This window comes from Miscanthus floridulus, chromosome 2, assembly GCF_019320115.1.
Source record: "Miscanthus floridulus cultivar M001 chromosome 2, ASM1932011v1, whole genome shotgun sequence".
In the NCBI taxonomy this organism is placed as follows: domain Eukaryota; kingdom Viridiplantae; phylum Streptophyta; class Magnoliopsida; order Poales; family Poaceae; genus Miscanthus; species Miscanthus floridulus.
Genome location: NC_089581.1, coordinates 168,850,431 through 168,922,124, shown reverse-complemented (window position 1 = coordinate 168,922,124; position 71,694 = coordinate 168,850,431). Strand labels below are relative to the sequence as shown.

At 49.2% G+C, this 71,694-nt stretch overlaps 2 protein-coding genes, 1 long non-coding RNA gene and 1 pseudogene across 3 annotated transcripts; 1 reads left to right on the top strand and 3 right to left on the bottom strand.

Annotated features, from left to right (window-relative positions):
* Window positions 1-18,107: 18,107 nt before the first annotated feature.
* Window positions 18,108-20,165, bottom strand: LOC136540587 (F-box/LRR-repeat protein At3g59210-like; annotated as a pseudogene).
* Window positions 20,166-28,424: 8,259 nt separating this feature from the next.
* Window positions 28,425-31,373, top strand: LOC136540586 (uncharacterized). The gene is made up of 3 exons (XR_010779998.1): window positions 28,425-28,561; window positions 30,939-31,044; window positions 31,120-31,373. It is a non-coding gene; the product is annotated as an uncharacterized lncRNA (long non-coding RNA).
* A 397-nt stretch (window positions 31,374-31,770) lies between these two features.
* On the bottom strand, window positions 31,771-32,454 carry LOC136540585 (uncharacterized). Its single transcript, XM_066532588.1, has one exon. It carries the CDS (start codon window positions 32,403-32,405, stop codon window positions 31,854-31,856), a length of 552 nt encoding a protein of 183 aa, XP_066388685.1. The 5' UTR covers window positions 32,406-32,454; the 3' UTR covers window positions 31,771-31,853.
* An 8,141-nt stretch (window positions 32,455-40,595) lies between these two features.
* On the bottom strand, window positions 40,596-43,595 carry LOC136540584 (homeobox-leucine zipper protein HOX21-like). Its single transcript, XM_066532586.1, has 3 exons — window positions 43,303-43,595; window positions 42,816-43,207; window positions 40,596-41,522 (listed from the first exon to the last, which is right to left on the bottom strand). The coding sequence occupies exons 1-3, from the start codon at window positions 43,529-43,531 to the stop codon at window positions 41,085-41,087; spliced, it is 1,059 nt and encodes a 352-aa protein (XP_066388683.1). The 5' UTR covers window positions 43,532-43,595; the 3' UTR covers window positions 40,596-41,084.
* Between the last annotated feature and the right edge of the window lie 28,099 nt (window positions 43,596-71,694).

The following is a 71,694-nucleotide window of genomic DNA, read 5'->3' as shown; positions in this document are numbered from 1 at the left end:
TTATACAATAAATCACATCTTTATATAGTCTTGCGGTGCACATCTTGATCTTGTGGGTTGGGCCACCTTTAGGGCCCGGCCCATGTCTTGTCTTGTGGGTTCCGGAGGCCATGCCCCCACAGCTAGTCCCCGAGCGCCTTGTATCCTTTGAGCAACGCTGTCTTGAACAAGTCCGAGCAGTTTGACGTGAAGCCGATCAGTTTAAACGGTGGCGGTGGAAGTTGAAGCCGACCAGTTTAACTGATGAACTAAGCGGTGAAAGTCGAAGCTGACCAGTTTAACTGGTGAACTGAGCGGTGAAAGTCGAAGCCGACCAGTTTAACTGGTGCGTAGATCTCGGACTTAGCCAAGCAAGGCATGCCAGAAGGATGTAAGGGGCGCAAAATAAAAATTTGAAAATTCTCCACCTTAGGCGAAGCGTAGCCACTTAGACTCCTTTTACGAGGAAACATCCATGATTTAGTCAATAAGGAGGGTAAATCAAGAAAAGAGCACTACATTCACCGCTAGGTGAAGTGTAGCCACTTAGTCCCCGAGCCTGCTAGAAGATGAAGAAATAAATCTTATAGCAGGGTCAAAAAAAATAAGTCTGAAAGCTTGCCAATGTCATCTGTTATATGCGTATCAAGACCCTAGACGTGCTGCCCAAGATCAGCACCCTGATCCGAACAGCATGGAGCAAGCTGATAACACACCGATGAGACATAGCAAGATCCGACCGCCAAGGGAGTCCCCAGCTTAGCTGACGACTCTTGCACAAAGAATCCAAACACTGAGTCCCTAGCTTAGCTGGAGATGAAGCAACGAACAATCCAAATACCGAGGAGTCCCCAGCTTAGCTAGCGATGAAGCGACGAACAATCCGACTAGTTGGTTAGCGAAGAATCGAGCACCAAGCAGCTGTAAGGTCGAGATGACGGACTAGAGGGGGGATGAATAGTCCTTTCTAAAATTAATTGTATCGGCTTACCGAAACAAATGCGAAATTAAAACTATCGGTCTAGCCAAGACTACACCCCTCTATCTATGTTCTTTAGCACCTTGCAAAGATCCTAATTAAGCAATTAAGGTGTCGGGATAGCTAGAGCTCACCTAATCAATTATAGGAGCAAGGTCACATAAACCTATGCCACTAGTACTTCAAGCAATGAGGTAGCTCATACACATGCTAGTAAGCAAAAAGCACAAAGCCAACTAAGCTTACTAACAATGCTCAATAACAAGGCAACCAATGACAAATTAGAGAGCGCAAATAATTAGTTACACAAACTAAGCAATGTGACTAACAAGGTTACACAAACCAAATTAGCCACGCAAGGGAGCTACTTCTAAGCTACACAAGCAAGAAGGTAACTAGTGAACTACACAAGCTAACTAATTACAAGAGTAACTACACAAACACAATGTATATAAAAGTGATCACAAGCTTGTGTAAAGGGATTGCAAACCAACGGGAAGAACAAGGTTGACACGGTGATTTTCTCCCAAGGTTCACGTGCTTACCAACACGCTACGTCCCCGTTGTGTCGACCGCTCACTTGGTGGTTCGGTGGCTAATTGGCATCACCCGCTAAGCCCGCACATCGGGCACCGCAAGAACCTACCCTAAAAATAAGGGTATCTCAATGACACGCTCAACTAGAGTTGCTCTTCACGGCTCCAGCGGGACAAGCACAATGCCCCTCACAAAGCTCTTCTCCGAAGTACCGCACACGCTTCTTGTAGGCTTCGACGGTGACCACCACCAAGTCGTCTAGGAGGTGGCAACCTCCAAGAGTAACAAGCACCACCGGCTTAGAACTCGATCACCTAGTGCCACTCTATGCAACCTCATGATGCAATCGCACTAGAATCGCTCTCTCACACAATCGGATGATCACTATCAAGCATATGTGAGATGGAGGGCTCCCAAGCACTACTACACAAGCCACCAAGGCTCTAGTGTGCTTTTGTCTAGCCATGGCCGAGACCACCTTCTATTTATAGCCCCATGGGCTAAACTAGCCGTTATCCCTTCACTAGGCGTTTTTTAGGTTGACCGGACGCGCTGGTCATATCGATCGGTTGCTGGACCTCAACGTCCAGTCAACAGATGCTCGCCACGTGTCGCCTCCATTCAACCTTAGTCGCTTGATCTCAACGGTCAAGTGATAACCGGACGCAGCTGCTCAAAGTGACCGGGCGCACCAACACCAGCGTTCGATCGTTTCTAGTAAGCATCCAGTCGTGACCGAACGCATCCGGTCGGTCATGATCGGACGAAGCATCAGCGTCTGGTCCTTCTCCAACTTCTCTGCGTCGCCTATGTCACCGTATGTCAGCCTGACCGGACATACCCAGCCAGCGTCCGGTCACTTTCAGCGCCAGCGTCCGGTTGAAGACCGACGCCTGCACGCTCTCTGCCGCCACTGACCGGACGCATGACCCTAGCGTCCGATCACCATGTGACTAGCGTCCGGTCCACTCTGTGAGACCCTATCTTTTTTGTATAGGGCGCCGGTGGCACCATCGGACTGTCCGCACTCTATGGGTAGACACTCCGCTGGTGGAGTTCGAACCCTTGCCTCCGTTCCTTCGCCGAGTTGATCCACATCAACTTCAACTTCATCTCCTTTGTAAATGTGCCAACACCACCAAGTGTACACCACCATATGTATGTGTGTTAGCATTTTCACAAACCTTTTCCAAAGGATTAGCCACTCAACTTGCCACGCCACTCAATCCTAGCAACGATGCAAAGTTAGATCACTCGAGTACCACTTAGATGACCGATATGCAAACAAGTTTGCCCCTCTTAATAGTACGACCATCTATCCTAAACCCGCTCATCAACTTCTTTACACACCTATGATCGGTGAAATGAAATGCCCTAGGTTATACCTTTGCCTTGCGCATTTCATTCCATCTCCTCCAATGTCGATGCAACACATGCACCAACATGATCAACAATGATATAATCTACTTTATATCATCACGTGATCATATTGGTTTATTGATCTTGACTTCACTTGCTTTTCACCGTTGCCTTCGTCCATCGATGCCAAGTCTTGCTCAAGCCTCACCGCCATGTGGTCCATCGCTCCAAAGCCTCTGACTTGTCCTTCACGCTTGCAACCGGTCCATCAAGCCAAGTCTTGTCTTGATCTTCTCTACCTTGATCTCATGAATCAATGTCATGTCTCATGTGCAATGAGCTCCTTCATCATCATATGTGTGAGCTTTACAACATCTTCAAGCCATTTTTGCCTTCATGGCATATGTTGTTCACACACATGTACCTGTGGACTAATTACCTGTGTATCTCACATAAACACAATTAGTCCACCTAGGTTGTCCCTCAGTTACCAAAACCACACAAGGACCTTTCAGCAGCCCAACCAACTGGTCGGTGATGAAGTGAGCGCCAAGTAGAAGTGAGCGCCGAACAGTCCGACCAGCTGGTTGGCGACGAAGGTCATAAACCTCACGGTCTGACCAGTTGATCGGCGGAGAAAACAGCGGCAGAGCTTGCTAGAGACATCGACCTTAGGTGAAGTGTACACACTTAGGCTTCGTTGGTGAAGTCAAATGATCATCATCCATGACTTAGTCAAAGAGGATGTTAGTATTGATACATGTGCTACAAGGTATAATGTATACATTGTGGTCCCCGAGCCTGACAGTAGGTGAAGAATGCACTTGGTGTCAGGATCAAAGAAGTACAACGATCAGTTAATCAAAATAACTGAGTCCCAGCTTAGCCGAGCACATAGCCAACCCCTAGCTTAGCTGAAGACCAGTAAGAGAAAAAACAATACACTCACTGCTAGGTGAAGTGTACACACTTAGTCCATGAACCTGCTGTAAGATAGAGTAGCATCTTATAGCAGGATCAAAGAAACAAGTGAAAAGGACGAAATCCCCGTGCTGAGCACTGGACATTGGAGTAAAATTTGGAGAGTGCTAAGCACATAAAAATGGAGAAAAAGTGGAGATTGCTTAGCACTTTACCGTTGGAGAAAATTGGAGAGTGCTTAGCACTTAAACCGTAAAGAAAATGGAGAGTGCTTAGCACTATACCATGGAGAAAATAGAGAGTGCTTAGCACTATACCATAGAGAAAATAGAGAGTGCTTAACACTATACCATGGAAAACATAGGAGAGCATGGAGAGTGCTTAGCACTATACCGTGGCGAGAATGGAGAACATGGAGAATATTAGAGAACATGGAGATCATTGGAGAGTGCTTAGCACTTGACCGTGGTGAGATTGGAGAACATGGAGAATATTGGAGAACATGGAGATCATTGGAGAGTGCTTAGCACTTTACTGTGGCGAGATTGAAGAACATGGAGAATATTGGAGAGTGCTTAGCACTTAACTATGGTGAGACGTGTGGGGCATTCTATCCCAAGATTCTTGTGCACGCTTAGGAATATGGGCATCACCGAGGAGCCACTGCCGCCCGCTCATGACGTAGGCGCTACCGCTCATGCACGTTTAGGTGCTAAGTCGAGGATAGGGCTGCTTCTGGATAACACAAATGAAAACATGACTAGTCAGTGGCGATGAAATTGCCCAGCCCTTGAGCTTTTCTAGTCTATCGCCTTGGCGGCGATCACTATTGTCACAACGTAGTTCTTTGCAGCGGTCATCATCATGGCGCGGCGTGGCTTAATCACGACTCAGGCGGCTCACTTAGCGGCTCACCTAGCGGCTTGGTGGCATGGTGGCATGGCGGCTCGAGTGGCTTGGTGGCTCTAGCGGCTCGATGGCTCAATGGCATGGCGGCTACGCAGAGTCATAGGCAAACGGACGTAATGGGAGCCTGACAGAGTCAATTCGTGTGGGGAGGCGAAGCCCTTGAGTGTGTCCGACCATGGCGAGGGCGTAGTATGATTTGAATGGCGATAGTATATGTCATCTTAAAGATGTTTAGCATGAAGAAATAAATAATTTTAGAAAAATTATGGAAAACAAATGGAGAAAGCACAGGGCAGCCACTGCTATTGATAGTTATCAAGGCAGATAAAGTTATATATATGTTAGAATATTCAATGGAAAAAACCATGACTTAGCTCGTTTGGATTGATGACGTTGGAGTCATGTTTCGTGAGTGTAGATCGGTAGTAAGAGAATTTATTTCTTGCATGTGTGCTCGAGGCTGTATGAAGATGCAGTCAAAACACTATGATGGTTTATTTACTTATCTTGCATGGTAATGTAGATAATATGTTGTGATTTGCTTGTTGACATTGATCTTAGTGAAAATCATAATGTGTCGCCATGAGTTGCCTCGTAATGTCAAGTTGATAGCGAGGACCACGTGAGCCGTCGATGAGGGCTGACGAGCACTGTCGAAGGATGATGATGAGTCGATGTCGGGTGATGAAGTCGAATTCTTGAAGTTCACCTGCATGTGTTGGCTTGCCGCATGTAGCCATCTCTTTGATTGGTGCCGATGAAGCGCAGCGTTGGACCTCCGGAGAACTCTTACGAAGAGCGATGCACCTCGGAGCCTTGAGTTGAGATCGCCGTCTCATGGAGCCGAGTCATCGCCGTAGATGGAAAATTCCCATCTGGTTCTCCCTAAGCGTTGCTGACGATGAAGCGATAGACAATCCAACCAGTTGGTTGACGAAGAATCGAGCACCAAGCAGCCCAACGAACTGGTCGGCGACGAAGTGAGCGTCGAGTAGAAGTGAGCGCCGAACAGTTCGATCAACTGGTCGGATATTGCATTATGGAACATCTTAAACATGGAGAAATTAAACGTGGAGACATTTAATTATGGAAAATAACCAAAGAAATAATAATTGGAGGAGCATGGCGAAAACTCAGAGAAAATAATTGGAGAAAGCTGTATTAAATATAGATATAGTAGAGGTACTTAGCTTTAGTCAAAATGTCTGATCGGCAGCGTATGACGTTATCTGGTTGGCATCGATGAAATTGCCCGGCCCTCGAGCTTTCCAGCCTGTCGTCACGGCAGTAGTCGCGATCATCATAGCGCCGTTCTATGCGGCGATCATTGCAACACGGCAGGCGATTGGAATGAGTAGTCCAGGCGATGTCGTCCTTATGCCACTGGTCGACCTTAGGTAGATCAGATACGGAGAGATCATTGTCGTAGCCACATTCAATCTAGTTGGAGAAGTGATGCTGCATGGCGGGCTCGGACTGCTCGATGCAGTCGGATGAACGCGAGGAGTCGTACGTGTAGTCATAGTCAGAACAGGCATAGTAGTTGTAGTCGGACATGGTTTGTGTGAATTGTTCGTGCATGCACATACACATATACACCTTGGCCTTGCTTGGTTGGTAATGTAGATCGTGTTCGACTCGGGAGAGCTTATCGACGGTGTGTTGGATTAGCCATTGTCGATGACGGGGAGCATAGTCAATGGGTGTCACAGCACGCTAACGACAAGCCGCCGACGAGGTCCATGCTGTCGATGACTAGAGCTACCGATGAGCAGACGATGTCGGTGAGCTGTCGATGTGGCCTGAAGACTGAACGACGAGTGCCGCTGACAAGGGATGACAACAAGAGCCGCAACATGTTGACAAAGGGCTACCGCGAGACAACGACGGTATCCACATTGTCGGCGAGGGACATAGTTAGGTTCCTACCAATAATTGTTATGCAGACAAATAGAGAAGTACAGGGGTATACATGTGTCGGATATTTAATTGAAACAAAAATATAGCTTAGCTTGTTTAATAGGCAGCTGGACGTGCTGATCTCAAGCTGGGGTTAGATCTTAATAGTGGTAACGAGCATCAGATCATTGCATGTCTCTTTGTAGATGTACGCCCTCCTTTAGATCATGCCCGGCGACGTGGTCGATGAGCCAACGATGTTTATAGCGAGTTGCGATGACAAAGGTCAATCCTTTTTTTATTGTGTCCTCCGAACGTGTTGTTGCCTTGCTAGTTTGCGCCAAACAAAACTTATCGTGCTATGCTGTGGTTTGCTCCTAGTGCATCAAGTGATATCTTTTGTTTCCATAAAAATTAGCCGCTTTCCCTGCTTGTCATTGAGAGCCCAAGAATTTTTCTTGATCGACCACATAGAACTGAGTGGTTTTGAGTTGTGCTGCTCATGCATCTATAACTCTATCGGCCTAGCTTTGAGCATATCAAGTTGTGTTCAAATATTTTGTATTGCAGCATTCTTCTGAGAAACAAAAGAAAGGAAAGGAAAAGCAGAAGGTGCACAAAAAAAGAGAAAAAAAGCCACACCAAACAAAATGAAAAGAACAAGAAAAAAATAGAAAGTAAAAAAAAAGTAAAGAAAAATTCAGAAGTGCTTGCATTCTTTTGAGTCTTTGTGCTGAGTTGTATTGTAGCTTGCTTGAACTAGGTCCACGACGAGTTTAGGCCGGCGACATAGACTAGCTTGGGACTACTTTTCAATCTTGCAATTTCTAAATTAAATTATTGCTATTTCTTGCTACTATATTGTGCCTATACAAGCTCCACTTTCTTCTAACCAAGTACAGGTTCGTCATGCAACTGTTACACTCAAGCTACAACGGTATCACAATCACCGACCGATTGCACCGCCTGTTGCTTTGGTAAGAACACTTGTAAGACCGTGGTAAGATGCTTGAGAGTGTGTGACTTTACTCCTTGACAACATCCTATAGTAGCTGATAGGGATAATACTTTTGTGTTGTCTTTTGCTGTCTTCTAACAATGACAGGTTGTTCGTATCCACCGACTTATGATGGTATAGGTGCTGATGAGTACATGGAGTGGGAAATTACCATAGATAACATATTTGATACTCGCTTTATGTGTCCAAGGAGAAAGGTAAAAAATGAGCAGTGTTTTGCAACATTCTGCTTTATCTTGGTGGGAGTCTTTAGATCCTTCTGATAAACCTCAAACTTGGAATGATATGAAACTCCTTATGCGAGAAACCTTTGTTAATCCACCTCCTGTTTTGACTTCATATGCTGAGGTGCACCATTTAGAGGAAGAATCTGTTGTTATTCCTCTTGCTATGACTAACCTTATGTAGGATAATATACATAAGCGAGAGGATGACATGGAAGAAAATGAGGAGCTCACAACCTCATATGCAAATTCAAAACCATCACTTCACAATACACCTATTACTACTGCTGAAAACACAGGTAATGTCCATGGTGCTACACTCACGGAAGGTGAGAATTGTTTTAATGTATTAAATTTTTTCACAAACCATGCTATCATAGAGCAATTATTAGTGGAACTCTCTATTGATTTATCTTTGTCCCATGATAATTTGCTTGATGATCCTTGTGATAAAGATGAATTGGTTGATGATGCTTTAGTTTTATATGTTTTGGAACCAATCACTTGTGCTGAAAATAAACATGTTATTCATATTGCTACTAAGACCGATGAGCTCAAGCTGTTGTCTTCTTTACATACTTTGGGTTACATTGAATTTGATGTTTTGTGTAACCTAGATTGTTTGGAGGAGAGCCTTTTTAAATATGCTAATTTGTCTTGGTTTTCTAAACACACATAGCATGTTATTGACAAATATAATAACAAAGGACAATATATGATACATCGAGTATACGTTCGTAGTAATATGAATTCTCCTTTTTGTACAAGATTATGATCGTTTAGAGGGCAGCCATAATAATATAAACATTTTCTCATGTTCCTCAAATAAATAAGTTCACTTCCAAGAAGAGAAGCATTGTTGGTTGCTACCTATGTCTGCTAGACCATCTATTCCTGTATTGTCTTTGGTTAGTTCTAATCTTTTGCAGGATAGTGTTGACATACATCGTGTGCATTCAGATCATGGAGTCTACATGCTTGCTAAAATTTTTATGCGAGATGACATGCTAGAAACTTGGAAACATGGTCATATTCCTTCTCACAATTATTTCAGTTCCCTTTGTCTTTGCAACCCCGTTCTCCTTTGTGTTGTGCAGGATCGGTTTCAAGCACAATCGACGCCGAGGACGGCTTTTTGTCAAGAAGGGGAGGATGATGAGGACATGACACCCATGCATATGACCATGTTTGGTGCATGGTATGGAGGGGTAGGAGGCCAGCAAGGGTGTCCAAGTCAAGAAGGAGGCCTGAGGCTAATTCAGTTCGAGTCCCCGAAGTGGAGGCCTAAAGCAACTCAAGTTCGAGTCTGCCTCGGCCTACAGGACCAATCTACCTTAAACTGGTCACCCAGGACGTATCCAAACTCTGTTTTCGACGATTCACATATGGTTGAAAAGCTAATTTTATAAGGAAGCCAATCCAAGTGGTCTCATATCAAAAGACCTTTAGAATCAACGGGAATCATCAAAACAAGTTAGCGTCAAGAATCTATCAGGGTGCTGCGACACCATCTTTTGGTCCGTTGGACCGTGTATCGTGTTTGGGCCCATTAGGGCGCGCGTCCAGGGGGTGACGCCCAAGACTCTATAATTAGTAGCCGTCGCTCTCCTTAGGGTTTGGGATTTATTTAGTTCTTGATTTTCTCATAAAATAGACATCGTTTTGTTGTAGCTGTGCCGCCAAGGCTGCTTGCTATGAACCAGGGCCCTAGTTCTTAATCTTGTTCGTCTATGGCAATTAGTCCTTTTGAATAAAGATTTGAACTACTTTTCGTTATCACAAGTCTCATATTTATTTGCAATTTCAGATTGCGTTCTTTCTGTTCTTGCTTGTGTTCTCGATTCGCTTGCAGGAAAGCCTTCTCGGCGAGGTCAATTGCGTTTCCATGGTTGATAACCAACAGAGCAGTGGTATAATGGTTACGGAGGTCTGAATCTGTCTTGGTTCGAAGCCTAGATCATGAACGTCGAGTCTCCACCAATCGACGCTATCATACCTTTCGGAAGATTGGGCCTAGTCTACATCAAGTACCCCTATAAATATTTCAATTTATAGCAAAATGGAGGAAGCTAAAGGATGGACCTCCAGAGTGTCTAGGTGATCTTGAAGTCATGTTTCAGCATATATCTGTGGATGGATAATCTTGTGTTCCTACCAAACTCATTGGCAATGAAAGGGGCAGAGTGGATGTATGTGATGGACGTCCCTTGAGTATCACTAGTTTGAAGAGAGGTGGTAGTACTAGTACATGTGCTACTAGCGTGAGAAAGAGAGCAAGGAGTAATAGTGCGAAGGAAGAGAGTTAAGAACACTATGGTGAAGATAATGAAGAGAATATTGGAGACCATGCATGCCAATTGTATAGTAGCCCAAAAGGTGATGATGGGGGAATTGAGGGCTGAATCCATCAGGCGGGTGATGCATTTGGTTGTGGTAAGTGGGGCAACAGATGGAAACTTTGAGCATTTCATGGCTACTCGATTGTTTGTAAAGGCTAAAAATCGTGAAATCTTCTTTACCTTTACCACCAATGAAGGAAGGCTAGCATGGTTGCAGAGGTTGTGCCAGATAGCAAGACTCCATTAATTTGTTAGGCAGTGAACTCGTGTTATAAGGAACTGTTGTCTTCGTTTAGGTTGTGAACTACTAAGAGCAGTCTGTGAACCATTGTCTTCATTTAGGTTTGTGTCAACTCTGTTTTCGTCTAGATTGTGATTGCTATCAACACACACGAAGCACGAAGTTTAATCGAAGCCATAGTGTCATCATGCCAAAACCACCATAGTCCATACATGTTAATCAAAACCATAGGGTCCATAACGTTGTCAACCAAAGCAGTGATGGCCTCTAGGTTGAACTCGGGCATCCCATGTCGAGCCAGGTTCGTGACAACATGTAGTCCATCCCTAGCGAGTAGAGGAGTGTACCTCATGCTGCATGGCCTAGAACCCATCATGGGTTGGAGGTCGAAGAAGGGGCAACTCCTGTAAAGAATATAGCAATAACATGTGTGTCAGTATTATGTGTGCGAGAGATGGAGTAGATGTGTGCATATGTGATAGTGAGTGTGTGTGAGAGTGGTAGAGAACTAACATGCGTGTGATAGGTAGAGTGAGTTATTACCTTGCCCTCTACGGTGATCCATCCTCGGTGCTTCTGGTCATAGAAGGGGTCTAGGTGGTATTGCGTCATCCTACAAAATCATTGAAAATTATTGTTAGTCAAATATGCAAAAGAACACAAAAGCAATAGCACAAATAACATAATAGATTAGAAATGCAAAAGAACACAAAAGCAATAACATAAATAACATATCAGGTTATAAATGCAAAAGACATATATTAAAATGCGAGTACGACAAGGTTGCACCTAGCTAGGCTGCAAATGGCATGTATATGAATTGTGACCCAATATACCACATTTCCCACATTGGTTCTATTGGGTTGCTCTTGATTGCCTTGTTTTTCCTAGAAGCTGATCCATAGCCACCTTGAGCCTCGACCTCTTCTTGGTTCCACGATTGTTCCAATGGCAAGCATGATCTACAATGTATAGTGGCCTGGAGTATGGTGGCCACTCTCTTGTCGAGGTACGGCTCAAATCTACGAGACCAAGTAAGTATGAGGTTGTCAACACTGAACTCCCTTGGTATCTTGCTCTCATAGTCAAAGTTGCTATGCATAGAAGCTGCCACATAATGTGAACATGGAAAGTGAAATTGCTTTGGCTTGCAGCAGGTACACGAAAAATCAATAAGGACCACCTTATGCCTCCTTGTGGGCCAAAGATCACCATCGGCCATTGTGCCATCCCTTTGAACAACCTTGTATGTGCCTGTGTTGTGGTCTAAACATTCGACCTCATGTATTGTGGCCTTTGCCTTTTTCTGTTCAAGGAAGCGATGCGGTTTAGGTGCCCATTTCTTCCTTTTACTCTGTTGTAGCATTGCTTCTGCATGTCTATCATTGAACAAGGCAACGAGCTTATAGAAGGTGGAGGGTACAATTGCATTCACTAGCATACCACATATGCCCCTTAGCAAACCATTCAAAGACTCAGCCATGTTGCTAGTTTGAAACTCGTATCTCTAACCACCATAGTCGTGAGCCATTGTCCATTTGTACACATCTATCATCAAGCCTCTTAACCAATCTCTACCTTCTACATTTGTTACAGTTTTAAGTTGCTCAAGCTTTTCCTCAAAGTGCTTAACCTCAAGCATGTGAGCAACCTCCTCGAATAGAGGGAAGTTATCCTTCATACCATCCTTGTGGAGTAAATTCTCGACGAGATGCCGAGTGCACCGGCGGTAGTGAAAAGGTGCATGCCCCAGAATCTCCTCATGTATGGCACTAAGTATGCCAAAGTGTCTATAAGATATGATACAAACCTCCCTTCCGCGACCTACCACATGAATCCGAACGAGCCTCAAGAACCATCCCCAACTATCTCTGTTCTCCTTCTCAACCAAAGCAAACGCCAACGACACCAACACATTATCTCCATCGACACCAATAGCTATTAGTAGTGTGCCCTCATACTTGCCAAGAAGAAAAGTACCATCAATGGAGAAAAACAGGCCGATAATGTCTAAAGGCCTCGATACACTGGCTGAAGCACCAAAACGCACAGAAGAATATCTGCCTCCCACCATTCCATTCATTTGGTTTTGGAACATACTCGTAATGCATGCCTGGATTAACTACTTTGATTGCATTAAACAAGGTTGGCAACTGCTCGTATCCCTCTTCCCAGTCTCCGTATATCATCTTCCAGGTGCGTTGCTTTGCCCTACAAGCTTTGTCATACCTGATCTTGTACTTCCATTCCTTCTCAACCATCTCAATAATTGTCCTCACATGCAAATTGGGTTGTACCTCCAATGTGAAGCATAATGAGGTGGCAATGAGGGTTGAGGTCAACTATCAATGCTTCTCGGTTAACTATGCACTCCTACAAGTATGTGGCTCGATGACTCGTGTGATCTTGAACTTTCCCGTGTTCTTTTGTTTCCTAGCACAAACCCACCAGTCACATCGTTCCTTCTCGCACACCACTATGTACTGCTGCTCTACATCAGAGTGCCTCACCTTGAATGGTCTGTTGTGTCTCACTGAATACTCCTACAGCCATCTTTTCAATGCATGCAAGCTCTCGAACACCAGGCCCTTGTGAATTATCATGCTTGGACCAGGCTCAGGCGCATTTAGTAGCTCATCATCCCTCTCTTCTGACCAAGCCTTATCAACATCATGAAAAAAAACCTTCTGACCCTTCTGAGCATTCTAGTGTCACTTTTTGTTAACTGTCCAATTGGGCGGTCATCATCAGAATCAACGGCTCTTGCGGTACCGTAAGGCTCTACATCATCCACAATTTGCACGTCCACACTATCGGAGGCCCTGTGAACTTCTTCAATGTTGAGAGATGGAGCAACAGGCTTATCACCGACATTAGCAAGAATATCTCCTGCATTATAAGCACGAAAACGATAGGATTGATATAAAAGAATGGAATGACGGGTAGAAGCTAAAGTGTTACTGCGACACTTATTACTGGGATGATTCTAGGTCAAAGAGATCTGCTGAGGGGCAGCGACGACATCATCAATTCGACATTCGGCTCGAACTGATTGAGAAATTTGAACCTTGTTCGATGCAGATAGAGCATTGGGCAACTTAGGCACATCTTCCACATTCACCTCAAGGTTTGATAATGGAGGGTCAAAGGGTGCCGGATTGCCCAATTCAAGTGAATACCCATGAGGGGTGGGATCAATGGACACCTTCCGCACAAATAAGTCCAAACATTTGATATCGTTGCTCATAACCAATGTGACATATTTCTCCCACTGATTCTTACAGCCAATTGAGATCATCCGCCTGAATATCGTGTTTTTCGAACCGAAGTGAAGTAACCCCTCAACTGCTATGTCCTCCTTGTTTGCATCACAATGTAGCTCCTCCCGAGACCAAGCAACCAACTCACTAAATGACGGCCGAGCCATGAATATGAGAGGCACCATTTTCATTCCGCTAAACTGAACATTTCCATAATCATCAATCGCCACACTGCCTCCATGATACAAGGTTACTAGCTGGTCCATCTAGTTCATACACAAAACCAAATTTAATATGAGCTTATTTGAAGTCAGTGTACGTTGAATCGAAAGTGTATACAAACCAAGCATAGTCTCTAATTGACTAACTATATATTCCTTGTGTACTGCAATCCATACCACAATTTACAAATAACGGTTTTCATACTACATATTCCTTGCGTAGCCTCTAATTGACTAACTACTAACAAACTAATATCATATACTCTAATTAACTAACTACTAACAGATCATTATTGTAATCCTAACGTACAGTATAATGGTAATCAAGTATGTCATGCATCCAACTACTCATGATCTCTAAATCAAAATGAAGGCACACTAAAATTGCATGGCATACAACTAACTACTCATTGAATCTATACCTACATTGCAATGGAAATCAATCTTCTACACCTATGCACATACATTATAGAAAAGAAACAACATTTCATCCACTAATCATCATATAATGAAGCACAACATTAAAACCAGGGTTTGCACAAATACTCAATAAATAGATCAAATCAAAAGTAAAAATTGAGGAGGTGGGGGAGAATACCTTGCTCTTACAGCTTCACCGAGAAAATCCAAAGTTTTACCGGTCGAAATCCATGATTCCAGAGCGAAAAATCATAACCACAACAGGTGTGCGCACACACGTTATCGCACACCATCCAGTAGCGCGTCGTGATTCATGTTAGTTGCAGCCCCGAGCCTCTCTCTCCGTCGTCATCCATCTGCTCCTCCAGCGGGGTAGCCTCTCCCGTCTGGCCACGCCTCACACTCGGAGCCGCAGTGCTGGTGCTGCTCGAGGCGGCGGCGGCGGCTGCCGCGACGCTGGTGCTGCTCGCGGCGCCTCGGTGGCGGCGGCGCTGGTTCTGCTCGCTGTGGTGGCGACGCTGCCTTCCCCAGCGACAGCGGAGAGCTGCTGACGCAGCAGCGCTGCTGCAGAGAGGGAGAGGGAGGGAGAGAGAGAGGTGCGCTGCTGCAGTGATGCGGACAATCGTGAGAAGTGCGTTGGCGAGGAAGACGCGGCGGCGGAGAGAAAGGGGCCAGAGGAAAGGATGCGGTAGGCTTTTGACTTGCACGGGCTGCGTACGGCCAGTTTTTCCAGACATCGGCTCAAAGATCTGTTGCGTCGAGGTCGGCCCCCACCTCATTACGGATATGCACTTACGTCCTCGTCGTTAGCATTCTTCTCTTGGCCACCGATCAGATCAGACCTCCACTGATCAGCTTCTCTCCCGCCTCCGATTGGATTAGGCCGAGCCATCCTCCTCCTCGTAAGACTAATTTCGGCGTTCGTCGTGTACCAGATCAGCACCGCCGAGAAGTGGGCCAGTTTCAGCGCACGGGCTCCACCCTCCGCTCCACCGGCTGCATCTATCTGTGCGATCTAAGCCTGGTAATCCTACTTAGATATGGCTTGATTTCTTTCTGCTTATAGGCGCTAAAATTTCCTCGATCTGTACTTCCTCGAGAGGTATCCGCCTTGTTTGAGCAGAGTTGGATCGCTCTTGTGTTCTTAAGTTGTATGGTACTTGGGATAGGTCATCCGGTCCTGAAATCGATGGCTTGAGCAGGTCAATGCTGTCTGAAGATGTCATTCACTGCACAGCTAGTTTGCACCATGTTTGTTATTTCAGAATTCTCAAATTGAATAGGCTTTGTTAGCATACCTATTTGTTAGTGACAGAACCCTGGGTAGAGGTTTGGGGCACGTTGCTTCTTTCTTTTTTCTGTGCCCAGGTGTTTATAGAAGATGTACTGGAGTCGATGCTATTTAGGATGATTATAACAATTGGCCATAAGATAATGCCACCAGTTGAGGAAAATGTGTATGTATTTAAGATGCAGAGGACATAATGAGCTCAAGCTTGTTTGCGACGTGATTTGCAATGTGCTATTAACAAAAATTGAAGTATGATTTCCACTAACCAGAATCTTTAATCATTGAACTATGCAAAATTTTCTCTTAAAATATTCTGCTGATACATGTGCATTATTCCACTCTAGATGTTATCCCAAATAATTGTTTGAATAACATTACTCCATCAGTAAGGACAGTGTTTACTTATTCACACCTGATCGTAAAAGATGTTAGAAACTTTTTTTTTTGATAAGTCGACGGGGAGGGAGAGAATCCCCCACCTGGAGATGTATTAATGATAGTCGGCCCTCAAATGACCATATAGGTTACAAAACATTTTACACAACAGATTGCATAGGTTTTACATTGCGTTAGCTATGATCGAACACCAGGTGTTGACGATGGCCGCGTCATCTCGCGGTAGTCTTGCTTTCCACAACGAAGCTTCTGACTTGCAGGCTGATAAAGCAGCAGACAGCGTAGTTCTCTCATTCCTGAAGGTCAGGTTATTTCGTCTTTTCCAGATGCCATGTTCGCTTTTTTTATAATCCGTCTTTTTCGGCTTTTTTTTTAGCCAGAACAGTGTTTTTCTCTCCCAACAAATTAGCCAGAACAGTGTTTCGGCTTGTTTTTTCGGCAAAGCGAACGGGGCCCATGGCTGGGTGGCTGCATCACCTTGAGTGCTTCTATTGGCCATTGTTGAGTGGTTTCTATATGCAGCGCATTCCAAAATTGTGCAGCATTCGGGCATCCAAACAGGATATGCGCCGGCGTCTCCTCTGCAGTGTGGCACACATCACAGATTGCACTGTCAACTATTCCTTTTTTCAGCAAATTTGTTTTGCATTGAATCCTACCCTTGGAGAGCAGCCAGGCGAAGAATTTAACTCTGGGAGGAGCTTTGTTGTTCCAAACGAACCTGGTCCATTCATCCGGACTGGAGTTCGCTGTTTTCAGTGTCCTGTAGAGCATGGAGCTGTTAGAAACTTAAAATGTTAGACTTCTCAGGTCCCACAAGATGCATGAAATCCAAATATGTTTACTCCACTTAAATCTGTCATTTCTATTCTTCACGGCTATTTCGATAAGATCAGAACTGGATAGCTTACTTTTAATTTGACATGCATGGCTGCATGTGTATTCCCTGTACCTGGTGAATAGCCTTTTAATTCACAGTCCTTTGTCTGTTATGAAGACTGAAAATAGCCTGCTGCAGGAAACCCACATACTGATTGACTACAAACACGGATTGCAGTGGGCTGAGGGATGTGTTGTCTAAACCTGACGGCAGCGCAAAATGTCCATGTTGCGTAGTTGATTTGTAATCACTGGGGGTCAGGAGTCAGGACTGCCAGTGTTGTCAGTTGTCACTCCAGCTCCCGCTCTGTGCGGGGTCTGGGGAAGCGTATCAGTGGCAAGCCTTACCCTCACATGTGCAATGCGAGGAGATCGCGACTCAAACCCGAGACCTTCTGGTCACAGGCGGTAAGACTCTACCGCTTGCACCAGGCCCGCACTTCAGAGCCAGCAAAACGAATGCAACTATAAATACATTCTTAATTGTTAATTGAAGTGTTTAAAGTTTGATAAAAATATATAGGTGAAAAAAATAATAATAAATATATTATAAAAAAATATTTCATGATGAATCTAATGATATCTATTCAGTATGATAAATATTAATGTTTTTTATATAAATATGGTTAAACTTGACATACTTTAACAAAACATTGTTCTAGAATTACATTTTTTTAGACAAAGAGTAAATCACATAGTCAATTATTGGAAATTTCAGAGTTTATAAAAGCACATCTCACGCGCTAAGATGATAATAATAAGATAACAAAAGTTTAAAATGTAAAAAAAATATTTATGTGAGATTGCATGCCAGCAGTGAACCACAAGGACTAAATAAACCACTGCTACATCAGTCTCATAAGCGCTATAGAGGCCTGGAAAATACTACTAGCATATGCTACAGTATGTTCCAATGCATTATTTTACCGTCTAGCGGTGCCTTGTGTTTGTGTTCAACCCCATCGCTCATGGCACATCGCCGCGTTGTGATCTTGGACGTGTAAAACTTCTAACTTCTTCTTAACGAAACACGTGCTATGCACATTCTAGAAAAAAAAAATGCATTATTTTTTGAACTGACACCTGGACACAAGGAAGGTCCAAAAGCCAACGCAGGTTGTTGTAAGCAGTAGCGCAATGCGCAAACACTCAGTTTAGGCGAGCGAGGAACTAGAAATGCAGCGATTAGCGCACAACACAAAAGTAGGGGGAATATAGCAATGGCAGTTTCCAACGCCTGATAATACAACATGGAAGAAGCATGATACTGCAGGTACATTGCTAACAACGATAAACCACAAGGTTTGGGTTTCGACTAGTCTCTGAATAAAAAAAGTTAACGACTGACGACAACGATTCTTACTGTAGCTTGAAGCATGCTAAATGTTAATCAACCGAGATACAAACACTGGAGTTCACATAAGGGTACTCCTGGACGGTGTCGAGGAATATGTTGTACCAGTCATCAGTGACCTCTTTAGACAGTTTCAGAGTCAACGTCTGAAGCATCGGTGCACATCTGAAGAGAAGTTTGAGGAAATGGATTTCCTCCTCGCCGCCTTTGAGTCCTTTGATCTCCACTTCTGTGAGATCGATCACGGAGATAGTAGTTTTAGTTCTCCATTCCCTATTATTCTCCTGACAAGGACACCGTTCTTTGCAAGACCACCAAGACTGTGTCACTTGCACCTAGAACAAAATGTACCATATAATGTTAATGTAATAATTACACTGTAAACACACAAGCAGTAGGTTATATGTAGAGTAAATACGTACCTGCGGGTATCCACAAGAACCCTGTCAAGCTCAAGCCTTTGCACTGCAGTGCAAATCCGAAGCAGGTTCAACAGCAGTGGTCCAAGAACATGGCCCCATGTTGAGATCTTCAGCTCTAGGACAGAGAAGGTGATAACAGGGATTTTCTTCAATTCTTCTGCAAAATCCCTCTGTGAAGGATAAGGGGTCTACAAAACAATCGGGCAGCATACAGTACAATTTAGAAGCCAGTTAAGTCCACGAAGCTAGCTAGCTAGGAAATCGATGAGCACGAGAGCCTGAGACGAACGTCAAGTACGTCCAGCGACAGGACATGGGCACGACGGGGCTGATGGCTACCCTCGTCGTCGTCGGTGAGCTCCATCTTCTCCACCGCCCGTACTTTGAGGGAACTGACGCGCCACATTTTGCCAATCCCAACATACATGTAGTACAAGCACCGCCAAGTGACCTCCTCCACCATTGGTGCCACCACCGACAAGCTGTTGTCTATGCCCCTGAACTCCAAGGCCAGCGTCAGCTTCCCGAGCGCGGGGGCCACGATGTCGATGGTGGACGTGAACCGGGACGTGCTCACGACGAGCTCCTGGAGCGACGCCGAGTGCACCGTGATCGTGTCCACCTCGTGCGGAGTCCTGACGCTGAAACGCGCAGGCGCGGGCAGCGGGGCACCAAGGCGGCGAGGTCCATGGTGCAGCCCGAGAGGGACAGCGTCTCCAGCTTGGGGAACTCTGTCGCCGTCGGCAGGGCAAAGCGGTCGTCCCGCACGTCCAGCTCGATCGATGTGGCGAAATCGAAGCGGGGCAGGTCGACCGTGAAGTATAGGAACACCGGGATGGTGAGGGCGAGCTTCACCGGCGAACGACCCGCGGCGGCGTGGAGCAAGGAGGTGACGCTGCCCGCGTCCAGCGCAAGATGTCCCGTGCCCCTGGAAACGTGGATGTCGATGGCCTCCAGCGAAGTGCGGGTGACCCGGGCGAGTGCCGCGTGGATCGCATCGGGCGCGAGCCCGCGGAAGGAGACCTCCGGTAGGCCTGTCCAGACCCGGCGCCACCGGCGGGCGAGAAGGCCAGTGCGCGCGGCGGTGCGGGCGCAGCGGAGGCGGGTGAGGACCTGGCGGAGCAGGTCATCCGGGAGTGCGTTGATGCGGTCCACCCGGCTCTGGGACCGTGTGACACGGCGAGGCCCGGGCGGCAGCGCACCACGGCGTTGGCCGACCATGGCGTCCCAACTCCCAAGGCGCCAGCGGCCAGCTCCGTCTCCCTTTGCAAATCACTGCAGCGTCATTTCCACACAGTAGGGCTGACCCATTTTGAATCCCAAGAAGAACAGCTTCGGCCCCTGCTACACCACTGGCCGAAGCCTGAAAGGCTGAAATTTTATGAAGCCGGACGATTGTCATTACCTAGAAATATTTATATCTTAAAAAATGGACGGAGTTAAGCCACGACTCATCGCACGCTCGTGACCCTTCTTCCTCCCCACCGCCACGCTCCTTTCCTGCCGCCCCATTCTTTGCCGTTGAGCCCCGCACCCCTCCTCCGCCACCCCGTCCATCGCCGTCGAGCACCCCTGCCATCCTCCTCCTCGCCCCCGCCGCCGACCACCACCTTGCCACGGGCGCTAGGGTTCGTCGGAGCTCCGGCGAACCCTAGCGCCCGCAGCGGCTGCCTTCTTCCTCTCTCCCCTCTCGCCAAAGCTCCGCCATGGCCATGCTCGCCGGAGACGCCGAGCTCTGAGCTACGGCCATGGCACCCTCGCCGTGACCTGGCCCGGCCACCGCTACCACCTCCAGACCCCCTAAACGGTCCAGCCTCCTTTCCCACCGCCAGGCCAGCCTGCCTCCCCCTGACCGGTGCCTTCAATAGCCCACCTGAATTGGATAAGAAAGAGGAGGAGAAGCCTGCCAGAACCCTAGCTACCGCCGCTGTTGTCTTCGTCTCTGGTGGTTACAGATCCGGATCTAGATCCAGGAGGAGGAGGAGGAGGAGGCCTACCTCGTCGGCGCCGCCGAAGAGGAGGGAGGGAGGAGCTTGCCAACGCGGATGGGGGACGTAGGTGCGGGCGTGGGGGGGAGCTCGACGGGACGCATCCGCCACCGACCACCTCGTCGTCCTCACGGGCGTGGGAGAGGGAGAGGGTCACGCTGTCCGCGCGTAGCGTGACGGGTCGCGAAGTAACTTTTTTAAAAAATTATAGTGTTTTTCTTTGATATAAATAAAAAACCACTTCGCCCATGAGCTCGGACAACCACTCGGATCGTCGGGTAGTGGCTCCACATTGTGCTATCCAGTAGTCCTCTTTGGCAATGCCTCATGCGTTGTATTTCTTTTGCCGTGACACTGTACTCTCTCCGGACCAAAATGAACTAGCAAATAGAAGAAGACGGTGAACCCAGCCTAGAGGGGCATCATTGGCTTCTGCTACATTAGTGCTACAGTGAACTGAAGTGTATAAATTGAGGCCATGACAAGCCCGATCAAGGAAGCAAGCTACAATAGCGGCCGAAGCAACAGCTAACGAAACTCAACCAAATGAACCTTTAATTGCATCCCCATGATTTTTAGAATTAGACACCCTAATTTCTTCCAAAGGGGTCTATTTGTTTCCACGACCGAAAAATTTGATGCAAAGCACCACACTCTCAACAACTCACCTCAGGGTCGGAGGAATTAAGGAATGAGAGTGACAGTGGCAGATTAGTAAGGAAAGCAGTAGTCTATTAAAGTAGAAGCTGACAAATGAAGTTTATGAGCCAGCCTCCCTCATGTTCGCTCAAAAAAAAAAGTTTATGAGGAAGGATACAATAGCAAGAGTCTACTAGTGAGACGAGAGGAGTGTTCGATCACGTCAAAAATAAAAAAGAGAAAAGTTGCTTCAGAAAAGGAAAAAAAGGAAAGGAAAATTAAAACATACCATATCAGTATGTTTTTCCTCTCCCCTCTCGTTCCTCCAAATATGATGACCTCAAGTGAGTCTTTGGGTTGATTTGAGGGTAGGGACGGCCCGGGATCTAGCGAGCTTCAAGAGAAGCCTAGGGCGACAGACCACTTAGGCACGCCGGGTTGTCATGAAGACGACTCTTGTGAAGACGGTTCACATGGCAACAGATCTAACAATGGGAGCCACTAAAGAGAAGAAAAAAAGGTGAGGAATGGGCAAGAGGATTGTGAAAATGGATGCCATAGGTGAGAGAAGAGGTTATTGAGGCCAAAAAGACAACAAAACTCACCGGAGAGAGCAAATCGATGTCGAGGATCAACTGGAAGAGGTGTTTCTTCGGTGGTTCTCGCCGAGTTGAAAGGGAAAAGGAGATGAAAAATGGCGGCTAGGATTATATGAGAATTCTTAAGGAAAGGGGAATATAGAGGTAGGACGACGATTAGGGTAATATTTTTACGGAGGATGCATGAGGCTTCTCTTGTGGGCCTAAAAAACATCGAGTGTCTCTAAATAGGCACGTGAAGGAGATAGATTGGACAGAGACAACGCGTTGCCTAGTGAGGATTTGGTAGAGAAAAGACTATGAAGGGAAAAGGAAGGGTTTATTTCCTGATATTACAAGGACCTAGGCCATTGGAAAAACAAGAGTGTTTTACCTATGATCCACTAAAAAAGTTGGAAATTTTATATATGCCACTATAAAAGTTATGACGCCTATGTACCAGTGCCATTAGTTTCATTAGGGTCAACATCCATGTTAGCGAGACCAGAGCTCCAATATTTTTCAAAATAACAATTTTGCCTCCTCTTTCCATTAGTCGTATCACATGGCACTTAGAGCCTCGACCAGGATCCCAAGGTGCCTCAAATTTATGCATTCACGTGTTTGGTTCTTCAACCTGGTTCGTGTGGTACAATTTGGGAACATATTTTTCTTCCACCCTTGGTGACGGGGACCTAATATCGGGGTACCCCAGAAGGTGGAACCAGTAACCATCGAACGTTAAAAACTCCCGGACAGATAAGGGCGCCATTGCGTTTCTTGCCCAAATGACAGAAGTTTGGTTCCGCCTCGGCCGACGCCCGAGGGCTAAGGGCTAGACTCCGCCTCGCCCGACGCCCTTGGGCCAGCTCCACCTCACCCGAGGGCTAAGGGCTAGACTCCGCCTCGCCCGACGCCCCTGGGCCAGCTCCGCCTCGCCCGAGGGCTAAGGGCTAGACTCCGCCTCGCCCGACGCCCTTGGGTCAGCTTCGCCTCGCCCGAGGGCTGGGCTCGACTCCGCCTCGCCCGACGCCTTTGGGTCAGCACCGCCTCGCCCGAGGGCTAAGGGCTCGACTCGGTCTCGCCCGACGGATAAAAGCTAGGCTCTATCTCGCCCGACGTTCGAGGACGAACCTCGCCTCGCCCGATGTCCGAAGACTGGTTTCGTCTCGCCTGACAACCTCTCCCCGCTCCCTCATGATGATAGGTACAGGGTAGGACAAGACGTTCGGGTCAACCGCGGCTTCGAGGACCATACCTTGCACCCCGGTAGGAAAAGTACTGCCAGGGAACGACGGGATGGGTGCTTTAGACCCTTCCGTGGCAGGGCCTGAATAGTGTTGCGGGCGCGTGCCCTTCGCCCTACAGAGTTGTAGGCGCTGTCTTTAGTCCTCAGACACGGAACCCGACGTAGACATACGACAACCACTACGGTCTAGGAAAGGGCTCGCGCCCTCCCCAATGACGGATGTGCGGTTGCCGCGCTGTGGTCTCAAAGGAGCGGCGCCCTCTCCACGATCCTTTAGGCCCACCAGATCGGAGCACTCGTTTCGGCCTCCAGACGCTCTCTCCGATCGGAAGGCCTTGCCCACAGCGCTACTCCGGACTCTGACCCCACGTCCCTCCGACGGGGATTCGTAAGAACCAGAAGGCGTGCGGAGCAAGGCTGGGCAAGGCTCATAAGTCAAAACCACTATACCAGAGTCTATACCATGTGCGGAGCAGTACTCTATAGCCATCTTGATATTCTACAGTGGCATCGACAGTATTGTAGGCGCTTACCCTTACCTGATATCCGCCGGAATGGACAACGAGGCTGGGTAGACGTGAACAACAAGGCTCAGTAGCATACGCACCATTTCCCTCTCACTTGTAAAACCGTCCCCTTTATCTATAAAAGGGGAGGTGCTTCCTCCAACCAAAGGACGGACTTTTGACAACACACATCACACACAGTCAAGCTGCTACCAAACTCTTGGCATCCTTTCGACCCTTCCATCAGAGACTTGGGACCAGTCCCTCTCTCGACTGTTTGTACCCCCTACTACGAACCATTTTCGGTGCTAATAACACGAGCAGCAACAGACTGGACGTAGGGACATTCAGCCCGAACCAGTATAAATCTTGTGTCCTTTAGCGCACCATCCGGGGCTAACGCGCATCACTATAAATTTACTTGCCGGTGCTTGTTCGAAACACCGACACTTGTTAATCACTGCACCCTTCTTTGTCGTAGCATAATAAATTGTTGTAATTGCTGATATTGACAAGGCCGACCTTGATGAATTTTGGATGTTTTCTCCATGAACAAGTTGTCGTCTCTGCCACCAAATATATCAGCAATCGATCAAAATGAGTTCAGCTCGGCCAAGGTTGAGCTCCCTCACCTCACCACCAGTCCTAATAACTTCCTGGATAAGAATTGACCCCGATCTATCGACGCTCATCATTCTCTTAATATGTTCCCAAATGCCCAGCGAGGTCCAAACTTCCCTTGCTCATCTGCATGAAAATAATGTGTGCTTAATGTCCTCCGTCTCCGTTTGGCACATAGGATAGTTAACTGCATTGGTGATGTGCTTATTCGCCAGAATCACATGGCATGGAATACAGCCATGAAGTGCTCACCATGCAAAAATTTTCACCTTACTAGGAATCGACAGTTTCCAGAGTTTCTTGCATACTGAGTCCGCCCCGACCCTCCTGCTGATGAAGCTACGGGTCTGGACCCAAATTTGGATGACCACTAGCAATGATATGCTGATTTAACTGTGAATAATCCATTGCGATTAAAGTGCCAAGCAACCAAATCCTCCTAGCCACTATAAATTGGAATTTGTAAGATCATGCGCACATCAATCGACCAAAACAAAGATCTGATGAGCTGTACATCGCAACTTCCATCAATTGGATTAATAAGCTCCTCCACCTTAGAGATTAGAGTGTTTCCTCTCAGTGTTAGAACCTTCATATTGCGACTCCCTGGAATCCAATTATCCCTCCATATATTTATTTGTGTGCCATCTCCCACGCTCCAAATATAGCCACGTTTAAAGCAATCCAGCTCCGCGAGCATACTCTGCCAAGTGAAAGAACTCCCGCTTCTCATCTTCGCCCGAAGAAGTTTCCCATCCGGATAATAATTTGCTCTCAACACCCTTGCACATAACGAGTCTGGATCGTAGAGAACTCTCCATACTTGTTTTGCAAGCATAGCCAAATTGAAACTGTGGAAATCCCTGAACCCCATACCACCTCTATTTTTTTGGTGAACATAATTTCCACCAGGCTTGCCAATAGATCATTTTCTTATCATCGTCGTCACCCCACCAAAAGTGCGATATGGCATCTGTCATCCCTTGGCAAATGTTTATTGGGATTTCGAAGATCATCATTGCATATGTTGGCACGGCTTGGACGATAGATATGATTAAGATCTCCTTTCCACCCATACTTAGGAGCTTCTCTTTCCATCCATTTATGCGTTTTGTGACTCTATCAACAAGATGTCTAAGACAATCACTTCTATCAGCTCCCACTAAAGCTGGTAAGCCCAAATATTTATCATTCAAGGATGCTTGCAACATATCACGTTGACTGCATAGAGATTGTATTTATCTTTGATTAGAAACTCATGTTGCCTCTGCCCCCTCGGAGCTTTATCACCATGACACTACAGAAACTTGCTAAATAGCATTGTTATTTGCTCTCGATTCTGGCAATGTTACTTGATTTATGACATTAGAAAATCAGTTTTGTATTTGAAATTTTTGGGGTATGCCTGAGATGCTACTATTCCTTTTGTCCAGAATAAAATTTGGATTTGAGTTAAATGTACCAGAAATCCATTAACTGGTGAGGAAGTTTCAGTTGAGTCCATCAACCTCTAAAGTGGCTTTTTGAGTCCATAAACTTTTAAAATGGTTCACTGCAGTCCATACATATTTATTTAACCTTAAATTCAAGGCACATTTATAGAAAACCTCTTTCCACACGCATGCAGACGCATGCATGGCTCTCTGTGCATGTGCCCCACGCTGGATTTTCACCCGGGTGCATGCATGGCTCTCCGCCGCTCTCTTCTCCGCGCTCGGGTACATGCATGCACAAATTGCAACGACTTTTAATCTGACACAACATTAGCGGATGGATACAAGCAGAGATGCTGGCTACGGAGTAGTAGTAGTACGTACTACACAAGCCTAAGCTGTACGAAATGTTTAGAGATGTACAGTAGTGACCCGTAGCATTGTACAGAGAAACCAGAGACATTTGACCGTGTACGTCAGCAAGCAATGCCAATCAATCAAAGTCAAACACACAATTCGCAGTCGGAGTACAGTCTAAGGCATGGTGGCGTGCTCTGACTCAGCGGAGCAAATCGTCGACTACTAGTGCAAAACAGCTACGGCTTGCTCTTGTCGATCACCCGCCGGACGACGGAGTTCAGCATCCGTCTCGTCCGCGGCATCCCCAAGATCCGCTCTGCAAGCTGCATCGCCTCCGCCGGCGCCGCTCCGTGCTGCATGGCACGTTCCGCACAGATGAAACGCCAGTCTCAGCTAACGAACGACCGAGCGGCCGGCCGGCGCGGGCCCACTGTTGGCGTGACAGGAAGGATAGGCGAATACTTACGTCTACGCTGGTTTGGAGCAGCGAGCCGAGGATGTGGTAGGCATTGCAGTCCATCACCAACTCTCGGAGCCGCTCGTCGGGCAGGCGCAAGAACGCTTCGAGCTCGCGCTGCAACGGAGGCACCGGAGACGGACTAGCGCGGGGGCCAAAGCACGCCTGTATACCACGAAGTGCCCGTATGTGTCCGTGGACCACGCCACGATCGAGATCGTCCACGATGAACGCCCTGATGCGGTCCTCGAGCTGATCGTGATGGCCTCTCTTGAAGAGTTCCTACAAGAAGACGCTGCTGCGGCATGCGAATGCCGGCCAGAAGGAGGTTTCCCGGCCCACCCATTAGTTTCTCTAGACTGAGAACGAACGTTAGGAGTGACGATCGAGAAGAACCACGCAGTGAATGAACTCATGTTGTAATGGTATATGCTCAGCTCTCACCCGTATTGTTTCTTGGAGATCTCAACGGCATGGGTCAAGATGGTGTCCTCGAGATCATGGCCGAGCTCATGCTTCGTCGCGTTCTCCAGGCATAGCATCACGCTCAACCCCCCCCCCCCCCCCGAAATAGGACGTGGCCATGTCGCGGAAGCGGGGGACGGCGAGCTCACGGGTGAAAATCTAAACAGAAGTTCATCAGAAAAACCCCATCAGTAGCAATACGTATGTCGTCCTCTAGGGCTGTTGTGGGTAGCTACATTACATATAGAGCAACAGTTGTAAGGCAACGTGGCGAAGAAATGCTCAAGCAGTTCCGGGCCCTTGCTCTGTTCCATCATCCATCCCTCGATTAGGCACCTGAATAGCTGCTGCAGTACTTCGGGGAAGTTCCGCGCCGCCACCCTGACAAGCACCCTCAGAGCTGTCTCCCTGCACCGTGCAAAAGCAAAACAACAGCAAAGCAAACACACACAGATGAGCTCTGAGCTCGCCGTTGTCTTGATCGAGCAGGAAGGCCAACCAATCCGAGCTCGCCGGGTTCGTCCCGACATCCTAAAGCGCCTGACGGTTTGGAGCACCAGCCACTGGGCCCCGACGCGCACCGATAACACCGGCGGAGGTGTTCGGGTCGTTGCTGGTGGCGTTGCCGCACCGCGCTGCGAAGCCGGGGGCAGCGGCGGGCCGAGCGCAGACTGCCGCCCAGGGACGATAGACGGAGGCGTACGGGTTGAAGACGCCGTCGTACCCAAGCGCGGAGAAGAGAGCGGCCGAGAGCCATGCATGCACCCGGGTGAAAATCCCGCCTGGGGCACCTGCGCAGAGAGCCATGCATGCACTTGCATGCGTGTGGGAAGGGGTTTTCTACAAATGTGCTTTGAATTTAAGGTTAAATAAATAGGTATGAATTACAGTGAACTATTTTAAAAGTTTATGGACCTAAAAAGCCATTTTGAAAATTGATGAACTCAACTGAAACTTCCTCACAAGTTAATGGATCTCTGGTGCATTTAACTCTTTGGATTTCCTACGTTCCCAATCCATCATATTATGGATTCTCTTGTTGAATTAGAAATAACAAAACAACATCTGCGTGTATCTCTGCATTCATATCTACTACATGTGGTGATCAGTTTGAGAGGTCGCATAGTACAATCTCGAAAGGTCTAATACTGCACTTATATTCCTCAGCACTTCTCTCCCTATCTGGATTTAACAAACACCTATTTTCATTACATATAGATTTAATTATTTTTCAATGGGTCAAATGTGAATCCTCATTCTCGCACAGAATACTAAATAGGTCCCTCCATGATTGATTGGTTTCTCGTTTCCTTTGTTTTCCTTCGCTACGTTACACGAATACGTCCCTGGCAGCGCGTATTCGATTTTTTTTTTTTTTGTTATTTTCGTTTTTTTAGGAGATTTTTTTGTTATTTTCGTGAATATTGGATACGTCGTCTGATAGGTACGTTGCAGCCTAGTCAGTCAATCACATGTCCCCCTGTCCCCGACGCCTGCACTCCCACATGCCCGCACCTCGCGCCGCATCCCCGCGCGGTGATGCCGCAACTCCGCTCGCTGGCCATCGGCGACGAGTTTCCACCCCTGCGACGTGGATCCAGGCTCCAGCGAACTCCCGTGAGTTAATCCCCTTCCCCGTTCTCGATCTGCTCTTCTTCTTCAGTTAGTGGCCGCTTGTTGCTTGAATTCTTTGCTCCCCACTTCGCCTTCCTCTCCCCATTCTCGATCTATTCTATTTTCTGCAGTGCAGTTAGTGACTTCTTGTTGCTTGATTGCTTGTATGCTGTGACTTTTGGTTTGGATGCTCCACAGGTTGATGCTGTGGATGACAATGAAACAAATGAGACAAATGAGTGATAGGAACTCGCTGCTGCATGAATTTCAAGCCTGAATGTCTTTTATTAATTTCCTAAATTTGATACTACTATATTTGAGAGTTAAGGAGACTTCAATCCTGCTGTGGTGTAATAATAGTACACTTAAGTAGTTAATTGCAATGTTTTGTTGTTGTGAAATTTTAAATTCAGACCTGCATTATTATTTTTTTATTTCATTTTTTAGACAGTAAACATATCCGCGTATCGGGTTTTTTTAGGAAATTGCAGTATTCGCGTATCGATGATAGATGCTTGAGCAGAGTTGAATCGCTCTTGTGTTCTTAAGTTGTATGGTACTTGGGATAGGTCATCCGGGCCAGAAATCGATGGCTTAAGCAGGTCAATGTTATCTGAAGATGTCATTCACTGCACAGCTAGTTTGCACCATGTTGTTTCAGAATTCTACTCCATTTGATAGGCTTTGTTAGCATACCTATTTGCTAGTGACAGAACCCTCGGTAGAGGTTTGGGGCACGTTGCTTCTTTTTTTTCTTTGCCCAGGTGTCCATATAAGATATACTGGGGTCAATGCTATTTAGGATTGTTATTATAACAATTGGCTATAAGATAATACCACCAGTTGAGGAAAATGTGGATGTATTTAAGATGCAGAGGACACAATGAGCTCAAGCTGCCAAAGGATGCTAGTCCAGTTGGTCTAGTCACTCCAGCGGCACCCCTGGTCCTGAGTTCGAACCCCGGCTAGGGCGAATTTCAGTCTGGGGTCAAAAAATAAACACCCCTCGCTGCAATAGTCAGGGTCTGGGGGTTTTCTCGGTCGGGGACTAGGAATCTTCTCCTGTCAAGTCTGGTCTGGCCTGTGGACCGTGTGTGTGCGCCTTGAGTGTCGCACGGCCCAGGTCCGGCAGGCGCCTAATACCGTGGGGCGGTCTGTACGCCACTGGCCGAGTTTTTTTTTACAATGAGCTCAAGCTTAGTCAGGGTTTGGGGGTTTTATCGGTCGGGGACTAGGAATCTTCTCCTGTCAAGTCTGGTCTGGCCTGTGGACCGTGTGTGTGCGCCTTGAGTGTCGCACGGCCCAGGTCCGGCAGGCGCCTAATACCGTGGGGCGGTCTGTACGCCACTGGCCGAGTTTTTTTTTACAATGAGCTCAAGCTTTGCGAGGACGTGATTCACAATGTGCTATCGAAAAGAAAAAAATAAGATTGAAGTATGATTTACATTAACTAGAATCGTTAATCGTTAAACTATGCAATTTTTTCTCTTCAAATATTCTGCTGATACATGTGCATTATTCCACTCAGATGTTATCCCAAATAATTATTTGAATATTATTACTCCATCAGTAAGACAGTGTTTACTTGTTCACACCTTATCGTCAACAATGTTAGAAACTTAAAATGTTATATTTCTCAGGTCCTACAAAATGCATGAAATCCAGTATGTTTACTCCACTTAAACCTGTCATTTTTATTCTTGACAGCTATTTCAATATGATCAAAACTGGATAGCTTATCTTTTAATTTAACCTGCATGACTGCATGTGTTTTTATTTGAACACAATCCAATGTTCATTTTGTCACTCTTGTATACTTTATTTCAAGAACTGGCATTGTCTATTCTCTGACCTTTAATCCACAGTCATTTATCTATTAAGAAGACTGAAAAATAGCCTGCTGCCGGAAACCCACATACTGCTTGATTAGAAACACGGATTGCAATGGGCTGAGGGCTTTGTTGTCTAAACCTGACAGCAGCGCTTTTAAAAATGTTCCATGTTGCGTAGTTGATGATATGTAATCACTGGGGGTCAGGACTGCCAATTTTGTCACTCCACCATTGCTTCAGTGTTGTTGCCAGACTCTCCAGTCTGTTTGAGCACTGGCTAAGTTTTTTAATGCAATTAATAGAAAACTTAGCATATGGAAATAGTTATTCCAACACAAAAAGTTTAAAGTTGGCATTAATATGGCAGAGTTACTTTTTGTGCATTGGTTTTTCTTTATATAGATCTTAATTATTTTTTAGTAGATCAATTGTGAATCCACATTCTTGCACAGAATACTAAATAGGTCCCTCCGTTCACAGGTTTCTCATTTGCTTTGTTTTTCTTCCCTGACTATGGTCACTTGATAAATTCTCTGGCTTTATGTTAGGCAAGGTCCCCTCTGCCGTAGCGCTTACTGCAGATTGATCGAAATTCCAAACGAACATCGCGGTAAGGTGCTACAACATCTGACGGATCATATTGTGATTCCAAAGGTGATCCCTGCTTTCAAATTCACATATATGGTCATTACTACATCTATTCATGGTGATCATTACTACAAAATACAGAGACCAGCTCGCAACAGGCCTCTCCGGCTCCGGCTCTCCCCATCGAGAGCTGCCTTTTGGCACGCAAGTATGGCGGCCCCAACGAGGGCAGAGGTGCTTTTCCTCTTCCGGTCCTTCTCCGCACGGCGAAGCAGTTCTCCGACTACAACATCCGCGAGTACACACGCTGCCGCGCCGCGGATGCCTTCCGCGAGAACCGTGCCCTCGCAGACGCTCCGGCCGCTGCCGCGGCGTTCGCGAAGGGGAAGCAGCGGCTAGAGGTCGCGAAGCGGCAAGCGGTAGTGTACTCGCTCTACGCCCCCAAGGCCAAGAGTGTGATGGAGTTGAAGGTGCAGTGATGGAGTGCTGCCCTCTACGGATTGGTGCCTTTTACGTGATGCTGCAACTTAGAGCTGCTTTGTTATCGCTTTTGCAAGATTGTTGTCAATCGTCATGCCATAGCTGTGCAATAAATCACCAAACCATGCTGCTATGATCTGTTATGCTTTGACATGCTATTGTCTGCAAAGCAATCTGCTTCAGGGATTGCAGAATCATCACAACAATGCCATTGTTCGTTGGGCCGAATGTGTCTGCCAAAACGATTCGTATGGAACTTGGAGACATTTCATGACCCGTTAATTAATTTCTCATAGTGCAGCAGACGCAAAGGAAACAGAACCAAAGATTTTTAAATTCAACCAGTTATGAACAGCCTCGATCGTCGCGATCAGCTAGGCCCTCACAGGCTCACGCTAGTTGACGAGGGAGCCCTCAGCGGCGGCCATGGAGCGGCAGTAGTCGGCGACCTCGCGGAACCTGGGCACGCTCCTGAGGTCGACCTTGGTGCCGTCCTTGAGCGTGATGACGATGTCGCCCCACTCGCCGATGAACCGCGGCACGACCACCACGGACGTCACGGACGAGTAGGGGAAGTCGGTGCGGTCGGCGCCGGAGAGCCCCGAGACCACCGTCACGCGCCGGGAGGTGAAGCGGTACCGCAGGATGAAAGCGCGGGACACGGCCGCCAGCGTCAGCGGCAGCCACAGCAGGGTCAGGCCCAGGAGCAGGTTCGCCGCCAGGTCGCCGTAGTGGGCGCCGCCGTCGAAGAACACCGTCTCGGCGTCGCCTTCGCCGCGCGCCCCCGAGGCGGCGGCACGCGCCGCGACGAGCCGGGAAGCAGCGCCGGCTGAGCGCCTGAGTTGTGGGAGGGGTACGGGATGGAAGGAGAGAACCGGAGGTGGCGTCGGGAGGATAATGGAGGAGACTACCGCGGCGGCAGAAGCGGCGGTGGACGGAGGCGGCATGGCTGGATTGTCTCTGGACTATGGTTGGTGGTGGAGGGATTGGAACTTGGAAGCGCGCGCGGGTGGGGCTTCTCGTTTCTGGTGGTCATCGTGCGCGCGGTTTGTCACACGTGGCACAACAGGATTGGTGCACGTAGACCTCCTTATGCCCATTAGTTTATCTGCTTTTTTTAGAAACATGAGGCCTACGTACGGGTCTGGGCCTAATTGCTCTCTTTTACCATTTCGGCTTGCTCTCCAAACTTGGGCTTTGTCTATGCCGCCAGATTCAGGTTCAGCAGTTAACCAAGGAGCTCCCCCCCCCCCCCCCACCCCCCAAAAAAAATAGCCAAGGAACTTACTCTCACACCAAATTAGCATAAGCTAAATTTCAGCGAAACGAACAGGCCATTATCTCCCATGATCCCGGGTCGTTTTCAAGAGATGAGTTGTTTCCTTGTGTCTCTTTCTTTTGAGGTTTGTGAGTGCGTGTGACCTTCCCTCGAGTAGGCTGACGTGCTTGAGTTACTTCTAACGGTTATCATTATTTTGCTCTTCTAACGGAAAGCTTTTGCCAATTAATTATAAAACAGAGATCGGATAGAGATGATTCACTAAGATACCTGCCACTCTTTTGTCCATGAAGTTGATGATATAGTATCTTCTCTCTCGGACACTACTCCTTTCGTACTGAAATATAGCGTATTTTATTTATCGTAAGTCAACCCATCTTAAATTTAACAAAATTTATAGAAAAGAACAATAATATATTTGACATCATGTAAGCTCTATTAGAAACATTATGGAATGTATTTTTATACTTCTCTTTTTTGTTGCAGTACAAGTTAATATGTTTCTCTATAATTTTAGTCAAACATGAAGTGGATTGACTTATGACAAATGAAAATACACTATATTTGAGGATCGAGGGAGTACATGCAATTTTCTTCTAGGCATGTAGGAGGACGATAGTAGCACCAAAGGTGGCCACGTACCAGGGTTAGAGGACCTCCACTAGCTTGAAAAAACTCAACCCCCTTTCTCTATAACTAGTGATAAAGGGGATTTGATAAAAAAAATTTAGCTCCAACAAATCCCCTTTCCTATAATTTTTCACAATCCATCAAATTCTTCTCCCAATCCCTCATAGAAAGGGAAGAATCATTGAGTTTTCTCAATCCCCTTTCCTTCCTCGGCTCGCGATAACCGTTGGATCCATGCATCTACGGTGCTCGTTTGCTAGCAGACCGCCACTACACCGCTATCTGACAGTTTCGGTTGAGATTGTTAATTTCAGAAAAATAGGCCCATTCACCTATTCACCCCTCCTCCAGTCCTCCCTCTAGGCCGTTGCTCCTTTCAGATGTAGTTTTATCTCGCATGGAGTAAGGGTCTATTTGGATCTCCTCCTCTAATTTAGAGATAAAGTCCCCAAACATATTGTCTAAAGTTAGCTCTAAATTTTTGCTCACCTTACATTAGAACTTTAGAGTCTCAAAACTAAGCTAAAGTGTTCTAAAGTTTTTAGACCTCTAAAGTTTAAAGGAGAGGCTCCAAATAGGACCTGGTCGACGCGAAGCACAAGCACGGGGAAAGGTCCGCGCAAGCGCGCAGAAATTTGGACCTCCGGCGGGCCTATGGTCCATGGGATATATGGAAGGTAAGTAACCGATCGAGGTCGTCGTCGATCACAAGTTGGGCAAGAACAGGCACGAGATGGCAGGCACAAGCACAACGCTCAGCTTTGTTGGCCACTGCTCCGGAAGGCGGAAGGAGTCGTCAGAGACAGAGAGGATCCGTTGGTTCGGTGTAAAATCGAATCCTACCTGTATCACATGACGCCGATCGAGTTTTCTAGTGTGCGCGCGTATGCGCGCCACGCTAGCTGCTTGCCGTTGCGGTGCCTGGGCAGTCCGTTGCCCGTTGGCACTTGGGCAGTTGGCGACGGTCACATGCCTGTGAATCTGCTGCTGCCGGTTTCCCTCTCATTCCGCTGCGACGCCGCGACTAAAAAACTCGGCGCTGGCTACATGCACATAATTTAACGGTCCAGCACGCCATGGCGGGCTGACTTTTGCCGCCGGCTCATGTGCGGATGCCGTCGCGTAACCACAGCCAACCAGGCAGCCAACCGCTGGCCTCCAGCTGTGTTCCGTTTCTTCCCTTGCGAATATGCGGTGGATGAAACAAGAAGAGAAACCGGCAACGTGAATGGTAGTAAATCTCCATGCCAATGCATGGGTCGATCTCGCCTCGCGCAAGCATGGTGGTGGTCAGGCCGGCCGGGCGGGCGGGCAAACTGGGACATGGGAGAGGACACATGGTGGCCACTCAAGCACTGTGCCGTCACATGGAGATGGAGGCATGGAGCGGAGGAAGGAGGGAAGGGGGGCCCTGGCCAGTGGCCATGCTGCATGCATGCATGCCCCTGCTGCTCGAACGCTCCGTCTCAAGTGGGCACTGAACCGATTGACGCTGATGCAACAGTTTGGACGGACCATATGTACACGTAGTCACGTACCAATATACTCCTACTCCTACCACCAGCTGATCACTGCTGAGCCAGCCTCTACTCGTCGTCCTCGCCGTCGCCGAGCCCCATCCACCGGGACCGGGTCACCGTGAGCAGAGCATCTCAGTACGCATCTGGAGACTGGAGGGGACGGCACGGAGACCCTACCTGGCCACTGCTCCTCTGCTATCCCTTCCTGCCTTTTTTCTGGTTTCCTCTTCCTCGATGTGCCGTGATGTAGCAAGAACTCCCCTCTATTTCAAATAGAAGTTATTCTCGCTTATCGAGAAGTTAACTTTTTTAAATTTTAACTAATTATATATGAAAGAATATTAATATTTACGATACATAATTAGTACGGTTAGATAGATCGTTGAATATATTTTCATAATAAATTTATTTGAAGATATAAATATTACACATATTTCATACAAACCTAGTTAAAGTTGAAAAAGTTTGATCGACACGCGTTCCATAACATCCTTCTTTTTGGGTGTACGGAGTATGTATTGCACTAGCTACAAGCCTACAACCAACAATTTTCAGAAGTAAGAAAAAAAAATGCAGGACGTCGTGTCCTCCTGAGGTCCATGTAAATTACAGTAGTTACAGGGGATTTCACACTGAGTAAATTAAATCATGGTGCTCTTAAGTCTACCAGGTTCAGAACTGGACAGGCTTCAAAAAAAAAACAGAACTGGACAGTTACAAGACTATACGGCTATGGAATGTTCTCGCTCACTCATTCTGACCTTGCTGATGACAGATAATTGGATGAACCGAAGTTTGTTGTGGTGCAGATTAAAAACGACAGGTTTCTTTGGCTGGTCCAGTCAAGAAGATTATTTGGCGTTTCGAATGGCCCTACTGCAGAGTGCAAGTCATTTTCACCGTCTGAAACATCAAATTCTATCCGGAAGCAGCACTGAATTATACCTAGTCAGATGAGATTGTTTGGTACTACTACATATAGTTCTTCTTGAAAAGGTTTTGTTCTATTCCTAATCAAATATTTAAAATTTGACTAAGTTTGTAGAAAACAGTACCAATATTTTTTTACCCAGATTTAATATACTACATAAATATATTATATGATAAATATAATACTTATTTGGTATGATAACTATTGATTTCTTTTTATAGGTCCGTTCAAAATTAAGAAGGCTGGATTTAGTACTATATAATGAATTCCATTCTTTTCTATAGAACGAGAGAGTAAGATATTAGTTTACGGTAATGCTACGAGTCTTACGTCCGACACGAGCAAATCGTCGGGTTTACGGTAATGCTACGTGTCTTACGTCTGACACGAGCAAATCGTCGGATGCCCCGCAGGCCTCCATCGCCTCGTAGCTTTCTCTTTTACTCGGCCGCTCGCTATGCCCACGAGTATATTAAAAAATCACCCATCCTTATCCCTTCCGCTTCCTCCTCCCCTGTTGCAGCGCCTTGCAGCTGCTCGGTCCTGGACATGGATACGCACTCCCCTCGCTGCTGCCATGTGCCCCATCAGTCGTTGCTCGCTTGCGCCTCGTCGCGTGCGCCTCTCCCCCCCCCCGTCACGCGCGCTGGTTATGGTGGTGCTCGCTCCGCTCGTGGCGCGCGCCGCCCGTCCGGCCGACCCAAGCCCGGTGTTGGTGTCACTGTTGCTCGCGTGCGCTGCTGGTACTAGATGCTAGTGGTGCTCGCGCGCTGCCACTCGCCGCCAGCTCTCACGCCGACGGCCGGAATTGACCGACACAACCCCGCCCCGTCACCTATGTTGCAAATATATGTTTCAAGTGTTTCAGACGTTCTGAGGTATGTTGCAGTTGTTTCATATGGATGTTGTAAATATAGATCGATGATGTTGCAAGTGTTTCAAAGACATGTTGCAAAGTTTGTTGAAAATGTTTCATTTGTTCCAGACGTATGTTGCAGGCGTTTTGATTTGGATGTTGCACATGTTTCACACATATGTTGCAACAGTATGTTCCAAATGTTTCATGTGTTCCAGTTTTCCGTTGTAGCAAGTGTTTTCATGTTGCAAGTTGTAAGTGTTCTATCTGGATGTTGCATATGTTTTCACACATATGTTGCAAGTGCATGTTCCACTGTTTCAGATGTATGTTGCATTCAAGTGTTTCATGTTGCACATGTTTCATGTTGTTCATAGAGGCAAGGGGCGGGGAGAGTGATGGTGGCATAGCATGGGCACCGGGGAATGGGTGCAGTAAGCCGGCGGACATGGCGTGTGGCACACTGGGGGGTCGACGGTCGGGGGCACGACTGGCGGGCCCGAATGGATGGGGCGGGGTGCGTGGATGGGGGCGAGTCGAATTGAGGCGGACGGGGCGGGTTGCGAACGAGTCGTACGGACGCGACGATGGCGCGACGCGCGTGCGGACAGGGCGAATTAGCACATGGGAGGCAGACTCTCTAGGCGCGCATGGGAAACGGCTATCCGATGGAATCCTATCGCGTCGGATGTCTAGGCGCCAGCACGTCCCATTAGTTTAACGTTTGACTCTTGATACCTCTCAAGGACCCCGGGGCTCTATTACCCAAGACCAATATACTCCCTCCATCTCCAAAAGAATGCAATTCTAGAGCAGTATCATATATTTTAGTATACCAAGTTTGATCAATTATAGATAAAAAATATACAAATATTTACAATATCAAATAAATATCATTAGATTAATTACGAAATATATTTTTCATAATAAATTGATTTGGTATCATAAATGTGAATACTATTACTGAAAACTTAGTCAAACATGAAGCACTTTTACTGACACGTATACCATAGTTGCATTCTTTTTAGGGACAGACTTGCTACATCGTAATCGACCATGATATGAGGCAAAACATTTGGCCTGGCCAAAGTGAAATTGTTTTGCTTGCTGTTCTGTCCACGGATACTCCTACAAGGCCATGGCCATGGCCATGCATCTTCTATGGAAAAAGTCTACTTAACTCCCCACCTTTCATACTTGGTCTACTTCACCCCCTCAACTATGAAATCATCTGTTTTACCGTCTGAACTTTCCAAAACCATCTATTTTACCCCCTGGACGGTTTTTTGACAGCGGTTTTGCTACAGTGCCGGTGGTTTTGAATTTTCTTTTTTTTTTATTTATTTTCGGTGAATTTTTGAAAATCATAGAAAAATCATAAAATGAAAAATCTAATTTTATTGGACTCCACATGAGTAGATCTACACAGTGAATATATAATACGGTATGCTTTAGTATAATTTTTTTGTAGCTTTAGATTAATTGGAAAATCTAATTTTGTCTGTAATTAATTAGAATTTATCTATAACTAAGTTATACATAGTCCAATGAGTACGAAATTTTTACTATAATTTAAGCATATAATAATTAGCGTACCATAAAAATTTCACCACAATTGGACCATAGAAGCTGTAGCTATGAATTATTCCAATTAATTATAGACAAAATTAGATTTTTCAATTAACCTAAGGCTACAGTAAAAATTTTGTACTAAAGCATACCGTATTATATATTCACTATGTAGATCTACTCATGTGGAGTCCAACAAAATTAGATTTTTATTTTATGATTTTTCTATGATTTACTGTGATTTTTCAAAGATTTACCGAAAATAAATAAAAGGAGAGAAAATTCGAAACACCGGTACTGTAGCAACCCATTGTTACTGTAGCAGACACGCTGTTACTGTAATAAAACCGCTGTCAAAAACCACCCAAGGGGTAAAATAAACGGTTTTGGAAAGTTCAAGGATAAAATAGACGGTTTTATAGTTGAGGATGAAATAGATCATGTATGAAAGGTGGGGTTAAGTAAACTTTTTTCCATCTTCTATCTGTAAATAAAGAAGAGGGGGAAAGGTTAGAACCTCTGTGCCTGTACTTGCAGTGACGTTGTGAAAACTGAAAAGCGTGCATGGTCTCTGCGGACCACGTGGGCCCATCTCGGCAGAGAGGTATGGGTCCAGGCACAGTCCTTTGGTTTCTTGTGCCTGTAGCGGACGGCCCCACGCACGGCTGCTGCTGCTGATCACCCACAAGGGATTGTTCCACGAATTGTGGACCTGACTATGACGTGACCTACACTTAACGCCATGTACACTCACTCTATTTTTTCCCCCTTTTCCTTTTCCTTTTTTTTTTTCTTGTTATCGCTGTCCGTCACAGTCCTCTACTCCTCTACTACTCCGTAATGCACTGCGAGCCCCCAACGAAAATTGATCATGTGCAGAAGCTTTTGTTTTCTCTCTGATTACATGATACCCATGAATACAAATATACGCAAACTCTATCTTAATAGACATGTTCGAAAGATTAAGCCGACAAATTCCAAATTTAACAAAGTCACCAAAAGATATCTCATTGTCGACGAATATGTCATTGTCTACCACTAAAAGTCTATTAAATTTAGGGAAATATGATCAGTCGTGTCAAAGACAAAAACTTTAATCTATTGAACAAGTTCCGCCACAAAAGAACCAACTGACTTAGACATGCTTAATTCACGTGCAGATGCAAGGGAGTGTTCGGCTGGTCTTATCAGCCAGCTTATTCGCTGGCTTATAAGCCATAGTACAGTATTTTGCTCTCTCAAAAAATCAGCCATATAAATCAGCATCAGCGGCTTTACAGCCAGCCGAACAAAGCCCAAATGTTAATTACTCGAGCTATCCAAGCTCTTCCTTTCTTTGTTTTGCTAATAAAAGAGAAAAAACTACGGTAACAGGGACTCTTTTTTAAGCTTACATCCGTGGCAATTGCAAATTTTACCTTTGGTTTGTTAAACCTTTAATGCAACCTTAGAATTGCACGACCATATACTACCTAGGGGCAGACATTTTTGCAAAAAAAAAGTGTGGGTAAATTTGCAGATAACACCTTGCATTTTTGCTCGAGTTGATTCGTTAATTTGTGTCTTTGCAATTCCGATGCCACCAATCATTTCCTCCGGTCGCAGGCAAGGCAATCTAGCGAAGCCCGACAAGGACAAACTGTATCTACCAGGAATGAGCCGATGCATGATGTACGGGTACGGCGCATGAGATGAGATCGAACCTGAATCAGGTAGAATAGAAGCTAACGCAGCCCCCGGCCATAAACATTCTTTTTCACTATTTAATCAGGTGTAATAATGCTAAAGCTTGTGCTAGCTACTAGGCATCTGCAATACAGTTGTATATATGCCCATGTTTAATAAGACTATAAGAGAGATAGGATTAGGATGTGATAAGATTGATTGGGCTCTGTGAAAAAACAAGTTGGCTTTTAATTTAGTAAGGTCCAAGGGAACACAGGTAGCTGTCCCGGCGTGTTGCTGTTGCCCATGCTTTTATGTTCCCCTTTAATTTAGTGTCCTTAATTGCACCGTAATACTAAGATGGCATGCATGTCAGCAGCAGCATGTGTAATGCTTATTTAACCACAAGTTCGTAAGAATGGTAGTAGATGGATCGAATGTTCCAGGTCAGTGCGTTCATTATACATGCAAGTGCAGTACATTGGTCGTATATACTACTAATAACCATTAACCTCAGTAACCTTTGATGATCCTTTGTATATATTATCCCAATGTATTCAGAAACATTGTCTGCAACTGCATCATTGGTCACATGTCAAGGAACAACGGCCACACACATTTAGTTTTTTTAGAGAAATGAATAAAGTAACACAACGCTTGCTCATGCTAAAAAAACAAAATAACACAATGAGAGAGAGAAAGAGAGATTACTGCTCTACTGCTCTTGATCCAGGCAAATTTTGAAAAAAACATGCACCTATACAACTTACAACTCACAGTTCACAAATTTATATATGTGTCAACAAAAAGAAAAGAAAAACGCAAAGACAAAAAAATGAAGACACAAGAATAAAGATACTATCAAAACTCAAACCAAAATCTACCTAATTAAATTACACTGCCTCTCCGCTTATTCCCCTTACAACCCCTTCCCACCATGATCAACTACAACTACTGATCCATTTCCAAAATATAATCGCATAATCTCGCAGCTACCTCGCCGGCTGATCATACACAACCTTGCTTTCTCTTTCGGTCCTTCCCTTGCTGCACTCGCCAAGAATTAATCCAAATTGGTGGTTTCCTCCAGTATTTCTCCTCACTGTATCGTTGATCGCCATCGCAACATGCCATTGTGAATCATTATTGTTTGTGACGATGGAGATGAGGAGACGATCAATGGAAGTGCTGGTGGTCGGCCCACGGCCAGAACGGCGGCGGCTCGTCGACGCCGCACAGGAGGTTGCCGAAGCTGGAGGTTTCCACGGCGCCCTGGACGACGCCGCCGTTTCCGTGCGGCTCCAGCTTGGGGCCGGAGGTGTGCAGGAGCTGATCGATGTCCACGCCAGCAGCAGCGGCAGCAGTACGGCGGCTGCCAATGGAAGGGTAGAAAGGGATCAAGCCGCCGGCGCCGGCACCCGCGGCGCGGTGGTGCTGGTGCTGGTGCATCGGCGGCGGAGGGTCCATGGAGCCGTCGGACGCCGGCGTGCGCGAGATGTCGAGGTTGATCTCGGAGCTGTTCTCGCTGCGGTTGCTGCAGGACGCCTCCGTCTCCTTGTTGAGGTTGATCAGCTCCGACGACCCTGCCTCCCTGCCGCCCTTCAGCGCCACTATCTGCATCAGAACCGATCCATTGTTGGCTGTTAGTATGTATAAATGTTCTGACCCAACCACAATGCAGCATACAATGGCCATTTGTTGATGTCAAAGTTCCAGAGAGACGATCCTCTAATCAGTGATCACTACTGGTTCACTGCAACCTTTTTTTTTTTTTTTGCTATGGGGATCAAACAGGGGCTAAAAGTGAGCAAATGGCTGAAATTTTTTGCTCCTTAAGAGACCATAAACTGGGCTAAACTCCTTCGGGGCGGGCGCTGGACGCCCCATACCCCTTGCCGCTCGAATGCATGGCTGTGCATGAATAATTAAATAAGGGTAAAATCAGTCATTGTAGATTAGAGAACTAAAGTTTAGCCCATAGATCCTAACAACCCAGTAGGACTAAATTTTAGCGGCTAAACTTTAACCCTTGGACTAGTGATCCACCCTATAGCTGCGACACTTATTCTTGCTACTAGCTGCTGGTAGTACAGGCTTGATGCGAGCTTCTTGGTACTATAGTGCACGGCACGGTCCCAACTGAGTGTCGTAGCGTCTGATAAAAAACAGTCAGTAGTACGTACAGTACATTTGCAAGCACTTGGATCCCAATCATACGAGTACTGATTGTGGCAAAAGCTGGGCAACGTAGTACACTGCGCACGTCATTTGCAGTGCAAATCCGACGGAAAAAGCTTAAAAAGCAATGGCGCAGACACATGCATAGGAGTACGCTCTGCGACGAGGCACAGAGATGAGAGATGAGGACCGGGACCGGAACGGCCATGATGAAGCCATTGACTGCGCCAGCCGCAGCATCTTCCTCGCTCAAGACTCGACGCAGCTCTGCCTGCATATTCTGCTGCTGACCTCTCCAAAAGCCACTCCCTCTGGCTCTCTGCCTTTTGCAGTTGCAGCAGCAAGATTCCACAAAGGCAGGCAGGGAAGGGCCAGGCGGTGGTAGCACGTGTACGCGCGCAGGCGATGAGGCGAAGGCAGGTGAAAAGGCAGCAGCGCCCCAAGGCCAGCCGACGAGGGCGACGCGACGCGACGCATCAGACAACCTTTTTCTGCTGCGTGCACTGAAACCCACATGGATCCCAGCTGAGCTGAGCCGTCACCCACCAATCATTGAGCTGGGAAGCCAGCCATGGACCGACCCACGCCCGGATCAACATCGCGATGCGGATCACAGTTCACGCACGCTTCTAGCCTAGATCCGGGACGCGGCCGCGACGGCGCCGGCGAGGATCAGTCGACACAGCAAATAGATGAGGTGATGATCGAATTGTACTGTGCGGTACAGACCTCGGCCTGGAGCTTCTTGTTGTGGGAGAGGAGGGCGTCGTTGTCGGCCTTGACGGCGTCGAGCTGGCGCTTCAGCGCGTCGTAGTCCTTCTCCAGCTGCTTCGTCTTCCACCGCGCGCGCCGGTTCTGGAACCAGATGGCCACCTGCCGCGGCTGCAGGCCAAGGGCACGCGCCAGCTGCAGCTTCCGCTCCGGCTCCAGCTTGTTCCCGAGCTCGAAGTTCTTCTCCAGCGTCCGCACCTGCTCCACGTTCAGGCGACGCTTCTTCTCCCCGGCCTGGGAGCCGTCGTCCGACAGCTCGTCCTCGTTCGCGCCGCCGCCGTTCACCTCGTCGCCTCCGACGACGACGTCCGCGCCGTACATCGGACGCTTCCCCAGCATTGTTGCTATACCTGCATCAACCAACCACAGGCGTCAGCGCATGTCAGGACCAGCGGATGGATGGATCGATCGGATTAGTCGTTGGAGTGATCGATCTGCGCGTGACCTCGGAAGTCTTGCAGGGAGGGGCATTGAGAGGAGGGGAGGAACGGGTTGTGGTGAGGATGAAGGGGAGGAGCCGCAGGGAGGTGGTGCTCATGGTGGTGGTGGTGGTGGTGGTGGTGCTGTTCTTGGGGGTCATGATCGGAGGGTGTCTGCTGCATTTGGAGGAGGAAGTTTGGAGGGAACAAGGGCGAGGGTGAGGACGTCATGCCATTGCTGGCCATTGGCCTCATCCAAGGAGGAGGGCAAGGCGCATGGGCAGTATTTGAGAGAGAGAGAGAGAGAGAGAGAGAGAGAGAGAGAGAGAGAGAGAGAGAGAGAGAGAGCGCTAGCTAGCTGAGAGCCTGAGAGAGAGAGAGTGGCGAGGAAATGCAATGCAACTATAGCAGGGGTGGTGGTTGTTATAAAAAGAAAAGAAAAACTGAGACTATGTTTAAAAAAAACTTTTCAATAAAATCAAAATAAATTCTAGGGGTCCCTTACACGACGACATTCACTTTTGCTATAGAAAATGGTACAAGGGTAATACGAATTTACAAGAAAAAATTACTTCATATGTTCAAAATTATAGTTCATTTTATCTTCTTCTGAATCAAATTTCTCTAATTGTAACCAAGTTTACAGAAAAATGCATCAACATTATATTAGTTTCATAAAAAATTCCTGGACATATGTCTTGATATATAGCGTGTTTGCTTAAACCAGTAGATGTGTTCATACACTTTTCCTAAAAAAATATTTAAAATTAGAGAAATTTGACTTAGGTCAATACTAAAGTGAAGTACAATTTAGAATGGAGCGAGGAGTATATCATAATCCTAAATCCTATGCTTTTGTATCTTGGGGAAAAAAATATAGCCTAGGTTTTTTTTTCAATTTCTTTAAGAAAATACTAGTGGGCAGCTGGCTCAAGGGCAAATAAGGAAATAACTTCAAAGGCTAACCCTCAAAATGACTAGGATCCTAGCTAGATTCTACTGTTCCTTCATCTTCTTTACGTAGAACCTACATTTTCTTGATGCAACTTTTTCTTATCTTTCCGATGTCCTTTTTATTGCTTTATCCTTACTGAATGATCCTCTACCCATACTACAAATCTACAATACCAACGGATACAATACCAAAAAGGAAAAGTAGACGCCTGTGTTGGTGGTTAATGATCGCAACGGAGAGGTATAGTATGAGGGACTGTAGAATGATAAGGGATTGGCACTAGGAAAACACACACAAAAAAATCGACTAAATGCATTGCACAAAATGTGAGTACATGTTGACAAGAATCTACAACAACAATAACAACAACAACAACAACATAGCCTTTCAGTCCCAAGCAAGTTGGGGTAGGCTAGAGTTGAAATCCACCAAGAGCCCCAAGTTACGGTTCAGGCACTTCAATAGCTGTTTTCCAAGTACTCCTATTCAAACATAGATATCTAGGTATATCCCAAGCTTTCAAATCTCTTTTTATTGCCTCCCCCATGTTAATTTCGGTCTTTCTCTACCTCTTCTCATATTATTAGCTTGGCTTAGGATTCCACAATGCACTGGTGCCTCTGGAGATCTCCTTTGGACATGGCCAAACCACTTCAACCGATGTTGGACAAGCTTTTCTTCAATTGGTGCTACCTCTAGGCGATCACGTATATCATCGTTCCGAACTCGGTCCATTCTTGTGTGACCACAAATCTATCGCAACATACGTATTTCTACAACACTCAGTTGTTGAACATGTCGAATCTTTGTAGGCCAACATTCTGCTCCATACAACATAGCCGCCGGTCTAATCGCCGTTCTATAGAACTTGCCTTTTAGCTTTTGTGATACCCTCTTGTCACAGAGAATGTCAGAAGCTCGTCGCCACTTGATCCACCCTGCTTTGATTTTATGGCTAACGTCTGCATCAATATCTCCATCCCTCTGTAGCATCGATCCCAGATACCGAAAGGTATCATTCTTAGGCACTACTTGACCGTTCAAACTCATCTCCCCTCTCCTGTACAACTCCGCCAAAGTCGCATCTCATGTATTCGATTTTAGTTCTGCTCAATCTAAAACCTTTAGACTCAAGGGTTTACCGCCATAACTCTAGTTTCCTATTTACTCCCGCCTGGCTTTCGTCCACTAACACTACATCATCAGCGAACAACATACACCAAGGGATATCCCCCTGTATGTTCCTGGTAACCTCATCCATTACCAAGGCAAAGAGATGCGGGCTTAAGGCTGACCCTTGATGAAGTCCAATTTTAATCAGAAAGTAATCTGTGTTACCATCATTTGTTTGAACACTAGTCACAACATTGTTGTACATGTCCTTGATGAGGGTCACGTACTTTGATGGGACTTTATGTTTGTCCAAAGACCACCACATAACATTTCTTGGTATTTTATCATAAGCCTTCTCCAAATCAATGAAAACCAAGTGGAGGTCCTTCTTCTGCTCTCTAAACCGCTCCATAACCTGTCTTATTAAGAAGATTGTTTCTGTGGTTGACCCTTACCTTTTCTATAATGTTGACAAGAATCTAATAATTACAAATGTTTTCATCGGAAAGCTGCATTGATGATGGCCCAATGACAGTGTACACATGATTCCAACTTGACGAAGAAATGAGTAGCGTATCTCACTCCATCGTAGGCGGCAGTAGCGCAATTATGCGTGCTTTACATGCATCTGAGAGAACTTAAAAGTAGCAAGAGGTGTTTGGAAAGTCAAGTGCAATGCTTGGGGGGGGGGGGGGGGGGGGGTGGCAATAATGGGTTCAGGGCGTCACCTCTATCTACTAGTTTGAACCCTTTTCATTCATAGCTACTAGATGCTACATAAGCATTTATTAGAAAACCAGGGCGCCATTATATTCATGTCCAATTTTGGTCCATGCACCATTATTCAGTCATTTGGGATGTTGCGTGCCCGATAAACAACAAGCAGAGGCGGAGCTAGAAATTAGTAAGTACTATGTGGGAAGTGAAGTGCTAATTAATTAATAAATTTTCAGAGGGAGAAAATTTCAAAAAATTAAAAGAAAATATATATGAAATTTCACGTGCATAAGAGGGGTGCACCAAGTCACGCCCATCTACAAGCAAGGGTGGGTTGTTTGATGAGGCCACGCTTCCCTAGTGCCACTAGCTACGCTGCAATGCACGGACACTCATGGTCTAAACTTGCAGACACGAAGACTTGATATGTATGGGATGTTGTACTCTTCTTCCTAGTTGTGATGTTGTAAGTTTTATGTGTAGGTGTCGGCCCATTGGTGTCCACTAGGGGGGTTAGAGCCGTTAGTCACTACTGTGCAAGGCTCGACAACAATGGCATACAGTGTTTTTTCTAAAAAAAATGTACTACAGTTGTCATGTTTTATATCCGTCCGTTCCAAATTGTGAGTCGTTTTTTTTTGTTGCTTTTCTACCTACGTTGCTTTTACTGTGTGTTTAGACATAACCTATATCTCTGTACACAATAGAAATCATGTACCTAGAAAAGGTAAAACGACTTACAAATCGGAATGGAGGGAGTACCTAATTTCCTTTATAAACCAGATTTATGTTTTGGTAAGTGATGAATTGTAGGAACTCGTTGCCCTCAAAAAGGTTTTCTTGGAAGTTTGGCACCCACACGCTTGGCAGTTTGGCGCGCACACGTACACACATAGTTGTTGGTACAGCTGACCGTGAGCTAGCACTAGCTAGCAGCGTGCACCAATACGGGGGCTTTGAACGTTTCATGTGTAGCGTAGGTGACGCCGACGGATGTCTACGCTGATAGACGATGGATCCGCCCACTCTGGACTCGATTCCATATGGATGATGCTGTCTGGTTTGTGGCTTGCGTTAGAAAATTTCGGGCAGCGAGGGATGGAGGGCAGCTGAGTGCTGAGAGTGACATGTACGCCGTGCACCGCGTCGCACGCATGTGGTCAGTGGACGATGAGGCCTCAGATCGGATCGGATCGGTGCACGTACGTCATTGCCGCCGTGGGCTCGTGCCAGCCGTTGATCTGTACGTGACGACCGTCTGCTCGATGATGCGGTCGCGTCGGTTACAATGGCCTGGGTTCGAGACCATGCAGTAAACGCCAAGAGAGAGAGAGGGAGGGAGGGATAGGAGACGACGACAGACGACGACGACGCGCGGTTGCAACAGGGCCCGGGCCGATCGCGAGGATGGATGCATACAATGCAGCAAGGCTGCTGGCCCCACGCACAGCGTACATGGCTCATGGGCGCGGGCCCACCACCCGGGGTGGTGCTCCCTGCTAGTGCTAACCTGGTGGCCCTGCCCCTGGCGCTAGTTGGCCTGGCGTCCGCGCGAGGCCAGCGGCACATGGCCTTGTTAGTTAGGAGGAGGGGGTGGGAGAGGCTAGCTAGGCGGCCGCCGCGCGCGCGCGGGGACGGACGGACGGAGATCCCAGCTGCGCGTCGTATCCAATCCACCTGCGTGCTGGCCGTGTTCCCTTGGATTGGACTGGACACGGGCACACCCATGAACCTCACGTTACGCTGTCCGTCGATGGATCACACTCCATGGATGGATGATGGATGAACCTCACGAATGAGACCGAAAAATTCAAACCAACGAATGGCATGGTATTGCAGAGATACGAAATTAAAACGGGAGAGAGAGCTGATTAGAGACGACTCTTGGATCTGTGTGCTGTACATATTTCCTGCTAAATAGGAACGAAGCCGTATTGCTATACATTACACGCCAGCGACATATATACAAAGCCAAATTTATATGAATATATACCTAGCTAGGCTGGAATGAGGAAAAAATATATATACACACACACATGGCATGGTCACGCTAGCTACTAGCTAGCTACTTGTGGTGCGTGCAGCTAGCGAGTCGCTTTGTTTTGTGTTTTTTGCATGGTAGTGGGTGTGTACAGCGGGAGCAAGGCGTTTGGAACCTTCTCCCCGCACCCAACCCTCACGTGCCACCCACATCTCGCCTGCATGCATGTTCGCCTTCGCCTCCCCTGTATATATAATATATTTTTCTATGCCATCCACATCTCCACTTGCTCCCACCCGCCGACGGCGACGGCGATTCCTTTTTCCATCTCTGATTTCCACCATGGCATGAGCATGACATGCGCCGCGGTTGTTAAGGAGTACTCCTAACTACTGCTGCCTGACTGTGCCCGCTAGCTGCGAATCAACGACGGAGGACGTAAAGGCAGCATGCTGCGACCGCCTACGTACCGGGTAGGTCACACAAGTGCTGGGGCGGAATGGAATGTCCCAGCAGGGTTAATAAATAAAACACCCATTGCCGTCGTGTTAGATTGCTAACCACGCGACCTAGTACTACCTTGCAGAGCCAGAGAGTCGTTGCAGCTAGCAGACTCGCATCGCATGCAGTTCGTTTCGTTGACACCAAAGTCGTTTCTTGCAGCGGTTCGTCCCTGCAGCTGGCAACACGCACACATATATACATGATGTTACTTCGCGCATCGCTATCACTCCCACATGAATACATGATGGATCGTCGTTGGCACACAGCTATTAGATTGTTTTCAGCAACCTACGACCACAGTAGGGCATCGGTTACGTCACAACGATAAGTTTTGGATCGAGTTTCAGTATCTTCTTCAATGAAATACAAGTAGGTGGAGCATGCTCCCCCGAATTGATCGAAAAAAAAGAGGTTTCAGTATCTTCGTTTCATTCGGGCCTCTGGCCCATGACCTGATTTGATTTCATTTGGGCCTCAGGTCCATCCATCGATCCTAGCTAGTTGTGCTTGTGCAGCGCTAGCCAACTTATCTGAATTTTCTGCCGTTGCCATGTTTACATTTTGACAAACATACACAGTATATATAGTATAAAAGATGAAATCAAACGATAAATCATTTTGACGCAACCAATTCAGAATACATTGCAACGCAAACACTTGACTGACTAGGGGCCGTCAGTGGAGAGGCCGGACAAGGCAAGCAGCGCCCAAGGTCGGGGTCGTACTCAGCCGTGCCGAGAAATGGCAGCAACCGTTGCATCCCCAATTCCCCAAGCTGCTTGTTGCCGTTCTTCTTTCGCTGCCGCTGCAGCCGGATTGTACTAGTAGAAAACTAAAGCGGCGAGGTGATCCATATGGTTTACTGAAAACAGTCTATGGTTGGGTTGCACCTCAAGAATCAAGATGAGATCCAGAAACCGGCGATGATTCATCTTATCAGTACGAATGAAGGTTGATTCTTCCTACTTGCTCCGAACCTGAAAACGAAAGACAGAAAAACAGTTGTTCAGACCAAACTTTACGAATACCAGTAAATATGTCCGTGCGTTGCAACGGGAGAAAAAAAAACTATCAAACATTAATGGATAACGAGAATGAGAATGTTACATATCTATTCATTTTTTTACACTTTTCATAAATTTAAAAAGCTAAAATTTATTTTATGGTGATCATACACTACTGGAAACGCGTACTTTGCCGAGGGTCTGAGGCTTTGCCGAGGGTTAAATATCGGGCACTCGGCAAAGAGACTCTTTGCCGACGGCCAGACACAGGAGCCCTCGACAAAGACAGGTCCACGGCAAATCAAATCTTTGCCGAGGGCCACAAAGATGCCCTCGGCAAAGTAGGCCCGTTGGGTCAAGGCAGCCATTTCCCGTCAAACTTTGCCGAGGGCCACCCGTTAGGCCCTCGGCAAAGGTTCGGCAAAATTTTTTTTAAGTCTTTGCCGAGGGCCCCAGACCAGGCCCTCGGCAAAGATTTTTTAAAAACCAGTTTTCGGCCAAATTTTTTTTTATAAATCGGCTTTGCCGAGGGCCCGAGGCTAGGCCCTCGGCAAAGAAGACCTTTGCCGAGGGCCAGGATAGGCCCTCGGCAAAGATTTTTTATTTTTATTTTTAAAATTCTTTGCCGAGGGCCACAGGGTCAGGCCCTCGGCAAAGAGCCCTCGGCAATTTTTTTTTGGTTTTTTTAGCCCAGCTACAATACATTGTTTTGAACCCAATTTTAAAATTTAGGCCAATTTTGATTTTGTTTTGTATATTTCCTTAATTTATTTCGATTCTTTGATTTTTTTTGAATATGTCAAATTTGAACTGCAGGTGCATGGAATATTGCAATGTAGTGTTTCGAAAAATGTTATTCATGTTAATTGGTGCATGTTGAGTCCCTATCCATGAGCTCGCATCAAATTTTCACGCATCTTGTTCGCGTAACATGGCGACCGACTTGCCGGGAAAGTGTTTTAAAATTATATAAAATCCATACGAAGTCCGAAAATCACGAAACTTGGCGAGATGTCATGTTATCGCATGTGTAGGCTGTGGTAAAAAATTGAGAAGGCTTCGAGCGAGTTGCGACGTCGGATGCCTGAAACCCAGACATCTCCACATGTGGCCCCGCGCCTCCACCACCGCCGCCGCTAGCCCCGCCGCCGCGCGGCCGCCGCTACGCGCCCGGCCGCCCCGAGCCCGGCAGCCCCGCGCGCCCCCACCGCCGCGCGTGCACGCGGGTCGCCCCGCGCCTCCACCACCGCGTCGCGCGCCCGCTGCCGCGCGCCCGCCGCCACGCCCTCGGCCGCCCAGCGCGCCCCGGCGCCCCACCAGCGCGCCCCGCCGGCCCACCACGCCCAGTGGCGGTCAAGGTCGCGCCCTGCCTCAGTTCCCCATCTCCGTCGAGCAAGGGGAGGTCGACCGCCCCGGCCGGCCCTCCGGTGGCTCCCCCTCACCGGCCTTCCCGCCCCGACCCCAACCCCCAGGCCGCCCCCATCGCCGGCTGCTGTTGGAGGGGAGGAGGCAGAGGGTGAAGTTGGAGGAAGAAGAGAAGGAGAAGAGGAGAAGGAGGAAGGGGAAGAAAAGGAGAAGAAGAGGAGAAGGAGGAAGGGGAAGAGAAGGAGAAGAAGGGGAAAAGGAGAGAAGAAAGGGAAGAGGGGGAGAGGAGTACTCCAATGCCGCTCGACCTCGCCGGAGAAGAAAGTGACCTCCGCCCCGCGACGCCCGACTCCACCGCAACCCTAGGTAAAACTCTCGTTGTCGGCCTTCGTGCCGTATGTGGTTGTGTGGGCCTTCGTGCCGTAAGTTGTTATGAGGGCCTTCGTGCCATTGTGGTTGTCGGCCTTCGTGCCGTTTTGGTTGTGTGGGCCTTTGTGCCGTTAGTTGATATGAGGGCCTTCGTGCCATTGTGGTTGTCGGCCTTCGTGCCGTTGTGAATGTCGGCCATCGTGTCGTTTTTTTATAGGTTTTGGAAATCTCCCCGTGCAGGGGAGGTGCTGCCGAAATTTTGAACAAAAAATAACCTATTGTCTTTTTATGCAGGAGAAGAGTACGTCGGAGGGGACCCGGAGGACCCCGATCGTCTTCGTCGACGTCGCGGTTCTGCCGTCACTGCGTCGCCTCACCACTGCGTCGATTCGCCACTGCCCCGCTAGCCTTACTTCACCGACACCCTAGGTATAAATAACCTCTTTTTGCGCATGTCTGTCGTAGCCCGCGCGTAACCCAGTTAGGCGTCTCCCGTCCGAAAGAGATACGGTCGTAGGTATGCGGATCTTTGCGTATCTGCGACCGTATCTGTTTCGGATTGTCCACGTTTTTTGGACAGCCCATGGATGCGTTGATGGGTTAGTTTCCATGGTCCACTTCGGTCTGGGAAGGAGTTTCGGCAACACCTCCCTGTTGTTCTCCGGATACACACTCTCCCTTGCAGGACGTGTATCGGGAGAACAGCGGGGAGGTGCTGCCGAAATTCTGTCTCGGAGAGGAGCGGAGCATGGAAACTGACCTCATCTACGCATCTGCGAGTGGGATTAGGACCTATCCTCACCTATTAGACAGTAGGAACACCGCGTAGATGCAATTGATGGTCACGATACTCTATGCTGTAAATGTTAAAGGATGGAGGACCGTCAGTGGATGTACATGGGCTGGAGAAGCGGGAGTGACTACGACTATGAATGGGTGAAGGGGACATATGGTTTCTTGAAACATGCATTTGGCCTAGGAGCAGGAGGACATTCTCTAGTTTGGTGTCCCTGCAGCAAATGTGACAACAGGAGAAAAGTAGACAAGAAGACCATGGGTAGACATCTTGTGTTCAATGGTTATATGCCTGGCTACCAGCAGTGGATCTACCATGGTGAAGCAGATCGTATAAGAGCGGAGGTGGTGAGAGCACGCCTCGAGGCTTTTGATGATGATGCCGGGGTAGCAGACATGCTAGATGACGCCCACCAAGCTCACTTCGCTGAACGACGTGAGAAGGAGGAGATGGAGGAATCCGCAAAGGACTTCTACAAAATGTTGGACTCGGCACAGAAACCCCTTCACGAGCGTACAAAGATTTCTCAGCTAGATGCGATTGGACGCGTAATGGGGTTGAAGGCCGAGTTAAACCTGAGTCGAGAAGGCTTCGATAAGATGTTGGCCGTGTTTGGCACCATGCTACCGGAGAAGCACACTTTGCCGACGAACTTGTACGAGGCAGAGAAACTACTTCGTATGCTTAAGATGCCGTATGACAAGATACATGTTTGTCCGAAGGGGTGCGTCCTATTTAGGAAAGAACATAAGGATGCAAATTACTGTCCGAAGTGTAAATCCTCTAGGTACCTAGAGGTAGACTCTGGTGATGGTCAGAAGAAGCAGCTTTCGATCCCCGCGAGAGTGCTACGTCACCTTCCTTTCCTACCGAGGATCCAACGGCTATTCATGACTGAGGAATCTGCGAAACAGATGACATGGCACAAAGATGGCAAACGGTACAATCCTGGGAAGATGGTACATCCGTCTGATGCTGAAGCATGGACGTATTTCAATGACAAACATCGTGACAAAGCAGCTGAGGCTCGTAATGTACGTGTCGCGCTGGCAACAGATGGGTTCAATCCTTATGGAATGATGGCTGCCCCATACACATGCTGGCCCGTTTTTGTTATCCCCCTCAATCTCTCTCCCGGTATCTCCTTTCAACGGCATAACGTATTCTTGTCGTTGATAATTCCTGGACACCCAGGGAGTAATATGGGTGTGTTCATGGAGCCTGTGATTGATGAATTGATCCACGCTTGGGAGAAGGGGGTATGGACATACGATCGAGCTACAAAGACAAGCTTCAAAATGCATGTTTGGTTCCACTACTCCCTGCATGACTTCCTGGCGTATGGGTTATTTACCGCCTGGTGTGTTCACGGGAAGTTCCCATGCCCAGTATGCAAGGAAGCCGTGAGGTTCATTTGGTTGAAGAAGGGTGGCAAGTATTCGTCGTTCGACCAGCATCGTCAGTTCCTCCCTCTAAACCATGAATTTAGAGAAGACATCAACAGCTTTACGAAAGGTGTCAAAGTGACAGACCCTAAACCGCACTTGACGACTGGTGCCGAGGTTCGTGTTCAGATAGATGCTCTCGTGCCCAATGAAGAAGGTGGTTTTGTGGGATATGGTGAGGAACATATGTGGACTCATAAATCCGGCTTGACGAGGCTCCCCTATTTCGATGACCTTCTTCTGCCACATAACATTGATGTAATGCACACTGAAAAGAATATCGCCGAGGCACTTTGGGGAACTCTCATGGACACTGACAAGTCTAAGGACAACGTTAAGGCTAGAGTGGACCTAGCGACGTTGTGCGATAGACCGAATCAAGCGATGCAGCCAATTTGTGGTTCACAATTATATTGTGATTTGTGGTTCACAATTATGGTTGTGATATATTGTGAGAAAATAGGTTTTGTGTGATATATATATGTATATATATGAAATGCTTGTGTCGATGGAATGCAAAAAACAAAAAAAAAATTAAATTTCTGCCTCTTTGCCGAGGGCCCAAGCAATAGCCCTCGGCAAAGATTTTTTGGAAAAAATCCTACCAATTTCTTTGCCGAGGGCCAGGGAGTAGGCCCTCGGCAAAGGGTTAAAAAAAATTCAAAAAAACTATTTCTTTGCCGAGGGCCGGCCCTCGGCAAAGAATTTTTAAAAAATCCTGCCAATTTCTTTGCCGAGGGCCAGGGAGTAGGCCCTCGGCAAAGGGTTAAAAAAATTCAAAAAAACTATTTCTTTGCCGAGGGCCGGCCCTCGGCAAAGAATTTTTAAAAAATCCTAAAAATTTCTTTGCCGAGGGCCATAGAGGAGGCCCTCGGCAAAGATTTTAAAAAAAATAAAAACTTTTATTTGCCGAGGGTTGGCCCTCGGCAAACAAATTCAAAAAAAAACATTTCTTTGCCGAGGGTCGGCCCTCGGCAAAGAAACCGCCAACGGCGCCGGCATCTGACGGCGTCTTTTCTTTGCCGAGGGCCATCCTGGCCCTCGGCAAAGGCTTTGCCGAGTGCCCGATAAAGGGCCCTCGGCAAAGACCCCTTCGCCGTCTAAAAATTCCCCGAGGGGTCTTTGCCGAGGACAGCCCTCGACAAAGCCTTTGCCGAGGGTTTCTAGTCCTTTGCCGAGGGCCAGAGGCCCTCGGCAAAGCATGCGCCTCCAGTAGTGATAACATCTATAATGTAAGTTGATATTGGCTATAATATGATAATATTCTATTAAATCTATTTCAAATTAAAAATATAACCTTGATAGATATTGTTTCTCTTCCATTGTAAGGCATAAAAACATTTAGTTGTAATATATCATAACTTTAATTTTCAAATTGTACTTGACTCCTGTACCTAAAATAAACGTGAGTTATGAGACGTATTTGAGATTGAATAGGAGGCGTCTTACATCTTACATGTAAGATCGTGGATGATGGAGGGCTCATATAGCACAAGGTGTAGATCTAACGGTTGTTACAGAGGAAGAGTAAGAACACGCATGACGGTGGGCGGAGGGCTTATATAGCACGACATATAGATCAAATAGTTACTATAGAGGGAGAGCCCTAAAAAACTCGCTCTTTTATAGTGTGATGGTGATGAGACGATGATTAATAACATGTTGGTAGAAATATTTATTTCTCATCAAATGTATGGAGTTCAAAGCCCATATTGTGTTTTTTTAATTGTTTATCATTTTATTATTATTTATCTGCCTGATTCTATGTATTTAGTTGAACGTGTGAACGGTGATGAATAAAGAAATATAATTGACGGAACTGGAAAAAAAGAATCAGAAAAAAACTGTGGTCGACGAGGACTTGCGCTATCGTTCCGTCCTCTCGTTGGTCTCTACAGCAAAAAAAGGAAAAAGTCCGAACATTCTTGGAAAAACTGAAAAAATAAAAAACCGAAACTAATAAACTTGCCGTGGCTAGTATTATTAGGAATAGATTTTTATTTTTTCCTATTTGGAACTGGATTAGGAATATGGGGTCAATTTGGATTATGATTTCTAACTGTTTATATAAAATAGGATAGACGTAGAGAGACGATCAAACACAATTTCCACATTCACGAAGTTAGTCGGAGCGAGTTGGACCAAGAAAATGGGTGCAGAGAAATTTTATTCCTTTAATATTAGGTAGAGATATCATGTAAAGCATGTGGCGTGGTGGTATGCAATCACTTGTTGGAGACTTAAACCTCATGTGGCTTGTATTTTTTTGTCTTTTTTACAGTTGTGGGTGTTTTTGTTGTTGGGACTCGGATGTGCTGGGAAAAAACACAGACGGAATAGGGACACGATGCGAACTGAAGCGTGGCGTGGACTCGGAAAGAAAAACAGAAGGAACAGGCAAAAAAAAGAGAGTATGGTAGAAATTGGGAAGCGGACTAGAATACGGATTGAACGTGGACTGGAATATGGATTGAACATAGACCGGAAAAGGAATCTAAGGAAGGAAGAGGTAGAAAAAAAGTACGACATAAATTTTGCCTCTTTATTATTAGATATAAATCTTTGTGCTTCGACGGCCCAATTATTCTCAGATGGGCTGTGAGCATGTGAACAACCTATTCTTCCACTCCCTAAAACACCTTATAAATTTTCGTTGTAAACTAAAGCTGATATTTTTGGAACGACAGCACTAGTGCCCCGACGTCCGGACGCCCGCGGCTGCTCCACCCTGTCCGCTCGGATTCGCGTGACACCCGCGCTAGGATCGTTTTCTGTGCTCGCATCTGAACCATCCACTTCTGTCGGGTACCATAAAAAAGGGTCCCCTAAGCAAAAACCGAAAAAATCGCTTAGACCCCGTCAAATTCAAAGCCAAGAGACAAACTATTGGCTAACCCCCGGCCTTGTCCGAGGCCACCGACTCTCCGCCTCGTTCGAGGCCTCGCACGAAAGGCCTCGGACGGCCTACCGAACCTCCGCCTCGCTCGAGGCCTCGCACGAAAGGCCTCGGACAGGGCATCAATTTTTCGTCTCACTCGAGGCCCCACACGTAAGGCCTCGGACGCGGTATCAATTCTCCGTCTCGCTCGAGGCCGGCTCGGCAATGGCTCCGTCACCTCCGCCTCGACCGATCTCCCTGACAGAACGCCACGCCCAATTAATGCGACCAACCACTCCCGCGACATCAGCCGGACGACGGCTCGACCAGCAGAGCGGCCGATGAGACAGGAAGTCGCATCAATACCATACCGTCCGGGACAGGATAGGGCAGGGGTTACCAGCCGCTGTGCTCGGTACTGTGCCCACGACCGATGCCCGCACTGCACTATGCTACCTAACCCCTGCTCCAGGAACAACGTGACGTGGGAAGTCAAGTCCGGGTCACTATAGCCTCGGAATCAGTGTATAGGACCGACTGCTCCCTCCAAGCCTCGGCAATCCACTTCAGGGTCTTAGCAATCTTGGGATTCGCGCCCGCCGAGCCCCCCACGATGGATCGGCCTTGGCACCAGCTGAGCCTCGGCTCTTCACACTATCAACACACAGCAACCGGCACGTCGCCCGCCATGCCCTGCGTCAAGCTAACACTGGAGCCCCCACGTCGCACAGGATCGGATGTGACCGGCACGTTGCTCCAGCACATTAAGGACAGGACCACTCCGTCAACCATGCCGCCACAGTGACAGGCTACAAGGCTCGGACACACCGCCTCTGTTCGCACGACGCCACGTAGCAAACACATGTATCACCCCTGACCCCCCTTCGACTATAAAAGAGAGAGACCGGGGCCGTTTCTAGAGGGGACAGACTTACTCTCACGCTCACACACACTCAGGCATAGACGAGTTCAAGAGATAGACGAACACAAGCTCGACACTCTATAACGTGCACGCTTTCCCGCTGCCTGAGATCAATATCTCAAGCAATCCACACCGCTTCACACAGAGACCTAGGACTAGCTCCCTCTCTCGCCCTGCTTGTAACCCCCTACTATGAGCATTTCGGTGCAAGGAATACAAGATCGATCCCTCAGACTAGACGTAGGGCACCCATTGCCCGAATCAATATAAACCTTATGTCTCTTTGCATCACCATCCGGGATTAGGGGCACGCAGTATATTTTCACTAGTTGGTTGAGGGTCCGCCGGTCCAAAACACCGACAGTTGGTGTGCCAGGTAGGGGCTCTACTACGTGTCATCTTCGTCATCCCGACAAGTTCCGGATGGCAAACCCCGTGCGACCACTGCGTCTCGGCACGATAATCTGGTTCGGGAGCCTAGAGTTCATGTCTCTAGGACATGAGTACGATATGGTACTCCTCTCACCCAGAGTCCCGCTGACCGTCGATGACATCACGCCCTAGTAGCCTAGGCGCAGGCGGTGCCCAGGCCACCGCTCTCATCACGCTCGCTAGGCACGGCACGGGCAGGACCACCCCGACACCACGCAAGCTCAGGGCAACACGCCGCGCTTCACCGGTATCCCACGCCCAGCTGTTGACACAAGATCCCTGGTTGGGGACCTGTCTAGCCTAAGCCTAGACAAGGGAAAGACGCCGGTGGCGTGCGGCGACGCCCCGTCATCAAGCTCTGCCCCACCACCTCCTGAGGAGTCGACTTTGGCAGAGCAAAGCCTGGCGATGGCACCATCCCCGTACCCCTTTGGGTTGAGAAATGCCGCCACCACCTATGCTTCCGCCTATGCTTCTGCTCACGCGGAGCCCTCAGGACGCCACCAATGCTTCGTCCTTGACTTCGACACCATGATTTTGACCCACACCCACGCTGACTCCTTGGAGGAGGACGAGGCGTGGGCCAGAGCGGACTTCTCTAGACTTCGCAACCCTAAAGCCATGCGCCGCTTCCTGGCCATGAGCGACTACTGCTTCGGCTACTCTGACTCTGACGATGAAGGCACTTACGACCCCACTCGTGAGTGCTTCCATGTCAGACTCGAGATGCCGAGCATAGGCGATGAGGACAAAGGGGCGGGTTCTCGCTCCCCGCCCCTCGAGAGGGCGTGCAACGCAGCACCCCCACGCATCGAGCCACGAGCAGCATGGAACGAGAACCTTGCCCCCGAACAACTTCAACATCTGGACCTAGAGCAGCTCCGTGAGCTTCAGGCCAAGGTCGAACAAGATCGGCTCCTTCTACAGTAGCTCTGAGACACTCTCGAGTAAGAACAGTAGGGTCGCGGCGAGGGCAGAGCAGCCTGGCGGAGGGCTCACGACGTCCACCACTGCATCAACAACGACGGGGGGGACAAGCAACCCTCTATCTTCCATCACGCTAGCCAGAACGTCATGGCCGCGGTGATGCTTCTCCAAACGATGCCTAAGCCCTCTACCACGATGGGGCGACGGGTCCACGGCGAGCTCTGGGACCTCCTCGAGACCACCGCGGTGCAGCAGGCCGAGAGCTCCGCCTCGCGATGGCACGAGGGCGCTTCGGAACTACCCGCGACATCGCTTCGGTGGGATAGAGAGGCCTTGGTTCGTCCTGAGCCTGCTCAGGCGCCAACAGCCAACAGGGCTCCCTCAGTACACGACCGCCTCGGTGCCCAACGCGAGGTGCAAGGCGACCATGATGTGGTCAGCAGGCGATGGCGCCACGAGAACGAGGGGCCCGCCTAGCCCCCAAGTCTTTGGCAGAGCTATCCACGCTGCTCATTTCCTAGCTCAGTTTCGGCAACCGGCCAACCTCACAAAGTACAGCGGCGAGACCAACCCCAAACTTTGGCTGGCCGATTACCGCTTGGCCTATCAGCTAGGCAGCGCGGACGATGACCTGCTCATCATCCACAACCTCCCGCTGTTCCTGTCAGACTCAACACGAGCCTAGCTCGAACACCTCCCTCCCTCGCAGATCCACGACTGGCGCGACTTGGTCAAGGTCTTCGTCGGGAATTTCTAGGGCACATACGTGCGCCTCGGAAACTCCTGGGACCTTAAAAGTTGTCGCCAGAAGCCGGGCGAGTCTCTCCGAGACTTCATCCAATGCTTTTCTAAGCAATGCACCGAGTTGCCAAGTGTTGGCGACTCGGAAATTGTCCAGGCTTTCCTCTCCGGCACCACTTGTTGAGACCTGGTCCGGGAGTTAGGCCGGAACATACCAACCTCGGCTGTCGTGCTCCTCGATGTTGCCACCAACTTCGCCTCAGGTGAGGAGGCTGTCGGAGCCATCTTCCCCGACAACAAAGCCAAGGGGAAGCGGAGGGACGAGGCCCCCGAGGCCTCGGCTCCCCACCTCCCTAAGAAAAATAAGAAGGGTCGCCAGGGCAAGCAAGAGGTCCTCGAGGCCGACCTAGTCGCGGCCGCAGAGCGCAAGAATCCCCGAGGCCCCAGAGGCCTTGGGCTCTTCGACAATATGCTTAGGAAACCCTACCCTTACCACTAGGGCCCGGTAAAGCACACCCTCGAGGAGTGCACCATGCTCCGACGTTATTATGCCAAGCTCGGGCTTCTTGATGACGACGCCAAGAATAGGGGCGTCGGCGATAGGGATGACGGGTTCCCCGAGGTGCACAACGCCTTCATGATCTTTGGCGGGCCTTCAGCGGGCCTCATGGCGCGCCAGCGGAAGAGGGAGCGCCGGGAGGTCTTCTCGGTGAAGGTGGCCGCTCCCCGGTACCTCAACTAGTCTCGAGAGGCGATCACCTTTGATTGGGATGACCACCCTGATTGTGTCCCAAACCCCGGGCAGTACCCACTTGTTGTCGACCCCATCATCGGCAACACCCGGCTCACTAAGGTGTTGATGGACAGAGGCAGCGGCCTCAACATCCTCTACGCCAACACCCTGGAGCTCCTGGAGCTCGACTAGTCACAGCTCCAGGGTGATGCCACGCCTTTCCACGGCATCGTGCTGGGGAAATGCATGCGACCCCTTGGGTGCATCAACTTGCCCGTTTGCTTTGGTACTCCCTCCAACTACCGCAAGGAGGTCCTCACCTTTGAAGTGGTTGGGTTCAAGGGGACCTACCATGCCATCCTAGGGCGGCCATGCTACGCCAAGTTCATGGCGGTCCCCAACTACACCTACCTCAAGCTCAAGATGACGGGTCCCAACGGCGTCATCACGATCGAGTCCACGTACGAGGATGCATACGACTGCGATGTTGAATGCATCGAGTACGCTGAGGCTCTCGTGGAAGTCAAGACCCTCATCGTCGATCTCGACCGGCTTGGTAGCGAGGCGTCTGACTCCAAGCGTCGCGCCAGGACTTTCGAGCCCACGGAGGCCATTAAGCTCATCCTGGTCGACCCCACCTGCCCCGACGACTAGGCGCTGAGGATCAACGCCACCCTCGACATCAAATAGGAAGCCGTGCTTGTCGACTTTCTTTGCATGAATGCCGATCTATCCGCGTGGAGTCCCTCGGACATGCCGAGCATACCAAGGGAGGTCGCCGAGCACGCCTTGGACATCCGGGCCAGTTCTAGACAAGTGAAGCAGCGCCTACGCCGATTCGACGAGGAAAAGCGTAGGGCCATCGGCGAGGAGGTGCAGAAGCTTTTGGCGGCCAGATTCATCAAGGAAGTGTCCCATCCGGAGTGGTTAGCTAATCCTGCATTAGTTAAGAAGAAAAATGGGAAATGGAGAATGTGTGTGGACTACACTGGTCTGAATAAAGCATGTCCAAAAGTCCCTTTCCCATTACCTCAAATCGACCAAATCATTGACTCCACTGCGGGATGTGAAACCCTATCCTTCCTTGATGCGTATTTTAGTTACCATCAAATCAAGATGAAAGAGTCTGACCAGCTCGCGACTTCTTTCATCACCCCATTCGACATGTACTGCTATGTGACTATGTCGTTCGGCCTTAGAAACGTAGGGGCCACATACCGGCGGTGCATGCTCTTGGGGTTCATAGTCTCGAAACGCGGCATCGAGGCCAACCCAGAGAAGGTCTCGGTCGTGACCAACATGGGACCAATCCAAGACCTCAACAGAGTACAGAGGGTCATGGGATGCCTTGCGGCCCTGAGCCGCTTCATCTCGCACCTTGGAGAAAAAGGCTTACCTCTGTACCGCCTCTTGAGGAAATCCGAACGCTTTTCTTGGACTCCCGAGGCTGAAGAAGCCCTCGTCAAACTCAAGGCACTGCTCACCAATCCTCCCATCCTAATACTACTGGCCGAAGGCGAAGCCCTCTTACTCTACATTGCCACAACGACCCAAGTGGTCAGCACGGCCATGGTAGTCGAGAGGCAGGAATAAGGGCATGCTCTACCCGTCCAATGACCTATTTACTTCATCAGTGAAGTGCTCTCCGAGACTAAGACACGCTACCCTCACATCCAAAAACTAATCTACGCCGTAGTCTTGGCTTGACGCAAGCTACGTCACTACTTTGAATCCCGCCTGGTGACCATGGTGTCATCTTTCCCCCTGGGAGAGATAATCTATAACCGGAAGGCCTCGGGTAGGATAGCCAAGTGGGCCATCGAACTCATGGGGGAAGCTCTGTCCTTTGCACCTCAGAAAGCAATTAAATCTCAGGTCTTGGCCGATTTCGTGGTAGAGTGGACCGACACCCAAATGCCACCTGCCCAAGTCTAGGCGGAATGCTGGACCATGTACTTTGATGGGTCCCTGATGAAGACTAGGGCAGGCGTGGGTCTGCTCTTCATCTCGCCCCTTAGAGTGCACATGCGCTATATGATTCGGCTCCACTTCGCTGCCTCCAACAACGCAGCCGAGTACAAAGCCCTCATCAATGGCTTGTAGATCGCCATCAAACTTGGAGTACGGCGTCTTGATGTACGGGGCGATTCGTAGCTCATTGTCAACCAAGTAATGAAGGAGTCGAACTGCCATGACCCCAAAATGGAGGCGTACTGCAAGCTGGTACGCTGCCTTGAGGACAAGTTCGACGGACTCGAACTCAACCATGTCGCGCGTAAATTCAATGAGGCCACAGACGAACTGGCAAAGATGGCGTCGGCACGGGCCCTGATCCCTTCGAACGTCTTCGCTAGAGACCTCCACAAGCCTTCCATCGACTAAGCCTTGATGGCAGAAGCAGGCCCACCGGTCGAGCCCACCACAGGGCTTGAGGCCCCCTCTATCACCAAGACTCCTTCGGTCGAGCCCGAGGTCATGGAAGTCAACGTAGAGCCTCCCGAGGCCAACCAGGGCATAGACTGGTGAGTCCCATTCCTTGATTGCCTCGTCCGAGGAGAGCTTCCCACAGACAAGACCGAAGCCCGACGGCTTGCTCGCCAAGACAAGACTTACGTCCTCAGCAACGGCGAGTTGTACAGGCGAAGCCCATCTAGCGTCCTCCAACGATGCATCACCACCGAGGCAGGTCGAGCCCTACTTTGGGACTTGCACGCGGGAGCCTGCGGGCACCATGCAGTGCCTCGGACGCTCATCGGAAATGCTTTTCGCCAAGGGTTCTACTGGCCAATAGCTGTTGCTGACGCCACCAAGCTCATATGCTCCTACGAGGGATGCCAGTACTATGCACGACAGACGCACCTCCCGGCCCAAGCCCTCCAAACCATCCCCATCACATGGTCGTTCACCGTGTGGGGGCTTGACATGGTTGGGGCTCTATAGAAGGCCCCCGAGGGCTACACCCATCTACTGGTAGTAATCGATAAGTTCTCCAAGTGGATCGAGGCTCGTTCGATCAATCAAATCAAATCCGAGCAAGTGGTGCTGTTCTTCACTGATATCATCCACAGGTTCGGGGTTCCAAACACCATCATCACTGACAACGGGACGCAATTCACCGGCCGCAAGTTCCTGACGTTCTGCGATGACCACCACATCCATGTGGCCTGGTCGGCTGTAGGACACCCTAGGACAAACAGCCAAGTAGAACGTGCCAACGGCATGATCCTACAAGGCCTCAAGCCAAGAATATACAACCGGTTGAAGAAATTTGGCAAGAAATGGCTTGCCGAACTCCCGTCAGTCATCTAGAGCCTAAGGAACACTCTGAGCCAAGCCATGGGGTTCACACCATTCTTCCTGGTCTATGGAGCCGAGGCTATCCTCCCCACTGACTTGGAGTACGGTTCCCCGAGGCTACAGGCCTACAACGAGCAAAGTAACCACACTGCTCGCGAAGACGCCCTCAACCAACTGGAGGAAGCCCGAGACGTTGCGCTGCTACATTTAGCCAAGTACCAGCAAGCCCTACGACGCTATCAAGCCCGGCGCATTTGAAGCCAAGACCTGAAAGTGGGTGACTTGGTGCTAAGGCTAAGGCAGAGCAACATGGGCCGCCACAAGCAGACCCCACCATGGGAAGGACCATACATCATCGCCCAAGTGCTAAAGCCTGGGACCTACAAGCTAGCCAATGAGAAGGGCGAAATCCTCGCCAACGCTTGGAACATAGAACAGCTATGTCTCTTTTACCCTTAAATTTCCAAGCATTGTATACATTGTTTCTCGAAATACAATTAAGAAGCGTTCTTTAGTTGTTCTAATCTTTCAAGAAACCCCCTGGGCCCATCAAGGGCCTCAGCGATACAATAACTCCATTAGGGAGACTCAGCTCTGCCTCTACAGAGGTGCCCACTGCGAGGCTTGAAAAGACATAGCTCTGCCTCTACAGAACCGAGCCTCCCTTGGGGGCTAGAAGGGAGGACTCCCCCCTAAGTCCCACGCACCATTTTTAGTCATTTTTCAAAAAAAATTCTACGCCAAACTCTCTAGCATGCTCTGACAAATCGATTGTAAAAAACCTAAGGACCGAAAGACTGTCTCAAGGCCAAAAGGTCGGCCGAGTCGTGAGATGGCCTACTCCTTCGGGCTACGGCACTCCCTCACCACCTTTTGCCCGAGGGGCAGCTTACGCTCCGAGGAAGTTTTTTGCAAGAGATATGTTCAGAGACGAGATAGAGGGCAGAGGCTCAGAAATATAATAAAAACGATTAAGAAACGTAGATGCACGAGTACTTTAAAAAGGCCTCGACGGCCACCAGCGTTATGATACGGTAACGTAATCCTAATCTATTTACATGGCCTCTTGGGCCTAGGTCAAGGCTCCAGGTCTCCAGCATCGGCAGACGGCGTGAAAGGGACCACCTCCTCTTCGAACAGCTTGGCCAGCGCTGTGCCAAGGCCCTCAGCCACCTCCATTAGCTTCGCTACCTCCTCATCGGCCTCCTCGTCATCCTTAGGCAAGACGTAGCTGTCACTAACGGCCTCAAGGTCAATGCCAGTGTAGCGCGAGGAGACGACAGCCAGGGCGCGCTTGACGCCCATGTGCAGCGCCCCCTGGAGTCGCTTGCGAACTTGGCCGCTCAACGCGACCAAGTGGCTCCTAAGGGAGCTGTCCGACTAGGCCCCCTCAACCTCTAGGGCCTCGTACATGGTACGGGCGGCACTCTGCAGCGTGTTGTGCTCCTTGATCTTGGCCTTGAGCACCGCCTGCACTGCGACAGAGGCCTCGACTGCCCGGGAAGCCACCTTCTCCAACCCTGCACCGAGACAACCAGGATGGGGTTAGGCATGAAATAAAATAAGCCAAACAGGGGCAAAGGACTATAGGACTCACCCTCGGCTTTCTCTTTCCAACACTGGGCCTCAACCCGATAGGCCTCGGCTTTCTCCTTCCAGCCCTAGACCTCGACCCAAGAAGCCTCGGCCGCCCTAGAAGCCTCTTTCTCCAGCTCTGCATCACACCAGGGAGTTAGGGGTCGAACACAAGAAAACAAATAAAACAAGGGGAATAGGACTCACCCTCGACCTTTCCCTTCCAGGCCACAGCCTTGGTCTAGGATGCCTTGGCCACCTTGAGGGCCTCTACCAGAGCGCCTTTCATCAGCAGGGTGCGCAACCTGCTCTGCCCCTAGCTACCTAGCAAGGGCCTTGGCAGAGGCCGTCGCTTCTTCAGCCTAAGACCTAAAGGTGCCCCGATCGCTAGCCACCCGGGTCAGCTCCTCCTCCAGCTCCTTGACCCGTGCCGCCAAAGGGGTGACCTGCTCCTAAGCCGTGGCCGCCTCGGCCTTCATATCGACACAACGAAGGCAGAGGTCCTCCAACTCTGTGCTCCACGCTGACAGAAGCTCATTGGCATCAGCGAGCAAGCCCTTCTGCCGTTGGAGCTGGTCCCAGATGTCCCTCTCCCGTCGGAGGAACAATGACTTCCCAAGAGACCGGGTCTCGAGCTCCTAGATAGGCAAAACAGGGGTCATTCACTGCAAGAAAACTCAAAAAAAGACGACACCACATGATAAAAGAAGGCGCGAACCTAGGCGACCCCGGGCAGATCGTCAGCCACGACGGACAGCGTTGTCCATAGCGACTGCTCCGCCAGCTGGCGGTATTGCTTGAAGGTGTCCCAGTGCCCCCCCTCGGCCGCGTCCTCGAGGGCGAACAGAGGCTCCCCCTCAGGGTCGTCCCAGCTCTGCCACAAGACACGTAGCTGATCCCACCTGTAGGGCTCAGGTCGTACCTACATGAGGGCCGAGCTTCCCTCACCAGAGGTCAGAGTCGGCTACTCCACGGTGCCAGCTACCTCGGCATTGACCTCCTCCTTCGCCCAGGAAGTATCATTGAAGGAGATTGAATGGACCTCCACTTCTCAAGCGCTCTCCTGCAACGGCAGCAGGCCTTGGATCGGTGGCGGTATTGAGGCTTGCCCCGCCTCCGCCTCCACTTCCTAGGCTGCCGGCTTCGCCGCACTCACGCTGGCTCCCGCCACCCTAGCCTCGGTGGTCTCGGGGGCTTCGGTCCCTGCCACTTCAGCCTTGGTGGTCCTAGGTGCCCTGGCCTCCATCACCTCAGACTCAGAAGTCTAGGGGGCCTTTGTCTCACCCTCGATGGCCTCAGCAACTAAGGGCGCCTTGGCCCCATCTGACTCGTGAGCCTCGGCCTCATGGGGCATAGGCATTTCCTCCCCCGCTCGCTCCATGGCCGCCCTGGTAGCCTCCCCCTAGGCGACCAGCTCCTTCAGGTCGGCCCTCGCCGATGCCACGCCACGTGGTATGGCGGCCTGCGCCTCCACCACCCGTTGAGCGGTGGAGCCCATGCTCACCTTGAGCGACTTGCACGGCGCCAGGGCAGGCACCTCCGCCTGACGCTTCCGGCTGAAGGCACACACCCACTTGGTCAGCATATGACCATAAAGCGAGCAGGAGACGATATGAACTCCGCTGAAAAAACACTCACCTTGAGTGGGGATGTAACCGCTTCGGCACTGCGACCCTCCTCTGTAATGGCGGTGGCGGTAGCGGTGGCACGACCTCTGTATACGCTAGTGCCAGCCGGCCCTCACCGGACTCCGGTGCCCCCTCAATCCTCTGTGGGGGTAGTTGCGTCGCCCCCGCCGCCACCTACTCCACCTCTACTAGACTACTGCTGAGCCCACCAGGCTAACAGCGTGCTTCCCTAATGCCCGTGCCTCGGGCGTGTCGGCCTCGGCCTTGGGGCAAGCGATCGCTGGCCCTGAGGCATCCTCTCCTCCTCCTCCTAGAAGCACTAGGCTGCTCGCCGATGCCCTAGGTGTTGTCCCCCCGACGTCGAGGAGATGGTCTAGGGGACCCCGCCCCACCTCGCTCTCGTCATCTCCACCTGAAGAATCTGTCGATAGTGATGGTGACGGAGACGCCTCCACTGGGAGGTCATCCTGCCTCTGCTGCCAGTGGCTGTCGGTGTTTCGGACCGAGAGGTCCTCAACCAACTAGTGAATTTATCCTACATGTTCCTGATTCTAGATGGTGATGCAAAGAGACACAAGGTTTATGCTGGTTTGAGCAATTCGAGCCCTACATCCAGTCTGGGAGATCGATCTTGTATTTCTTGCACCGAAATGCTTGTAGTAGGGGGTTGCAAACTAGGTGAGAGAGGGAGCCAGTCCCAGGTCTCGGCGAGGTATGATGTGGGCTGCTTGAGACGTTGCTCTTAGGCGGTAGAGAACTGTGTGTGTTACCGGGCGTTGCTCTTCGTGAGTCCCCCCCCTAAATGGCCCAAGTCCTTCCCTTTTATAGTTGAAGGGAGGACAAGGACAGTACATGTGCTAACTATATGGCGTCGTGCAAATAGAGGCGGCATGTCCGTGCCCTATAGCCTATTCCTATGACGGCGTGGTCGCCGGAGTGGTCCATTCTTGGAATACTAGGGCGGCGTGCAGGTCACATCCGATCTTGTGCGTCATGGGAGCTCCAGGGCTGCCTTGGAGCTGGTGCGGCGGTCAGCATGCGGGTCACTGTGGACTGACTGTGCGCGAGGCCGAGGCTTGGTCGGCGCTGAGGCCGCACCATAGTGGGGGTCTCGGTAGACACGAATCCTGAGATAGCCGAGACCTTGGTGCTAGGTGTCGAGGCCCGGAGAGAGCGGTTGATCTGGTGTGCTGGTTCAGAGGCAGTGATGACCCGGGCCAGGCTACCCATGTTGTGTTGTTTTTGAGGCGGGGATCGCGGGGCACAGTGTAGTGCGGGCGCTGATCGTGGGTACATTGTCAAAATACAGTGGTCGGTAATCCCCACCGCGCCCTGTCTCAGCCAGTATGGCGCTGATGCGACCTCAAGTCCCGTCGGCCATTCCGCGGTGTCGAGCCATCATCCGGCTGAGATTGCAGGAGTGGTTGATGTATTAATGGGACGTGACGTGCTGTCGGGAAGACCGGCCGAGGCAGGGGCGACAGGCTATGGATAAGCCGGCCTCGAGCAATACGGAGAATAAAGCCTCACGCGAGACAGAGAATAAGGCCTCGTGCCAGACGGAGAATAAGGCCTCGTGCGAAACGGAGATTGGTCTCCTTGCCGAGACCTTCTGTGAGAGGCCTCGCGTGAGGCAGAAATTGCGTTAGGATGCCGAGGCCTCCTGCGAGAGGCCTGAGACAATGCGGAGAGCCGGGTGGGCTCGGACAGGGCTAGTTATGAGCCCATGGCTTACCCTCTAACTCTGCCGTTGATGGGACTTTAGTGCCTCTTTTGGTGTACGCTTGGGGTACCCTATTTTATGGTACCCGATAGTAGCCCCCGAGCCTCAGGGAGGGTGAGTGCATTCTCCCTGAGGGTTTATCGAGACTTGGTTTGTAGTCGCTCCCATAGGGATTGTGTTTTGTTTCTTGAGGTTTCGGTCGGTGCGCGCGAGCACACCTGCCGGGTGTAGCCCCCGAGGCCCTGGAGGAGTGGAGTTACTCCTCTAGGGGCTTTTTCGTTTTCGTGTTTGAGTGAGGAGTTTTTATCATATTTGTCGGGCCCACAAGTGTGAGTTCGATCGTGGGGGTCTCGGTGAGGTTATAGGAAGAGCCCTCTAGCCTCCGCATGGAGCGAGAGGTCCGTCAGGGGTTCCATTGGCTTTTGGTATGACCCTCACGCTTCCTTTTCGCTCAGAAGGAGGGGTGGAATGTGCCAGGCTACCCTCGATGGGCACGAGCATTGGCACTTTCGGTGAGCTGTTATCGGGTGAGTCCGAGTGGAGGCCCGTGCCCCATTCGCTAGGGGATGGCTAGCGGTCCAAAGATGCACTCCAAGAGTACCAGAGGGTTTCTCTAGTGGGTGCCGAGGCCGTTCACTGGGCCTCGGTGGCTCGGTGCCTCCCTACGGTGGGATCCCATTTGGAGACTTCCCTGCCGATCTCGGACACGACTTAGGACGCCCCGAGCTATTGTTCACTTGGGCCTCGGCCATTCATAGGCTCGCCCCAAAGTCATACCTGACTCTGTTGCCCTAGGGCAGCTGTTGAAACCTCTGGGGGCCCAGCCTTCAAACCCCTGGACCGTAACGGGCTCGATGCCCTTTATCGTATCTGTAACAAAACTTCTAGCACGGACTTAGATCGTTTGTCTTTGTCTAGGGTGCAGGAGGAGCCCCCGAGCCTCTGCCTGGAGCAAGAGGGTGGTCAGGGGTCCCCTGGCTTTTTTATTCGACCCTCACATATCCTTTTCATTCGGACGGAGGGTTTGTTTGCCGAGCCCATTCGGGTGCGAGTCGATGCCGCTAGGTCTCGACAGGGTTGTAGGAAGAGCCCCCTAGCCTCTACACGGGGAAAGAGGGCCGTTCGGAGCTCCCCTAGCTTTTTATATGCCCCTCACGCTTGAGGGTTTGTTTGCTGAGGCCCCTTTGGGTGCGAGCCTTGGTCGCGGGGTCTCGGCGAGGTTGCAGGGAGGGCTCCCTAGCCTCCGCTCGGAGCAGAGGGCTGTCAGGAGCTCCCCTGGCTTTTTGTACAACCCTCGTGCTTCCTTTTCGCTCGGAAGGAGGGGTTGTTTTGCTGAGCCCCCTCGAGTGCAAACCGGGGTCGCTAGGTCTCGGCAAGCTTACAGGAAGAGCCCCCTAGCCTCTACACGGGGTGAGAGGTCCATTAGGGGTTCCCGTAACTTTTTTGTATGACCCTCATGCTTCCTTTTCACTCGGAAGGAGGGGTGGAATGTGCCAGGCTACCCTCGGTGGGCACGAGCGTTGGCACTTCCGGTGAGCTATTATTGGGTAAGTCCGAGTGGAGGCCCGTGCCCCATTTGCTAGGGGATGGCTAGCGGTCCAGAGACACACTCCAAGAGTACCAGAGGGTATCTCTAGTGGGTGCCGAGGCCATTCGCTGGGCCTCGGTGGCTCGGTGCCTCCCTACGGTGGGATCCCATTCAGAGACCTTCCTGCCGGTCTCGGACACGACTTAGGGCATCCCAAGCATTTCGCTTGCTTGGGCCTCAGCCCCGTATAGGCTCGCCCACGGTCGTCCCTGACTCTATTGTCCTAGGGCAGCTATCGAAACCCCTTGGGGTCCAGCCTTCGAACCCCTGGACCGTAATAGGCTCAGAGCCTGGTTCCTTCATCTGAAAGGAATAGGCTGGGGGGAATATCTTCCCCATTGGCTTGGCAACGGGTGGCATGCCTTTTGAGGTGGTTTCCTGGGGAGATGAAATGCCGCCTGCTGCCACAGTGGCCGAGCATGACATGGTGGGTGGGACGTAACTGTTCCCGCAATTAATGGGAAAGAAGTGGGCGCGTGGGTGGCAAAATCGGCTCGTGGTTAACCACGCTGGATCGGGGGGAAACTTCCCCGATTTCATCGCCCGTTCGTTTCGCCTTCCCCCTGCATAAATACTCGAAGAGTCTCGCCCCTCCTCACCTTACCTTGCCTGCGTCAGCTCTACCTCCATCGAGCCATCGCTAGAGCAGCGGGTGCCGGGAAGAAGGGAGAAGAGCGAGCCAAGGAGAAAGCGAGAAAAAGCGAGAGTGTGGGAGAGAGAGAAAAACTCACCGCCGCATCTGATCCTTCCGTCGCACTCATGGCCGATGACATCATTGTTGTCGAGGCAGACCCCTGGGATCCTTCCGATGTCACCATGGAGACACTCCAGTCACTCATCGATGGTGGACTCCTTCGTCTGGTGATGGACCTCACCAGGCCGGAGTGGATTGCTCCATACGGTGAGCCAGAGCTGAGGCCTCACGACGGCTACATTGTGAGCTTCGTCTCCTTTCACGAGCGTGGCCTTGGCTTCCCGACGGATCGGTTCATGCGGGCGCTCCTACACTACTATGGCGTGGAGCTCCACAACTTCAACCCCAACTCCATCGCACAGGTGGCTATCTTTGTTGCCGTCTGTGAGGGGTACTTGGGGATTGCTCCCCATTGGGAGTTGTGGCTCCATCTATTCTGGGCGGGGCACACCACTAAGTCGACGGGCACGTCGGGTATGAGGAAGGCGACAAGGGCCGGCGGCTACACTCTCTAAGTGCACCAGGACCGCCAGCACCTCTACATCCTAGCCCAGCTCGCGTCCTCCAATCGCCGATGGTACATGAGCTGGTTCTACCTTCGTAACGACGACGGAGGACTTCCCCCCTACACTAGGTGGATTGTGGGGAGCTGCCCAGAGAGATGGAAGTACAGCATCCCGAAGGACGACCAGCCCAAGCTGCAGCCGCTTCTGGAGGGGCTAGAGAGGCTATGGGGCCATGGCCTTACCGTGGCTGTGGTCATGGCTGCCTTCCACTGCCGGAGGGTGCTGCCGCTGATGGCTCGGCGGCGGTGGCTGTTCGAGATGAAGCCGGGTGAGCCCATTGAGGGCATCCGGATGTCCTCCTCTGCCCTTTCCGACAAGGAAATTGTTCATCGGGTGGGGGAGACGGTAGAGGCGAAGCTGAGGGGCGGCAACTTGACCCCCATCGTGATGCGACCGTCGTGGGGGTTCCTCTCGCTGGTAAGTCATGCGTCGCTGTAGCCTCCGAGCCTCCTCCGTTTCCCCTCA

Coding starts and splice junctions, on each gene's coding strand:
- LOC136540585 (XM_066532588.1), bottom strand. CDS start 32,405: ATGCCGCCTCCGTCCACCGCCGCTTCTGCCGCCGCGGTAGTCTCCTCC.
- LOC136540584 (XM_066532586.1), bottom strand. CDS start 43,531: ATGAGGCCAATGGCCAGCAATGGCATGACGTCCTCACCCTCGCCCTTG. Junction 43,208..43,302: donor CTCCCTGCAAGACTTCCGAG/GTCACGCGCAGA, acceptor TGGTTGATGCAG/GTATAGCAACAATGCTGGGG. Junction 41,523..42,815: donor ACAAGAAGCTCCAGGCCGAG/GTCTGTACCGCA, acceptor GTTCTGATGCAG/ATAGTGGCGCTGAAGGGCGG.